Raw genomic sequence first — 68,102 nt, forward strand, 5'->3', positions numbered from 1 at the left:
TGAAGATGAGTCTTGAACCCATTGCTTTCAGAGCCATGTCTCTCCTAATTTCCTGACAGCTCCATAAATGCATCCAACACCATCTGCTGTGATCATCTATGGATTTGCTATTCGAATGTCACTTCCATAGGAGCTACGGGAGGGATGTGAACCTGCAACACAGTGGTGCCACACACACACTTCCTTCACAATGATTTCTGAAAAGCATGTAGCATCAGTGATTAGCAGTCCGTACTTTTACCTTGTGTTCGCATCGTTGCTTCGCATGCTAATGGAGCAGGGAAGAGAATTTTTGGTGCAGATGAGCTAAGGTATCTCTAGCTGTGCTCCAGAAGTGAGAGGCGGCGATCAAGTGGCGAAAGAACCACGGTCCCCAGTGGAGTGTTTCGGCTGGAGATGACGGGTGCGAGGAACTCCTTCAGCAGCACAGATCTGCTGGATGAACACTGGAGCACTGACATTGGTCTTATGAACTATTGCTCAGTTCATGACCATCTCAGTGTGCCCCGAAGATGCAATTCTTAATTATCGTCTGTCTTTCTCGAGGCTTCTGCTCCGTGACGAGAAGGACATTATTGTTTCATTCCTTTATTCTTTTTTTGCCAAATGGGAAAATAAAGGGTGCGTTTGATCCTGTGGACCTTACACAACATTTCCAGTCCATCATGGGCTGGAATTAAGCGTTCAGCATTTTTTATGCTCTTCTCTCTTCTTTGGGGGGAGCGGTTTGCCATCGTTGAACATGATCACATCTGTACGTTTGATCCGGGCCTTGTTTCCGTAGCTTGGCTGTGGACCGGAAACTCCCAAAATACACCATTTACTCCTTTACGTTACTGAGAAATTCCCACGGCTAATTTTACTCTGTAGCCTCTTCTTCCCCTGGATACTTTACCAACACAAATCAAAGTCAGCAATATTTTACATTCCTCCCTTTTCACTGGCAACATCTTTTGCCATTGGCTCACGTCTGAGCTCATTCCTTTCTGGTTCGGACAGAAAGACTAACAAAATTCAGCCCGTTACACGTCTTTGGTAAATGACCCATTGCTGAAGGGAGCAGGGCGGAGAGTGTGTGGAGTGTGTGTGGGGTCAGAGCTCTTGTGTGTGTTTACTGGGATCAGCACACAAGTAATGGGTTGGACGGCAGGGGGTCGCGGTTGGTGGCATTTGGAAGGTTAAAGGTTCCACTCTTTTGGGCTCGTTTGCTATTCCAGGCCTGCAACAGCGCAGTACTAACTCCCCCGATCACAGCGTTGTGAAGCCATCATCACAATGAAGACTTTGGTGATGTGGAGTCTCGCCTTATGATTCCTTCACAGTGGGGGAGCGAGATGGATTCGGAGTCAAGGAGCGCTAACGTCTGTGTGTCACATCATGTGACGTCAACTTTCCCATCACCTTGCAGGGGGGCAGGGAGGAGGAGCGGAGCTCAAGAGCAGAGTTGCAACCTCTCCAGGGAAGGGTGATCAGCTTTGAAGGAGCACTTTTGTCGGTCTCCTCAGTGCGAACAGGCCACTTAGAGCCAAAGAAGTGTGTAAAGGAGCGAGGCCTGGCCACTCGGCGACGTTGGCATCTGTCCGTGAGCGGCGGTACGCCGCCCGGCAGCGCTGTTATTATTGGATCGCTCTTCGGTCACGTTCTTGTGCCAATTAGTCATGTTCATGCGTAAAAATCTATTTCTAGAGTGCTGCTTGAATGTTTATACACTGGCTCCTCCACTAATGAGCGCCAGCACACCGGCACAGTAAAAACTGCTCAGCTGTAGGAGCAGGGAAGGGATGTGCTGGCAAAGGGGGCACAACTAGTGCCTCACAGCTCCTGAGCTGCTTGGTATGTGTGGGTTTAAGCCCAGCTGCGGGTCTGAGAGGTTTCTTTGTGTTTGCATCCTACACATGTACGTGGAAGAAGGTCCTAACGAATTCCTTGAAAAGTTTTTACGTGACTGAAAATTAAAAAAAAAAAAAAAAAAAAAACTTTTTGCAGAGACTTCTACTCAGTGTGGATCATTTGCTGACTGATCCAATAAAGATGCGCAATTCATCAGAAAACAAGCTGTAAACACCGTGGAAGTGAATTGCACTGCGGTGTCTGTTCTCATGCACTTTGCTGCTATTCATCAGAAACAGGTTTGCCATGTTTTCGTCCGGAAGGAGAAGGCGGACTCAATTGCGGAGTACACCGGAGTTTATTGAGGGACTGGACAGGAACCGTAGTCGGGGACAGGCGTGGGTCTTCGTACTGCAAACGTCGTTTATCAGGAAATCCAGACTCGTGGTCGGTGAATACAGGCAACAGGTCGAACACGGATCAGAACACAGGAAGAGAATAGGTCACGGGAGAAGGACTCGGGCGGGTGGACTGGGAACAAGGATCAGAAGCGAGAAGCGAGAAGCGAGAAGCGAGAAGCGAGAAGCGAGAAGCGAGAAGCGAGAAGCGAGAAGCAGGCTGACTCAACCAAGTGACCTGTGTCAGCGAACAAAGTTCCACGTCCTTCTATGTTTGCTTCTGCCTTATATCCTGCCAGGTCCAGGTGTATCTGATTATGTTGATGGCATGGGTGTGGCAGGTTGCTTTCGCTGCACCGCAAGCTCAATTTTCATAAGAGAGGCAAGTGAAGAAAACGCAATGAAAAGAAAAAGAAATAAGCTGGAAAATGTTTGTATCTCTGCAATACAGACCATGTGTAATACAAAGTGCTCATGAAGAATTGGGCTTCTATCAAAGCAGCATTTCCCAAAATTGCTGAGGGAAGAACAGTAACCGCAGGTGTCACTGAGAGGAGGTAGGGGGCGCTCACGCAGGGTCCAGAACTGGGCTTTTGTCCATTTTATGTGTTTTTCACGACACACCTTTTTGTTCGAGGGTCGGTGTCCTGCGGTCCCATCACTGCTCTGCTGAACTCGTTCTCACTCCTTCGCCTCCTGCCAGAACCTGACCGCAGCGTCCCCCCGAGTGTTTATTGAAGTGTGCGCGAAGAGCCGACCCCCCTAACGCCCCCACCCCGACAAGCAGCAAAATCCTCTTTGCTGAAGAAATTGTTGAAGGCACCGAGGCCGCGCACACACCTCATTGCATTCAGCACCCGCTCTTTGCTTCCCGGCGTTGGACTCAACCCTTGGCAGGTGGGAACCTGTGTGCCTTCTGGCAAAAGTCACATGTTAACGTGGTAGCTTCTTCAAAGTCTTCTACAGGAAATATGACACTACATTGGTTGCCCGGAATATGCAGCTCAACCAAGTCTTCACAGTTTTCCAGGAGAAAGGAGGCTAGAGTTCAGCAGATGACACTGCACGGATGTGAGAAGTTGGCCACTGAAGAACCAGGAGCGGAGGAACATGGACTCCTGTGAACTTTGTTGCTGGAGGAGACTTTTAAGGACAATGTGGATAGGCAGGAGAACAAGCAGATGAATGTTGGATCAAATCCAACCGGAACTGCAACTGAAAACAGATGGTGAGGCTGAGCTTTTCATATTTTGGACACGTTATGAGAAGGTTGGATTCTGTTGAATAGAAGGGAAAAGGTGGAGGAAAAAGAAGAAGAGGATGGGCAGCAACCAGATGGGTGGGCTCAATAAGAGTGACAATGGACTCAGTCTTTTCACACTAACTGCTCAACTGGAAAGCAGAATTTTTGGGAAGGACTCTATGTACCTGGTCAGGAATAGCCAACATTGACTCAACAACACAACCCAATATTTACCCAGTACCACTGTACCACAGACATCCACAAGACATTTTAATTTGAAACACAATTAAAAATATCAATATTAGCATGCAGCCAGAGAACTTTATGTAATACGTCCTGCTGCCTTTTCTAATTTCGAGTGATTCAATGTGAATTCACGGTGTAGTTTGGTATCAATAGAGTAAGCACTCCACCACCAACCAGCTCAGGACAGATCTCTCTCTGGACATGTCCACTTTGAAATGAGACGACTGTCCTCCACCCTGTTATTGTCAAACGTGTCCTTCTCAGTCTTGGATGGACAAGTGACTTTGCCAGTTGTATATATCAGCCACATTGCCCCCCATCCCCCACCAGATTCAAGTAGAACCAAAAATGAGGTTTTCAATTTTTAATGCAGTCCATTCCTATTCATATTTCTATTTTTCTTTATTTTGTTTCCCCCAAATCCATTTAATTTTATTAATTTATAAAAATAAATATTTTACAAAGGCCAGTAAAGAGAAGAACCTCTCTCCTGGACCTCTACTAAATCATTAGCTCCTCATGAGACTGGAATCAGCAACCTGATTGACAAGAGTATGTCCTTAGCCACAATGTGACACGCTGGCCAGTCGCCATGGAAACTTTTCTATAACCAAGTTAAGGAATTCTCACTCAGTATGGATCACTTTAGAGAAGAAAGACAATAATAATAATAAAATAAGGTAGGCAAAGGGTGCTTAGAAAGTGGAGAGGAGATGTTGGAGTCGCAGATGCACCATTGAAACATTACATTATCATGTACTTTGAATTTCAACCTCAGCACACAGTTGCCAAAGTCAAAGGGCCTTTGCAAACAGACATAAATATGATTTCTGAGGGATCCACAGCTCTCAAGCCCAGGAGCTGCACATTAATAATCGAAAAGGGTACTTCGAAGGCCACACCGATTCATGTTGAAATACATATTTTTTCTCAAAACGTGTTTTTTTTTTCACTCTTTCAATGAATCCTCTAGAATTTCCCTTCATTTCCATCTCATTATACTATGACTGGATATTTAGAAAGAATGCAAATAAATGTTGTAATTCGTCAACTTAATTCAGCAGCTGTTTTTAGCAATTTTAGGAAAACATTAAATAAATAAAATAAAATAAATAAAATGCAGAACAGGGCAATGGAGAGCAGAAAGCTGTTAGGCAACCATCGCCTTCGTCTACCGGCCTGAACCCAAGGAGAACTGCTGGTACGGTCATACCCCTAAGGTTCTCAATCCAATTGACTATATTCCCAACACCACGTATGACACAAAACACATAATCAGTACCGTTCGAATGCAGCAGGTGGTGTAGTTTTTACACCTGTGGCCTTGACGTCAGAAGGTCCTGGGTTTACAGTCCTGCTCCTCCTGTAGTAAAATTGACGAAGGAGCTCACCCTGAGGGGGGTGTGGTGGTGCAGTGGCACAGTGGCACAGTGGGTTGGACCAGGTCCTGCTCTTTGGTGGGTCTGGGGTTCGAGTCCTGCTTGGGGTGCCTTGCGACAGGCTAGCATCTTGTCCTGGGTGTGTCCCCTCCCCCCCCCTACAGCCTTACACCCTGTGTTGCCAGGTTAGGCTCTGGCTCCTCGCGACCCCAAATGGGACGAGCGGTTCAGAAAGTGTGTGTGTGAGCTCACCCTGATGTGATGAAGTAATAATACCCAGCTACCATCAAGTCATTCTCTGTTCATGACCTACAATTCTAGGTCTCAGTGGGAAAAGGTGTGAGATTAAAAAGTAAACTGATTTTGATGGTATCAACTTGATATCAATTAACCAACAAAAGATGAATTGGTAAGAAGAGAAATCTGTACAAATATTTAACGTTTCTTTTCTCGATTCAGTGGTGACTTCCCTTCCTGTGTGTGAGAGAGAGAACTGACATTGTGCTGCAGCTCATATCTTCAGAGTCAGGAGGAACAGTCAGCGCTTGTGCTTCTTTCAGACTTCCGTCTCTTAATTAATCCCGACATCCTGAGTCCATCCCGAAAGAATCTCTTGAGAGGGCGAGAGCATCGCGTCATAAGAGGGTGGAGGGTTGTGAAGAGAGCAAACCTGCGGAAAGAAACGGACAAGAGGAAAGACACTTGAGTTGTACGCGTTCAGAAGGTTGGCACGAAGACGGAACGTGTCCTCCATCACCACTTCCTGGCTGTCCATTTGTCCTCCATCACCACTTTCTGGCTGTCCATGTGTCCCCCATCACCACTTCCTGGCTGTCCACGTGTCCTCCACCACCACTTTGTGGCTGTCCATGTGTCCTCCATCCCCACAGTTCAGAAGAGTCCATGTTTTTCTTGTCCTGTTTCTTGAATCTCCAGCTTACATCCACACACTGAAAATAAAATTGCTTGAACAGTTCTCACACCCAATGAGGTGCAGTGGTGCAGCGGGTTTAGCCTGTTTCCGCTGTGAAGCGGTTCTGGGGTTCCAGCCCTGCTTGTGGTGCCTTGCTGTGGACTGGCATCCTGACCGGTGTGTGTCCCCTCCCCCTTTGTCCTTCCACCCTGCGTTAGGTTCCGGCTTGCTGTGACCCTGCTCAGGACAAGTGGTCGCGGACATTGCAAAACTGCAGTTGTCATACTGTGGGCACATTTGAGAACTTATTGCAGCTCTGCCTTGTCTTTGGTGCCTCTCTTGACAGCTAAGTGCCTCTGATCACTGTTCCTAAGAGGCAGAAATTGTCCGTTTGAGTTCGGTTGAGTAGCAGGATGATTAATGAAGAAATGACAGAGTTCAGACAAATTTGCTCCCAAATGTTGACTAAGCACATCTGCCCCTAACCTTGACCCATATTCTAGGGAACGTAGAACTTAAGTCGACGGCTTTTTGATGCTGGAGATGCTCTACACAAGAACTCGGCTTACCAGCGAAGTCAGTCTGTGTTTAGGTTGAAAGGTCAGAGGTGGGAATCTCCAGATGTTTAGAAGAGAGAAGAATTATTGACACTACAGGCTTTCAAAGAGGGCAGGACCTCTTCCTCTCAGGCTCCTCCACCAGGTCTCTTAATCCACTGTTCTTTTTGTGACGTACTTCAGAATTCTTTTTTCCAGCCCTCCTGCAGCACGGCCAGCAAAACTTACATAACCCTAATCCTACCTGGATTTTGCACAAAAATTTCTCAGCTTTAACCCAGGAATTAGAACTTCCTTGAGGGAAGATGATTCATGAAATTTACTTTTACATTCATTTATTTAGTGGAAGCTTAACTCCAAAGTGACTTAAAACGTAGAGCTACTTGCAGCGATTTACCCATTTCCAGGGTAAAAAGTACCGGGGCTGCGTGGGTGAGCACGACTGCAGAGATCACCGCTGTCGGCTGTAATACCAACCTTTTCTACTCAGTGAAAGTCTTCTGCCTCGTGTCATCTCCAACATGGCCCAATTCGTGGAGAACGTGGATGGTGCTCCGTGTCGTTCGGCCCTGTGCAGAACCTCAGGTCCTCAGCGCTTCTCCTCCACTGGTTACCGTGGTGACGTGTGACGTTGGACATGGATGAAGAAGCACCGGTGACCATCCTCAGATAGAAACAGATGGAGAGATAACAGTGAGACAGCAGGGATGGACGCAGGGGAGCTGAGTGAACAACCACCCCCCACCCCTCACACACACACACACACACACACACACACACACACACTTGTATTAGTTTTCCTGTCACTGCTGGATTGCACATCGACTTTCACTCATTTAACACAGTAACACCATGACACAGCCATTCACACTGTGTGACACCTGGAATAGTATGTCAACAGAAAGTAATCTAGTGCAAAATATGTCAGTAACTCTGAAAATTCCCTAAATTTAAATTGTAGCTCAGTTAATTAAATTACAGAACGACGGTAATTTAAAGAAATGAGTAACTATGAAAGCGTCTGCGCCAATCCATTTAAAACGAACACTTCCTCCAAAATCGTGCGCATCGAGCGCACCGAAAACGCACCCCGACGTGAATTTGTTTGGGCTCTTCAGCCCGTCTCTTCATTATGTGACAAAGACAGGCACCCCAGTTGTGACATCATTAATTAGGCCCCGTGATGCATCGCTTTATTAACCGCTGCCTTGTTCTCCTCCACCGTATGGATTTTGTTAATTGAAAGCATCACTCACGCAAGAGAACCGGCTGACGGTAAATAAGGGTCCGTGGGTGTGAACTGCAGTAAAGGGGCGTTTCTTTCGAGATTCGTGCCTTCTCAGAAGCGGGGAGAGGGGCTCTCGCAGCAGCCAGAATACTCTTGGCCCCAGAGTCAGTCAGCAACCCTGGAATGTTCTAGCATCCTCCCTGAAGCCTGACTGTAGACTGCGTGGGCAGGAAAAGCAGCTTCAGGCTGAGATTAGCGCAGAGGGCATCAACGAGAGTACATATCTACCCCGAACCCCACAAAGAATTGTGCTCCGTGCCACGGATTTCCATCCTTTATGTGTCATACTGGGCCGAAGGTACGATTCGGGGTTCCCGCGGCAATGGCTCGAATCCGGATAGGTGCGTCACAAGACCTTGCGCGGACACCCCAACAGACTTTGGGGTCTCTAAGAAGGGGCTGTCAGTGCCCCATGTGCAAGGGGAATGGAGCAGAGTATGGCACCGAGACTCAAGGGAATCTACCGTGTTTTACAGGCCGCGGCACGCTGACTGCTGGGATGTTGCTGCTGATAGAGTTGAGATGGAATGAGGACCATCCAGCTTCCCCAAGCGGAAGAGCGGATGGAAGTTGAAGTAGAAACGTGACGGTCAGGGATCCCACAGGCTTGGAGAGGAGAAAGTTCTCACTCCAGCTTTGCTGAGGAGGGAAGGTAACGCTCTCATGCTTAATACATGACTTCTTGGCTCCTGACTGACGTTCCTCTAATTGTGACAGCGACGCTCCATCCACGATATTAAACAAGCAGGAGGAGGATTATCAGCTTTCCCACTCATTTTAAATGAATTCTGATCTCAGTGTAGCTCAAAGCTGAAAAACATGGAAATAAAAAGCCTTACTTTTTTTTTTTTTTTTATTTACTTCAGCTATAACCAAGGTTCTTATGGAAAGTAACCCACTAATAAAGAAAAAGGCATCTATATTACTAGCCATTTATTAAATGTGGCTTCTTGGTAAAAATAAAATAGAACAAGCTCCAGGGCGTAATCCCCCTCGAGTGGTGCAAGAGGACTTGGGTTTGATCCTCGCTCAGTGTCCCCGGAGTCTGTGTGGGTTTCCTCTGGATGCTCTGGTTTCCTCCCACAGTCCAAAGACATGCTGTTCAGGTTCACCGGTTGTGTTTGTTTGTTTTCCACTGATGTATGGATGAGTGACCCATTGTAAGTAGTGTATCTAGCAGTGTAAGTCACTGCAGTGAATAAGGTGTGTGGGCTGATAACACTACACAGAGTTAAGTGGAAGTTGCTTTTGGAGAAAAGCGTGTGCTAAATAAATACTTGTAAAACACAAGTTAAGAACAGAATTCCAGTCACAGCTGGTGTGTTCATCATTTACAAAATTGCACATATTTGCTGTTCTGATGCTCAGAACAAAGAAAAAAAGTCTCATTAAAGTTAATTTCATAAAGGAAATGACACATGCATACAGCAGTTTCTTCCTATTGGAAAAATGACAAAGGAGAAAATGAAAGAGAAGAAAGTAGGAAAAAAAAAAAAACTGTTGGCACAAAGAAAATGAACGTTCCACTGTAGCAGCAAGTTTGATTTATTAAGGAAAGCGAAGTGGCGTCGAGTCGCGTGTCCAAGCGTCTCGCTGGCGCCTGGCCTGCTGCAGATTGCCAGCACATGGGCTGGAGATGGAAGCGAAAGCAGAAATGAAAGCAGCTACTAGAGTTCACCTGTTCGCCATGTGCTCGCCGGGAGCGCCGCGCCCGGTTCTCGCGGAAACACACGGGGCTTCGCTGGAATTTCGAGTACAGCGAGCACACGTCTCCGACATTTCGGCCTTCTGTACTTCAGCGGTTCTGCCCTCGGAAAAAGGAAAACATCCGAGTTTGACGGAAAGACGCAGAATTTTTCAATTTAAATTAAAATTTCACATTTTAAATGCCATCATTTTAATTAGCTTTTATTTTAAATTAATTATGACATTACTTTTTTCTCATAAGAAATTCATAACAATTCAGAAAAGTAACGGTTGCACTTCTCCTCATGAAAACTTGGAAGTGTGTATTTTCAGACACCCGGCCGAGTCCCACGACCCCGCGGCAGACGGCCGAGCGTGTATTTCACATACGTCAGATCGACACGCGTTCGCACACTTATCACATCACAGCTCCAGTCTGCAGCTACAGCTTGACCGTTTGCGCCAAACAGCTTCACCCAGACGGAGGGTCGCGACCGCCCTCGAAACTCCGGCCCCCAGGCGGGGGTTCGAGGCCCTGATGTGGTGCAGGAGCTCACTAGATATGAGCGTCGAGGCTGCGGGGCGGTCAAAGAGCGGCGTCACCGGTGTCACGGAATGCCGAGAAACACTTTCTTTCTTTGAATAAGAACAGAAATGTTTCTGCTCCTGGGCATGTAAGAGCGGCCAAAAAGCGTAACCAGGTTGACCCATGACCTCCAGTGACGATTATGGGAGCTTCTGGGCCAATAGTGTGGACTCTAACTTTTTTCTTGCGAGTAGCATGTGAACACGCACACAGACACACACACACACAACCACAGTTTACTCTGAATTAGTCACGTAGCACCATGCTGCCTCCACCATACAGTGTTAACCCTGAAACCAGCACGTAAGCATCGATTTTTTTCTTTTTCATTTTCCCAATAATCTTATCACTTGTATTGTCGGTGCCGTCAACATTAAGTTACAGATTATTATAAAATATCCTCGACTTCTTTAGAAGTGTCTTTCCCGGAAAAAAATGCCATTGTGTCCAAGGGTTTGGCTGCAGGACTGTATCCGCAGTGTGAAAGCCTTATGGTCAAAAGTAAACAATGGTCCTCGGCCCGATGGCTCGAGCGCGCACACACACACGCACGCACACACACGCACACTTGCACAGTGGCTGCTTGCCGTGTATAATTACCTGTCTCCCATAAGGCAGATCAGGGTGCCGCGAGCAGCGGGTTCCCCGGCGCAATTCGGCCTCTCCCGTGCTCCACGCGTGTCCCTTGCATGCCGTTCATCACATTGTCTGCGGTGCCTGATGGCTTTACGAGTAACGGTGGAGGAACGGCCCTGATTGATTCCCTCGCCTGGCAGGACCTCGAGTGCCCCCTGAGCAGGTGTGCACCTTAATACCGCAGTAAATCCTAATGCCAGCATTAATCTCTATAGAAATGTGCCATTCCCAGTCGGGGGGGCCTCGTTCACTCTTGTTGTCTTTGTGTTAATGGGAACCTGCTCGGTGCAGCAAAATATGCTTAACAGCTCAGCACCTGAGCATCTTTAACCTGGTTGATGATCTCTTGGGATGGTCTCCGTTTCTGCACAGCCCAACTTCTCCAAGAGCATCATGTGCCGTAGTAGATCTTTCTCGGCTTTAAATCAGGAAGTTTTCTTTAGGGCAGTGATTCCAAGTGTTACTTTACTGTTTGTTCAACAACAATTGAACTTGGGGCTTCAGCCTTGCGCTTGAAGAACCCGGGTTTGAATCCCACCTCATCCTGTAGCGGCCTCGGGCAAACTACTTACCCTAAATTCAAGCATACAAATGACTTTACTGTAAAAATGTGTAAATCAGAGTAATCGCTGCTTTGGGGAAGAGTGTTAGCTAAATAAATACATGTAGGTGGTTGTTGTGGAAACCGAACACTCTAGGGTGCCATGGAAAAAGGTCTTAGTTTTGCAGGGCATCTACTTGGGCTTGCAGTCAAAGCCTTTTGGGAACAACTCTTAACCTCTGCCACCATCTGTCCACCTCATTCCTCATACTGGGTATGGGAGGGTATTGTGGGGGCTTCATTCCCCCTTTATTCCTCACATTTGCACTTACGACCCCAAACTTTCTGTCTCCTCTGGAGTAGTTGCCGAATTCTAAAGAAGACTCAAATTTGTGCGGTGTTTGTTGGGATGATGTGGTGCCCCTCTGAGCCAACGGGGAGCACTTTCTTACATCTTTTTTCTTTCCCTCCAAAATCACACAAAAACATCACCTTGATGAACGATTTGATTGACTGACTGATTGGAAAATTTTTTTCCCAGTTTTAGAATCGTTGCTATCAGAGAAACGGCGCTTGGACTTGTCTCTCCAAACCACCGTGGATGGACGGAGGTGGAATCGACCTTGGCTCGCTCTGCTAGACAGGTGATGTGTTCCTCAGGGAAATCACATCATCATCACCGAAGAACTAGCTTGATGGAAAGTACCCAGCAGGCACAGCATTCTGGGAGAACATGTTTATTATTCATCTGATCAAAGCTACAGGAGACACGAGTTTTGGTTTGTAGATCAGTTGCCAGAGGGAGGGAAAAACACATAGAAATGCCAATTAAATCCAGCGCAAACTTCCAGAAGGGTAACGCTGCTCACAAAACCATTTGTTAAATAGAAAGGAAATCGTGTGCGTGGATTGTTTCTTTGGAGCTCAGCCTTCTCTCGCCATTCGATACAGGCTGCCATCACGAACCCCTCGGTTGCACCGCTTTTTAAAGAAATCAGCAGAACGGGTTGGACTTGTGACCGACAGATCGAGGGCTGAAGCCTCAAGAGAGGCACAACTGCCAGCTAAATAGCCAGCTGCATAAACAGAAAAGGTTTTCAGCCATAAGATTCAATTCATGCAAACAGATGCGGAGTAATGATGAAATCATCCATCCATCCATCCATCCATCTTCCTCCGCTATGATGATGAAATCATAGCTGGTATAAAAATGCAACAATAGTGGGATAATTGTTTGTAAAGGTACTAATGTGGTCTGGGAAATGTCCCAGCTTGCGTTTTGCATGTGTCTCCAGCTTGGAAGAAGTCCTGGAATTGTACCCTTGAGGGGGGTATTTAATTCAAACTGTCTCACTAATTATCACACCAGAGAGATGCCTTTTGGCCCACAGAGTAGCGTAGACCGTTGCTTCGGCGCTGTGGCTGTGTTAGCATCAAAGGATAAAAATGTATAAAAATATGTATTTCCCTAGTGTTCATAAGGAAGGATGTTGGAGTTTAGCATCGTCGTGCTAAACAGTTGCCTGTAACTCTGCAAAAGCTACCTGACACACACACACACGTGTTGCCATGTCAACCACCTATTGTTGTGGAGAAATGACATCCTGACTTTTACCTGGATGAGTCTGGGCTGACAGCAGATCCACTCTACTTGTCCAGTTTCCACTTGCAGTACAAACCCAGAACCTTCTGGTCCAGAACTGGGCCGCTGTCTTTCAACAGTCTGGATGGGACAACCTGCAGAGTTAACCAGGTAAAATGGCAGTGCAGTTCACAGAAGTGTACGCCGAAGGTTGTCAGGTCCTGGCTGCTTCCCCTGTGAAATTCCCAGCTGTATCAGTTGCCATGCGGTAAGGTAATTATTGTGAGTGACGGTATTTCTCAGGGAACTTTTTGGCTAATGAACAAGTAAAACTCAAGTTAACACGATTCACCTGAGTCCCTCTGGCAAAGCAGCCTTAGTTATTAACTGAGGCTTAATTGAGACTAATGAGTGTAACCTCATTGTTCAGAGCCTTGGAGATGTTCATGGAAGCGAGAGCGCTGATGACCACGGTTCTCCCGAAGGCTTGGGGTTCCACTGAACGTTAGGGGTGATTTGACGGCTAGCTTTGCAGGGGTCTCCGTGCCTCACCTGGCTAGCAGATTGGAGACCCAGGTTGGGTACAACATTCTCTGAATGGTGCCCTTTAGCCTTTACAGAGCTCATAAGTTGCAGATGTCATTTTCAGATAGGTCAAAGGTCACCATGTCCATGCGCAGGGCCATGAAGTGCTAGGAAAGGAAGGTCTCTACTCTTAACAATCAGATCGAAGATGAATGTATGTATGGGTCTAACTTGAGTTGCAGAGTGTAACTTGACATCTTTATGGCTTCAAAAGGGTTTCCTTGCTGCTTTCACCTCGAGCAAGGTACTTAACCGTTTTTGCTGCAGAGGAACTCCAGCTGGAATGAAATAGGGTGTCCCCATGCTGAATGATCCAATCCAATTGAATGTATCATAACATTATGCAACCATGATTTTGATATTATGGTTAAAGGATTAAACAGCCTGGGAAAAAAAACCATCCAGAGTAAGAGACTGATTCCCATCCTGGCTGTGATTTCTGTGCTGCAGCATCGTGTATAGTGCTGGCATCGCACTACATTCAAAGGAAGGCAAAAAAGGTAAAAACACAAGTAAATACACCTGTCTGTGACTCATGGCAGAGCCACCGTTTTTTTAGTCGCAATTACTTGTTGTGTGTGTTTTTGTTGCATATTGTAAGCTGTAATCAAAGATGTTATGAAGTTTACTTCTTTCTCCAAAGCTTTTATTATCATAACTGCAAAATAAATTGAACTAGTAAACACAAAACGTAAAGTTTAACTCTACACTGGTGACCTTATGAGGAAAATCTTTTTTTTTTTTTTTGAGAAAAAGCAAATGGAAAGTGTCTGTTAAATGAATAAATGTAAATGCCAGTGGGGGTGGATGGGGTGTCCTTCTAATAGTAATACCGCAGTAGTTACTACTTCTGCGAAGGCCCCCCTTCTGGTTTCATTGTTCAGTGATCAAGACCAAATCAATACACAACAAATCTGTCACATTATTGTTTTTGGCACCAATTCTGTATATACATACTGTAATATTCTTCTGCATTTCTTCATATATATATATATATATACAGTACATAAACAAATGTATACAAAAATCAATACTGTGTATAAATTCATACATAGATATGTCTATGCATTTTGTTTAATTTTCTTCTATATTTTGATTTTTTCCCCACTCTTCTGCAGCCCCCATTTTTCTTGCTGCCTACTGGTAAACACCTTTATACACAAGTCACCTTCTTCATATCAACATAATATACATGTGTATTTGGTGGAGAGGAGCACAGGTAGAAGGCAGACTACAGTACATCATATTGTACAGCCTTCACCGGGCTCAAAAATGTTCCCATCACCCCCCCCCCCAATACACACTGTGTTTTCATTTGCAGAGGCCAGGGCTGGAGCTCAAACCCCTGCGGGGCCAATCAGAGAAGCTTAAAAATGTGGCTGCTCTTGCTTTCCGCCTCGCTTGTTACATCCCTCTCCGCCCCCTCCTTTTCATCTGAGGTGTCCCCGTCCCCTGCTATCTCTCCAAAGTAAGACGTGCCTCTCCATCAGCTGGAGGGACCCTGGAAGGAGGGCATCTCTAATAACGCTCTGCTGTGAAACACAAATAAATGGAGGTTCCCCGAGGCCTTCCAGCTGTGTCGGAGTCTGAGAGCTCTGGAAGTAACAGCGCTCGTGCGGGTCACTGCAAAGGACACGGAACGAAGACGGGAGGAAAATCGAACCTTGTTCTTCACGCAGTGCATGGGGGGTCTGCTGCCTTTGAGGACCTACTCACAGTTCAGTTATTGAGATCATATGACAGGGATGTGTGGGTATGTTGGTTTGGATAAAACGAATGTCTAAGTAAAGAGAGGATTTAACACTGATGAATGGATGAGGCCTATTTATCTCCACAAACAGAGGGGACACTGTAATTCGTCCATCTAGGTCAGGAGGTGACAGAAACTCAAAGTTCGGGAGCTCCACCTTCTCCGCTTCTCAGATTGTGCCAAAAACCATGAGGCAGAGGGTGGAGGAGGGAAGAGAGGGCAAGGACAAAGAGTGGAATGGAAGATGGACAGCTGGGGGTGGGTGGAAACGAAAGTCCTTGTGAGCACTCGATGAAGAAAAGCAAACGTCCATGACCTCCTCGAAATACCCACTTTGCCTCCTTCCCCACCTTTTTCCCCATCCTCTCATGGCTCCTCTACCGTCCCACAGCCACAATAGCTCCCCCCCCGACCTTTCGCCACCAACCACGAAAGTGCGATGACTCATCTCACCACCCCCCATCCCAGCCGCGAGGGTCGTGTGGACAGGCTAAACTCACACTTCAACACCACAACGCAAGAAGGAGAAGCTTCTCGCAAAGCACATACACACCACACACACATCACATTTTCAGCGTATATCACTGGACGTCATGCAAAGAGACCTGCGAAGCCAAATCAGTGTTTGTTTTTTTAATTTTGACAGTTAAAGCTCCAGCGACTTCGTCTTAATCTGCAAATGGAAATCATGCGAAGGCCACAACACAGCTGCACATCTGCGGTGAACAGTGTCACCACAATGTCCCCAGAAAGTCCACCTTCTCCTTGGTACCAGACGTCTCGGTGAGACCCGTAGGATTAGCTTGTCATATTGGCAGCATCACACGGACATCGCTGTTCAGCAGGGGGGCTTTGAGGGTAGACTCATCGCTGTCAATCGTCACTGTGCTCCTGATGAAGCCACACCCATAACAAGGAAAACTCGGGACCAAACCAAAGATGACAACAGGTGGTGTTCCAGCACCGGGTGCTGAGGTTGCCTGTCCAAAAAAGCTGCCGTTTTACTTCGAGAAAGGGATTTGAGCAGTCCGTGAGGCAGGGATTGTGTGTGTGCGTGTGTGTGTGCACGTGAGTCCTTCCTCTGGGTGTGTTTGTCTTTGCGTGTGTGCATGCGAAGGAGCGTTGGCCAAACAGCTTGATGTGACTATCAGCTTCCAAGGTGGCGTCAACCTCTTTGGTGAAGAACGTCACACTGATGGTAGACTGAGAATTGGCGGATGTTGCAGACCGCACACAGGCCCCACTAAAACCAAAAAATGTCCAAAAAACTGGCTTCGTGGGTCTCAGCAAGCGTGGGCTGCTGTGTAGGAAGTTGCTGATACACTGGCTCCTCAACTTTCAAACGTATCGGGACCAGAGGTCTGTTTATAACTTGTTTTGATTGTAAGTCAAACTCATTTTTACCACTAAGCGACAAAAGCTTCACAACACAGATTCCTTGATTTATTAAGCAAAATTTTTCAGACTTATAATATACACTTATTCCCCATTATCTGGTCCTAACGCTTTCCTGAAAACAGACAGAATATCAAAAAGATGGATAACGAAATTACTTATTCCATTATTTATGCTGAAAACCTCCAATTTTTTCCAAGTCCATCCCAACTTCACCATAAAACAACCCGAAATTATCCCTAATATCATAATGAAAAAGATGTGGAACCCTTTGGTATTATAAATAATAGCACAATGATAGGGAAAATTATATCCTAAATTTATATGTTTTTTAAAAGAATTATTTCATAAACTTGCTGTGATAGTTTGCATGGATGGGCTTGAGGAAGTCAGAGGCTATAATTCCACATTTTAGTAAATTAATAATTAGAAAATTAAAACGCAAAGGTGCGAAATAGAGGATAGAAACAGGAGTGTAAAACCACACGTGAGAGCGTGGGTACATAATTCCCACAATGCAGTGCACCGCAGTCTCTGTCACACAGCTGCTTGGTGTAGTTTTCAAATGTAGTCTCCATTTATTATGCTGTACAGAATGTCATAGTCCCAATAAATGAAAAAGAGACTGCTTAGCTATAAGTGATATTAATAATTGTGAATATGTGAAAAACTGGTTATCAAGAGACCGGAGAATGGGGAATATCTGTACACACACATTGTCTGAAACCAGATGTCCTAAGCGGGGTCACGGCAAACTGAAGCCCAACCCAGCAACACAGGGGGCAAGGCTGGAGGGGGTGGGGACACACCCTGGATGGGACACCAGTCCATCACAAGGCACCCAAAGTGGGACTTGAAGCCCACCCCCATCAGAGAGTGGGACCTGGACAAACATGCTGTGCCACCACACCACCGCACCCCTATGGCCCTGAAATATCTGTATACATTTTTAAATTCTTAACTTTGTTAACTTCAAGCAAACTGGTTTAAAGCAAAACCTATTAAATACTGGTTGTTGATGGATTCATCACATAAATATGGTCAACATGTACCACCTTTGTTACTGATCAAGTCTCACAAACATTAGACACACGCTGTAAACCCCCGTGGAAGTGAGCTGAATTAAGGCAGCTGCACACTCATGTTCTGTGTGGGTCCTCTTCACTGCCATCACTCATCTTGACGGGTACACATAGGTCACGTTTGTGAAAAGAGATAAGTGAAGGATATGTTTTAAAAAATAAATACACAAATAAATAAATAAATACATACATACATTTGTGCCTCTGAAAATTCATAACTCTACTGTTGATAACACGAGGAGCCAGTGTATCCCGTTGGCTTGATAACATGGCCAAGATGGATCCTTACGAAAACACATTGAGAGGTTTTTCATTTTTCACTTTTAGAACACTTCACTAATTCCAGCACATGCAACATGACCAAAATGATAGCAAATTTTCACTCTTCCCATAGAAGCAGCTGACAGTAAGGCTCACTTGAACTGTTCAGTCACACAGTCACTCCAGTCTGTATAGTATTTAAGTCACTTTGGTGGGATCTTCAATAATGCACTAAGACCCTCCTGGTAGAAGACCTCCATGTGGTGCGGCAAAGAGCAGAGAGATCAGTTTGCTCACAGTGGCAAAAACGCCTTTACGCGAAGGGTAATGACCACAACCAACTTCTCTACAAGGTTCCAGATCCAGAAGAATATTCAGCTGCAGATACACTTCCACAAGGTCCACCTTCTGCCAAAGGTTTGTTGTCGTTCAACTAACATCCAGGAAAGACATAAGTAAGTGTTCAGCAATTAGGTGCCCTCAGGCATTCTGATGCTTACGTTTCTCCTTTTCCTACAGTTGAACATCACACTCCTGCTCTTTAGCAACCCCTATGAGAACCACAGTACCATCTGGTCTGACATTCATCAGATGAACTCATTTTGGGACAATAAGAACACAATTCTCCTTGTGTTGATTATGATGATGCCGAAGAAGTCAGTGAAAACCAGAGCAGGGTTTTCCAACTTTTGATTGTTGACATCCATAATCTCTCCAACATCTCATTTTCATCTGAGAAGAGACCCAAATGAGCAGGACAAGTAATGACTGCAGTCAGCACACCTGGCATGCCCTGTCATTACTATCACTTTCACATCAGGGTCATCTCAGGTCCACCATTAGTTTCTTTACCTTAAGGTCCAGGACAAATTCGACTGTCAAAGCATTGCTGAGCTCGGCTTTGGAATACGCAGGAGCAGAACAGTAGAACGTCTGCACATTCATGTATGCTGAGAGGTAATGCTTGCCTTTGCATGTAACACTTGAGTGTGCACAAAATGTTTTTGCTGCGTAAATGTGACATGTACGCCCACACAAGAGTGTCTAGGAGCAGCCTGAGTGGTGTGTGTGTGTGAGTGTGTATGCTGCGTGAGTTGCATTTTCTCTTGTTCTTTCTTCCCAAACAGACACAGTGTGGTTGACACATAATCCTCACCACAGGTTAGAGCAGTGACCCTCCATATTTCCTGTTTGGTTTGGTTCTTATGTGTTTGTTTATTCATTATGCCACTTTGGCAGTCTACTGTAGATGCAAATAGCCAAGTTTTTGTCAGTGGGCTGCAGGTTGAAGACCTCAATACTCAATGATGCCTGTTGCATAACAAGAGATGAAGCAACACCAGAGGATCATCTGAGCTTCTGCAGACCCGTCGCTGAAAGGACTGAAACTACTCCTTCTCGCGCCGCTTCATTGGACACTCGTGAAGTGCTACATGTCCTTCAGGTCATCGAGAAGTGTCTTCCTTCCTCATGACAAGACGAAGAGGCTTCTCCTCTGTGAGCTCTTCTTGTGGAAGGCATGGGTGCAATGATGATGATCAACGACATGTGCTAAAAGGCATCACACGGCCACAGGCAACACATACGATTTCCCTTGTGCATTCCACCACACAAGAGCACAGACACATTTGGACGGTCATCTGTGTTCCTGTTTCGGTCATCAGAAGTGTAGCTCCCTCACAGATGCCTTCAGCGAACGGTGTCCATCTTGTGCCAGCTCAGACGTTGAACCCAGGGCCAGCACCAGACAGGGCTACGCAGCCAATAAGCGGGCATGGGTAAGCTTTGTCATCCTGGGGAGAGGGGTTTAACAACCTCTTCTCAGAAGCTACTTTCAGCATCCTCACAACATAGTGCTTTCCTCTCTAGATAGACGCTCTCCATGAGTGCGCTGCAGTTGTTGGCGCTATCCTGTGGTGGGTTAGCAAGCTGCAGGTTGACATTTATCTTGCCTGTTCCATTCTCTTGGTCCCCTCCTGTGTTCTTGGTCCCCTCCAGAAGTTCTGGAGGGTTGGCGACGAGGCTGCCCGTCTTGCCATGAGGAGTCTGGCTGTGGGTGTGGCGGTACTCCTCTTCTATGTCCTTGCCTAACTTCCAGCGCTTCCACTTTTTCAACATTTCTGACTGTACCTGCCGAGAGAAAGTTCAGAGCATAAAAAGGATTAAGAAAAAAAGTATTTCTCTGTGAAATGCTGGCAAACAAGACAGGCTTTCATGACACTGGGTATTAAATTGAAGATACACACACACACACTTTCTGAACCGCTTGTCCCAGATGGGGTCGCGGGGAACCGGAGCCTAACCCAGCAACACAGGGCGTAGGGCCGGAGGGGACACACCCAGGACGGGACGCCAGTCCGCCGCAGGGCACCCCAAGCGGGACTCGAACCCCAGACCCACCAGAGAGCAGGACCCGGTCCAACCCACTGCGCCACCGCGCCCCCCTAAATTGAAGATATTATCTGCAAATTCATGTAACTATTATCATAAACTAATAAAGAAGTGAGGACTCACCTCTTTGTTGACAAAACAGTATAAGATAGCCACCAGCAAACCCTGGAAAGAATGACAACAGTTATTAAGTACTGAATTTCATTCATTTAACGAGTTAACCATGTTCATTGGATCCCCCGACACGAGTGCGTGCCGATCAACTCTGACCAAAAGGGCTTCTGTGCTCAGTTCTTCTCTGACCTGAAAGGAGTTGAAGAAGAGGCTGTAGAAGAGTTTGGCAAGGCGCAGAGTGTCCGTTGGTGCAGTGTTGTCATCCAACACGAATATGAACAGGATCGCATGAATCCCCAACAGAGGAATCAGGGTAAGTGTGGATTTGGCAAGTCTAAAGCAAAAAAGAGATTATCTACAGATGCACGAGGCACACACATTATGGCAACGGACAGTGGATGACTCTGACTTTTAAAGACCACAGAAAAAGGGAAAAGGAAAGATCAAAGAGGAAAAACGAAAGCCCAACCGAAACTTGTAGTCTGTGTATCTCATCTGGTGAGCCTTCAGTTTGGTCATGAGAATCTTGATGATCCGAATAAAGATGAAGAAGTTGACCTGGATGGTAGAAGAAACAGGGAAAGCCTGGTATGTGGTGCTCAGTCAAAACCAACCAGTCATTACACAGGTCACATCCATCTGTTGGGAAAACTATGGGTCAGTTCTGGGCCACAGTTTCATCCAAACCGGTCCATCAACTCTCCAACAATGCATCAGTTCTAGTCCAGCATTGTGGCAGTAATGGTCCATCAATGGGCCAGTGATGGGTCAACTCTGGGGCATCGATGTGTCAGTATTGCCCCCTCAATGAGCCAATGATGGGTCAATCAAAAAGAGTAGAGAAACTTTGCACCAGAACTGGTCCATTAATGGGCCAACAATGGGTGAAATAATGCCCCGTACCCCATGAAATCTGAATTGCTGATTGTTGGAACAGCTCTGAACTCCAGTGCTGCAGGGCTTTCGGCCCATTTCATCTTAACGGCCACAGAGCTCTTATCATGTTTTCGCACATAACTGAAGGATGTCAGAATGAACTCTGATGGCTGCTTTAATTACACTTGGACATGCCAGTGAGATCATCACCAGATGAACGAGCGCTTGGAACACAATGTCAGAAACGGCCCCTCAGCGCCCAAAATTTCACTCAGTGTGGGGGCACCTCAGACACCAATGTGCATCACCATGAAAAACAACTGCAGTGGTTCTCAACCCTTTTTGAAAAGCTTCTTTTGTGCTCAGACTACAAACGCATTGCGGAAAATTCCGACGAACACACAATTAACAAGTAATGCAATGAAAAACGTTTCAAATTACTCCATAAACCAAAAAATCATGAAATAGATTTGAACTGTTTGATGAATTATTTTCAGGATTGCCCCCCGCCCCCCCCCCCAAAAAAAAAAAAACATAGTAGAATACATCATTTATATAATTCGAAGAAATCTTATAAAGCTTGCTATATGAAAATAACGAGAAGCCCGATACAAGCTTCCACTGTCACTATCCCATTAAAAAGGTATTTCAGGAGGAAAACGCACAAGTCATGTTTTATACATACTTTGATTCTGGAAAAAACTACTTTGCCTTTAACATTCCAACAAACACAATGTGTGTATAATAATAATAATAATAATAATATTGATTAATTAATTGATTAAAGAAATAAAGAAGTAAATAAATACTTTCTAAACAATTTAAAAAATGCCTTCCAGGGTTATTTGCATATACATTTAAGCTATATAATAGATCCGCTCCCTTTTTTGGACGGCACGGTAAAATAATGATGGACAGCTGTATCAAACTCATATATAACGTTTGTGTGTGGGCATTGTGTGTACATTACTGTAAGCAGAGTATGTGTCGATGTGAGTAAGTGGTGGCAAAAGGAGGTGGTGTATTTTATGCACAAGGCTCTCACACACACACACACACACACACACACGCACACACACAGAGAAGCTCGGGAATTCCTCTGCCACTCCGAGCTCTCGAAACAGATGGATAATGTCACGTTGGAAGATGTTTGATGCTTCACGTCCCACCGGTGCACCGTGTATCATTCAATGAGCCGTTCATCTTCCCAAAACAGGCAGTGCGGTGCAGCAGCAGGGGGCGAAGCCTCAGTTTTGAAGCGGAACAAGAAAACAACACCCTGTGGGGCCTGATCCATTGACGTGCATCTGAACCCTGGAGCCACATTCTACCACGGCGTTTAATTGGATTCGTGTTTCAGCATTTTACTTAGATGACATTTGGGCTGCTCTCACGGTCATAGTGAGTCATTTCACAGTGAGGAGCACCTCAGAAGCCATGGGCCTGGCCAGCTGCGGTGTGGATGACATCACAATCAATATTCGATCGGGATTTCCACGTATGAACTGAGCTCGGGAAGGTGTTCTTTAAGGTAAGAGAAGCGGTGCTTGGGAGGAGAGCGCGAAGAACGGAGACACTCACCAGGACCGCAAACAATATGGGAGAGCGGATGATCCACCAGTAGCCCATGCTGATGTTCGTTTGCCAGCACCTGAGGGTCACACAGAGGAGGTGCGTGAACTCGATGCAGTTATGTCAACAAAATACGCAGCCGTTCCGCTCCGGAGGAACCACCACACATTTGGATCCAACCACCACAAATGTGAAAGCGTGCTGAAATATTAAACATATTATTAACAGTCTTGCTCTTATTGTGGGCAACGTATTTTACCACCGTGACAGTAGTTATTAATCATAGAGAAAGGCAGTTTTGACACAATATTTTGCACACCCGCCAAATTTTCACAAAGTTGATGGAGAGACTGCAGACCACCAGGAGCCTGCACTGGGTGGGCAGTTATTGAATATTATTATTATTATTATTCATTCAATGAACGAATGAATGAATGAATGAATGAATGAACAAACAGACAAACAAATGAGTATGAAACATTAAAAGTCAAACTAAAAATAATAATTGTATTAGAAAGATTATAAAATATGATGGTTGTTGAGGTGTTCGGTTGTTCGCCGAGCTTGGCATTTAGGTTGCAAACGTTTCATCACCAGTCGAGGTGACATCATCAACAACCGAACACCTCAGCCATCAACCCGAGCTACGAAGACCACCAATATTCTCTATGATCTTCATGATGGTTCTTGTTACCATTATCATGTATATCAATAATTTGTGCTTTGGTAGTTTAACATATTTTAAATGACTTTTTTGTCCAGCATTGATCATTTTTTTCCATGACATATAATGGTAATTTGTCTCCCTCAGAACAGGTGCTTTTCACAGAATAAATTAACCCTGTTAGTTTCCCTCTGAGATAATAAAGTGCTCCTTTCTTTCCTACTTTCTTTCTTTGTTACATTTACAGACCGAGGTAAATTTTATTGTGTAAGTCAATGAATAATTATGAATGAAATAATTAATAAACAATTTTTTACAGCGTTTTTACCCACAGGCCATAAGGCTTGTGAACGACACCCATCCACTGCCTCTCCACCCATCACAGCAGACACAGTTCACCCTCTGAGCCTGAGAGGTGTCAACTACCCCCGATCCCTCCTACACACACATACACATCCACAACGCCAATATCATCAGAGACCACAGACTACCTCCGCATGCACCTTGCGTACGCAAATACACACCCTCTCTTCAACTGCGAATAGACCCAATCTGCCTCTGCAGGACTTTGCACATGTACGACTTCCATGTTTACAATGCACACTGCACACTTTATATACATATATAACCTCGTTCCTTGGATTTTTGCACTAATAGTAATTTTTGTAAATTTGTGATTTACGCCCTCTGTTCTCCTTGTGTTTTTTTCTTGCGTTTTTCTTTCCTTATGTCCTTATAATTTATGTCATAGGCTGCTGAGAGGATTCACAGAGTAAGAATGTCATTGTACGGTATAACAAACTGTTCACTGTACACATGACGATAAACTTCAATCTTGAATTACTTCTCAATGCTACTCCTATACCCAGTACTACGGTATACTTTTCTGCAGTTAAACATCTCCTCTTCTAAAATATTCTCTTTTACATTAGCCAGCTCCACATAATTTCTCGTAGTTTTACTTTTTATATTTTAAAGCCTTTTCTTTTTACATTTATTGATTTTATGAGCTGCACTGCTCATTACGTTTTTGTGCGTGGGCTTACAGTTTGGTGCTTTGAGCAGCATGCAGGGGAAGAGCTTTATAATTAAGCAATATTTCCCTGAGAGGCGTCGGGAGTGGGGTAGGGGACGGGGACCGCCGGACCCACGCTCAGGGAGCCTTCTTCTGCATGGCCATGGAGCTGCCATGGATTCGCTGTATTCCACTGGTACTTCTTATGGTCTCTACACCTCATTTCCTTCAGCAGAGTCTCCATCCCACGTGTTTCACCTCTGGGAGAATTCGCCTTCACGTACACGGCTGTGTCATTGTCGTCAACACGAAACGGTCGTGTCGGTCCTGTGTGGGTGACATCCACATAACCTCGCCGCTAATTAAATTCCATTGTCTCGCTGCCTTCCATGAGACAACTGTGTTCACACCAGGGAGCAAGAGGTGATGTGTCATCTCAAATCAGCCCCCAAACTATCTATCGTAGCCCCCTCCCCGCCTCATGTCTAAACCCAGTCGCCCACTTCTGATGAATGAGTCTAATGGGCCCTGAGGGTTTTATGTGGACAATGTATAATGCTTTACCAAGCTCCACATAAGGGATATTAACATCTTACATAAGGGCCAATGAGGGAGCGCCAGTCACAGCTGCGCATTCAAATAGACATCATTTGTCTGCGAGGATGCGCAGCTCCGCCAGGCTTACTGACCCTCCATGAGCCAAAGACCGCGGTAATTATGGGCTACCAATGCTGAGGAATTGGATGGCTGATTAACTCTCAGGGCTGCTGCCAGGCATGTCTTAGGCAGGGCCGTCATAAACATCTGCATCCAATGGCCGTAGCTGAGTCGTCGGCGATTTTTATTATCCAGCACGTTTGAAAGAATGCCATAAGAGAGTGAGTGAGTTTAATGTAGCTTAAACTTAATAAAGCTATTAAAACAGAAAGTCTTACACAATGTTTTTGTTTATTATAGCTATATCCAAGAGTGTTACAACGTCTTTGACCTCGGTTTTCTACGGCACTTACTCCTCATTTTCGTACAGGTACTTCACCACAATCCATGGCAACAGGAACATGAGCGGTGCACCTGTGGGGCAATAGAAATGAGAAAGATACTGAGCAGCGCTGACAGCACTGACAGTTCGGCCTTGATCTTTGCTTCCTCTCTGCATCCCTCCTCTCGCCTTTGTCTCATTTCATCTCGTCCCCGTGTCTCCATAACTAATTTCTGCCCTGTACCTGTCCTGCCCTGTACCCGGTGCACTTCCATCTGGAATATACACATCGGCACACCGAAATACTCAAAACAGTTCGAATTAACTTACTGTTACTGCTGCTACTGTGTAAACCATGGCAACCACGCTTTCAATTATTTAGAGCAATTATTACTAACACCTAAACAGTTTTTTTTTTCAGACGTAGACAGAAAAACATTCACACATGTACTGTGGCAGTTTCTTGCAGCTGTTGGTTTTTAACATCGGTTTGTACGTAGTGTGTAAAGAATGAGGCCAAGCTGGAAGGGGGCGTTGTGGATTTTCAACTGCACCACATGGATATAAGAGCTAGATTCATTCAGCTCGACATTTACAGTCTCACTCTGTTGCACACTCTAACTCACCCCAGCCAATGCAGAGGTAGATCTTGAAGTAGTTCCTCTCAGTGAAGACCGTGACCACCAGCAGGTTGTGCAGGTAGATGCCTTCCACCAGCAGCCAGTAGTTGTTGGCCATCACACTGTACTGCATCATGACCACAGCGATGCGACAACCCGTCACCATCTGGAACACATATGTGAAAATGCGGACGTGATCACGGATACACACAGACATAAAGCCACCAAGGCACAGGGATGTGATCTGTGTGAATTATGCATAATTACTTTTGTAGAGAACCGCATTTGCTCTTAACAACATGATCTTTTCTTTACTGCATCTCCTTACATTTAATACCCCCTATTTTCATCATTAACCTCATCTGCTAGGGGCTATTAAACTGCTATTACATCAGTAAATCTCTCACAAAAAGCAGATGGACCAGAATTAGGGCTATTGAGCAAACGCTTGAAATAACCCTTTTCTTGCTTGCAAAGTAGCCAAGATTAGCAAAGTGTGAAAGAACAACTTTCATTTAACTTTTGTTTTTTTACTTTCTTTTCTTTTTCAGTGTCCTCTCAAATGAAAGCATAATCAACCAATCCCGATATTATCATGTAACAGAAAGGGCCCCGCCCATCTGCCATTTGGCTCCACCTCCATCTTCCCTATGGTTGCCACAGAGACCTCACCTTGTCATTGACCAAGTTCTCCACCTGGTAGTCCAGCGTGGCGTTCTCAGAGAAGTTAAGCTGCGAGGTGTTCAACAGGGCATCCTTGACAAGGATGGACAACGCTCGTAGGATGAAGGAGGCAAACAGGTTCATGTGGATGTTGTTGCGCATGCAGTGAAGCTTTCTGAGATAACAAAGCAACAAAAACAAACAAGTAGGTGAAGCTTTGCTTACCGTCCCTGGGAAATTTTTATCACTCTTTGTGCAGACAGCAGAGTGGCAATTAAGAAATAATTTTTATTTATTCAGCAGATGTTTCTCCTAATGAATCCCCACCTGAAGGCTACCAGGATGGTCAGCGCCAGGGTGAGTGCCCCCAGGGACAGGGAGTAGCCAACAGTGTACATGACCTGGAGTTTGGCAAGCATCTGCCCATACTGCTGCTGTGGGGACAACTCATACCATCACTCATGGATGAACCTCACGGAAGCTTGAAGATCGCGTAGGAGTTCATTTACAGTTGGGAGCAGCCCAGAATCAATCTTTTCATCACTGCGCTTACATCTGCATATCATGACACTACAGATTTATCTCATTAAAGACATTATTTGTCTGGATATGAATGTCAGTCATCATAAGCTGTGCATCAGAGGCCTCAGCTGTTCACCAACAAACCCCGTCTGGCTTCTCTTCACCTGGGCAGAGTCTTCCTGGTCACATTCACTTGTGTTCCTGGAAGTCCACTTTCCGTTCTTATCACAGACACTGAACACAAGGCCGTGCTGGACTGAAAGACACACAGAAACCAACATGGTGTGAGGTAACCAGAACAGGTGGGTTTAGCTTTCTGTCAACCCCATGGCCCAAGCCAGACCAATCTGTGGAATATGCAAACCCTATTATCTTCATGCAAAGAGCCCTATCCAGGGAGAGAGAAAAGGATGGTGCGCACATATGCTTGCGCAATAAAGACATACAGTAAATCCTCTACACCTTTGGAGCTTACAACACCCACTTTCACCTTTCATTTACTGCTTCAGCTTATACTTCCTCATCATTCTGCCCCTACACACTTCTCAAGTCATTCTCATATCCATGGAACCCTCAGATTGCTCTCTCTGAAATTCCCCACTGCCAAATGTGTTTCAGATGAAAACACACTCATGCCCAGTGCTGAATCGCTCCAGACTAAACAACATTGTTGCCTCATGTTGGCCAACTCCAGAAGAACATGGAATACCCCCAAATGATGGGTCTCCCGATATTAAATTGCACAACTTCCCTGTGTTGGATTACTTTAGATGAAACCACCCAGTGTTGCTTGAGTCCTGCTGAAACCAAGAGCCCCAATCACTTCTGTTGAAACCTCATAACTGTCCTCTGTCAAGTCTTTCCTGACAAATCAAAGAGTAGGTTGAGGGCCAAATCGCTCCTGATGAACAATACCGCTCATCTTACACAAGTCCTATGTTACACAATTAGCAAAATATTTATATTTAAGATTTTCACGTGACGCATCATGATTTAAATTTTAAACAGAGGTCTGAAGGAAGAACAGTCCAAAGAGTTTTTTCCGCACATTTTTTTACGAAGTTCCTCTGTTTTTTATAGGCATCTGGTTCGCAGGGCTGCTGTGCCAGTAATGCTGCATAGCAGAGGGGCTCGGTGATTTATAGGCGCCTGATGCCAGATAAGAAGCAGGAAGTTAGAAATTCCTCTGCAAAAGCAATATGACTGTCACATTACCTTACTACCTCATTTCAATGAAAATGTACAACCTATGAAGATGGAAGCCTTTGTACAGAATTAACAGCCATAACTGCTATCATCTACCCAGGAGATCTGGGGACAGATAAAGTCTGACAGCATAAGCCTAGGATCATATTTTCTTGATCGCTGAGAGGAAACATGGGAGGAGAAGTGAGCGTGTATCCACAGCATAACGGTCGCATAGCTCTTGCTCAGCCATGCTGGTCCCATATTTTTCCCTCCAAAAAGTCGACAAAAAACCTTTAGCAGCACCTTTTCCCTTAGGAGTACCAGCATTCTGATCATCTTTTGGTACCTCCACACTTGGCCCAAGTTGCTGATACCTTCAACTTTCATGTCCAACCTTAGATCAAGCCACTGACTATTTCCACTTTCACCTCCAACTTCAGTCCAAGTCATTGACCGTTTCCATCTTAACCTGCAACATTCAACCAATCTGATGGCCATTTCCACATTCACCTCCAACTTTAACCCAAATTTGCTGACCATTTCCACTTTCACATCCCACCTTAACCTAAGATACTGGCCACTTCCACCTTTACCTCCATCCTTAACCCAAGTCAAAAAGCCTTTCTGGCTTCATGTCCAACCTTAAACCAAATCACTGATTGTTTCAACCTCCATCACGGGGGCAGCAGGTAACATAGTAGTTACTGCTTGAGGCTTTTGGATCTGAAGGTTGCAGGTTCAAATTCTATATCCTGCTGTAGCATCCCTGAGGAAGATATTTACCCTGAATTGTTCCTTTAAAATGAACTAACACAATAAACAGGTAAATCAATGTAAGTTGCTTTACATTACAAACCACTTTGGAGAACACTGTCAGCCAAATGAATAAATGTCAATGACCAGTGTTAACCCAAGCCACTGAGTAATTCTGTACTGTCCTCCAGCTACTTCTGCAATCACCTTTCAACAAGCTTGTGACATCTCCCACTGTAAGCTACACTCTCTGCCAACCACTGACACCTTCACATTCAAGCCAAAACTCTTAGGTTTTCTACAGTGAGCCACACCTTTATTCCAAAATCCAAGCACAACCCAAAGTACTGGAACCCTCACTCTTTGCCCAAACCTTGCCAGAGAAGTGACAGTAGGGTACTGACCTTCGTAGTACCAGGGCAGGTACCAGGGGCAGGACACGTTGACAATGGTGCCAGGTACTCCATCGGGCCAACAGGCATATTGATCGAATGTCCGGTTACACACGACAGCTGAGGGAAAGCCCATCAGAACCCAGCAGAAGACAGAGAGAGGAATGGGTCTCACAGGTGAAGCCCACGGGACAGCAATAATTATGTATAACATCATCTGAACGCCTCACCCGTGGCTGGCGGATCAGTGCTGATAGTGTGCATGCACTCGTTCTTGTAACTCATCCATCGTTCCATCAAAACCTTCACGATTTTGCCGGAGCAGGCCTGCGAGGGGGACACAGACATCTTCATCCACATGAATGGCACTGTTGGGTCATGTGTACAGAGAGCAGAGCATCAGGACAGAAGTCTTACTAATCTCAAAACCTATGTCACTATCACTCTGAGCTGTAGACACAATACTATAGTACCACTGCAGGGAGTGTTTAGTAGCATCCCACTACAGATAAACGAACACGCTGTAATGGTGGTGATGATGCTCCAGCGCACAATCGAGGCTCTATCTGAAAGCCCCTGTAACCTTACCTATTACCTTTAGCACCAAATATGGTGATCAACAAGGTCTTGCTTTCCAAACATCACTCCACATTTGTTGGGTCATTCAAACAACACTAAGAAGAGCCAGATCACACAAGAACCAGAGACGGAAATCTGATACTGTTATTTCAGTATATAGGGTCAAAGTCGGAGCTACGGATGTGTGATCAGAGGAGACGATCACAAAGGGTGGAAGTGTGTAGACTGAAAGAGCACCCCGAGTTAGCCCTACCTAGGGTGATGAGTTTTACCTGGGTGCTGGCAGAGACTGCAAGCAGGACTAAGAGGAGAAACCCTTGTGACATCCCTCGATCCTGCGGTCAACACTGTGAGGGGACGTGGGGTGGCGTGGCAGAGCTCACCTCATTAAGAGGACTTCACCTGGACTCACCGCATGACCTGGATGACATGGAGAAAAGGAGTTGTTAACGCACACGTTCCCCCTCACACACAGCGACCCCAAACACCAGGGGATAGATCATTCCAGACCATAGCTCAGACTCTAAGGACACACATGACATCAGCTACTGCCCAGAGGACCACCTACACTTCCACTGTGCCCAACACAAGTAAGTGCTCCTCTGTATGAACCACCCTTCATCTGCACTCTTAAATAAGTGATCAACCCGATGTAGACGGATACGTGGCTGATGAGCCTGGCAGCGTGCAAATACCGTGGAGGGGGGGTTTGCCATTAATTCTTTATGTGTGGTTTTTGTCCAACACAGCGTCACCCAGCCATCCTTTCTTGTTCCTGTCACAAGAAACTGGACCTCAAGTCAGTGAAAATGGCGATGTCCTGCCTCTCACCATCAGGGACATGAGATCCTCCTTCCTCCCTGTTTAACATTTACATTTAAATTTACATTTATTCATTCAGCAGACGCTTTTCTCCAAAGCGAAGTACATCTCAGAGAATACAAGTTGTGCACTACATTTGGATAAAGAGAGACATAGTTGCATACGTGTGATTCTTAAGTAAAGTTAGTTTGTTTCTTTCCACCACATGAACCAATATTCATCACACAAGTAGCTGCATAAAACTCAGAATAGACGATTCCAGATCATCTTCCGACAATTTTTTTTTTTTTTTTTTTTGAGATGCACAAACACTTACGTAGATTACAGGAGTAGTGGCTGTGTAAAGGCTTTTCTGGGCATGGTAATAAAGTTACGGTGCATGAACATTTACACCTTTCGTAAGCTTAAGAGATCATGGGTAAAGTGAGTCTGGAAAAGGTGACTCTTCAAACCGTTCTTGAATGTAGACAGAGTTTCTGCAGTTTTGAGTGAGAGGGGAAGCCGTTCCACCACAACAGAGCCAGAACTGAGAACCTCCGCACTTTACCTTTCGTGTGCGGGACCACCAAGTGAGCAGAAGTAGACGAGCAAAGGGGTCTGGTTGGGGTGTAGCGGTTGATCAAGTATTGTAAATAGCTGGGAGCAGCTCGACTGATGCATTTGTAGGCCATAACCAGGGTCTTGAATTTGATCCAGGCAGCTATAGGAAGCCAGTGCAGAGAAATGAGTAGAGGAGATACGTGGGAACGCTTTGGCAAATCAAACAACTCATGTAGCAGCATTTTGTAGAAGCTGCAGAGGTTTGATGGCATTAGCAGGAAGGCCACACAGGTGAGAATTGCAGTATTCAGATGGGAAGTCACCATGGCCTGAACAAGTAGTTGGGCGGAGTCAGTAGAGGGGTAAGGACGGAACCTGCGGATGTTATGCAGCATGTATCTGCAGGACAGGGTTGTGGTTTCGATGTGCTAAGAGAAAGACAGACTTGAGTCCATCATCACTCCCAGACTCTTAGCAGAGGAGGTAGGCAAAATGAATGAGTTGTCCAGTTTAATTGAGCGATTGTGTTACCAACCTCTGTCCCATCTCCCACTTCCCATTTTCAAGACAGACATCTATTAGTCATATGTTTCATGGAGTGAGTAACGCCTGATGCATCCACGTCAGTTAAGTTCAGTTCCATAACTTATCCATGGCTGCAGCTGGTTCCTACTATTGCCCTTGTGGTGCATCGCAGTCCTCACAGTCCATCCCTGTTGTCAGTAGTGGACTCACATGCCCCGTTTCTGTAATTAAAGATCACAGACTCTTCAGGCTCCAAAGTTATGGAGCCCTTGATACTTGGACACAAATGTTCTGTTTGCATCCCATTCCCTCAGGTCCAGCCCACACAGTCTGGAATGTGTGTGAACAACGTGCACGCGTCAATACTGTGGTACCAAGGGAGTGGGGCTGGAGGTGGTACTGATGTTGTAGGGGGGGGGAGCGAGGGGTTAGGGGTCTGTTTAGGGATGCGGGGAACAAGGGATCTAGAATGTGGGAAAACTGGTCGCAACATGTTTTTGAAATTTAAATACCGTGTTTAGTGAAATGCAGTCGTGGGATAGGACACTGTATTTATTCCTATATATATGATGTGCACAGTGTAAAAGTGCCCTGGTGAAAACTTCTAGCTTCATGATGAATGCTCTTTTGTCCAGAACCACTGTGGTCCCATTGGCAACAGGCACTTACCTTAGGTATCTGTCCACGTGCATCCCAACCGCTCGGGCCGAAGTCGGAGAACGGAACGAAATCTGAAACGTTTCTGCAAAAAACACCTTGATCATGGAAACATTTTTTGGCTAAAACGTTTCAAATTCCATTCCGTTCCAGTCTGTGGGCTGCGGACGGTCAAGGCACCCTGCTCCCGTTTCCGCACGTGCGCAGCGGTGCTGTGCTTCGTCATTGAGAGGAGCACAAAGAAAGGCTGAGGACAGATACCTTTGTATTGCTACTTAGAAGACATAAACAGGTTACAGTCATCCATCATCATTTCACAGAACCGCGCGTCTCATGAAGACATTGAAGGACACAGCAGGATCTCTCCATGGACTTTGACCAAGAGCATTGCGGGAACCTGTGTGTTCATGTATCTTGTGTTCGTGGAGGACTGGTGGTGGGAAACCTCAATCGCCTGCAGTACGCAACTTGTACTGCGAAAAACAAGACCTGTGTTTTCTTTCCCAAGCCAACTGGAGGCTCATCTTCAAGTAGATATCAGTGTGGAGCATCCAAACAAAATACCTTAATTCAAGATGCTTACACAGTAGTTTGCATCAGAGTCCTGAAGAAATACTTTATTGAATGAAAAAAACAGCATTGTGGGGAAAGGACCAAAGTGCTTAATAAGGATCTCTTGAATGCGCTGATGGCTCTAGCAACAAACTGCTTGAGTTTCTGTCTAACTTCTCTGCTCCCGTAATTAATTCTCCCCAGCAAAATTCAGAAAAGACACCCCACCGTGAGCTGGAACCTCTGCCTGGAGTACCCAAGCGTGAATGTGATGCACACCCTGGTGGCAACACTGAGAAATGAGCGTTCAAGGCATCGCTCACCCCAGTCGTACCCTTAACCCTAAACTCTGCGAATTCACACAAAGACGAGTGAAATTCACTGCAACCCGCTGCGTGGACACCCATCTAGAGTTTAAGCTCATTCCCGAAGTAGATCCGTTGGAAAGTTCGGCCACTGAAGTCCACGGCACAACACGACCGGGCGATGCAGTGTGAACGAGTTCACCGGCAAATTCCTGACGGCGCACACTCGGTCACAGGGGACTCCTGCCCCGAGACATCCTGCCACCAATAGCTGCCCACGGAGGCGCCTGATCCAGGCTGCTCCCATGACCCCCTGCTTCCCATCCATCTCCAAGGATTCGTCCCTCACGGACACTTAGGGGGGGAAAAATTCAAGCGGTCAGCAGTTACGGGTCCTTACTTAGCAGCTAAACAGTGGATTGCGTCATAGTATCCGTACACGGCAATACGCGTACCTGTTCGCGTCAATAAACACACTCACAGAGAGAGCGATGTCCAAAAATACACACTAACGCACGTAGAGAGAAACACAGTGAAACTTCCATCTACAGATGATAACCATCGCTCACACACAGCGGCGGTCTCCCCGATTGCTCAGTTACACAGGGACAATTGGGGGTAAATGAACAAATGTAGCACAAGCCGTGGTAAACAGAGTGGTGAAACCTTGCATAAAAACAAGTCCATCCGTCAGATTGAAGGGCCAGATTATGGTATTCTCCACAGCGGTTTGTTAGATCCACGCTGAAGGTGGCCAGAGCAGAGTGACATCATGTGGAGTGAAACGGTGTTGGTTCCACTGGGGCGACACACACCTCGGATGGACCACGGTGGAACGCAGTGAATAAGAACAGGTGTTCGGAGCCCTGACTGCCACAAGCGTGTCATGCAGTCCATCGGTCGATCGGTCAATCGGCGGGGTGGATCATTTATCAGCCAACATGAACCTTCATATACAGCGTGTGTCCCGATGAAGAGACCTGTCCCCACACAGCGGCCAGTCCTCCCGCTTTCCACGACGCGCAACCTCCCGCACAGGAGACCGTCTGGGACCAACCCTGAAGCGTCCTCATCTCGGTCAATCATCGCAAATTAGCAGGAAGATTATCATCCAGACACCCCTCCGAGAAAGGCAGGCCATTACTCTCACATACACACAAACACACACAGATGCCCACATACACCCAGGCAAACAACATAATGACTATTAGCAGTGTAAACAGAGACTCTTGGTGCCTCGATGCTACTCCCACAACGGCTTGGCCGGGGCCTCCAGCGTCTGAAGTGTACGCACGCAGCACATTGTTTACTCAAACACTAACACTTGCGGAGCCCACGCCAGCAGGGGCCAAGGGTGGGAAAAAGGAGGCCCGACACGAGTACGGAGCACTAGGAAGACTCCACAAAGGTCAGATGAATTCTTTAAGGCATAACCCGGTAAAGAATGGGTAAAAGCGAGCCCCTGTCTTAGTAAGTGTTCCGGACTCCGGATCAAGATGTCCATTAGGGAATAAAAGAAGAATAAACCGATCCGTTCTGGCAAATTGCATCCGAGACACGAACCTTCGCGAAGGACTGGCGCAAAACGGGCTCATAATCCCCTTTAGGGAGCTTACTATGAAGCTACAAAATGCTCCCTGAGTTACTCATAGAAGGTGTGGCTTTGTGTTACCAGTGGTGACCCTCCTGCCAAAATGTTACGGGTTTGAGTCTCAGGACGTATAACGCTCTTGTGCCCTTGAAAAGGAAAAGGAACTGGGCCCAAGTGTTGCACTCAGCTGTGTAAATACACCTCGAGCAAAACTCTGATTCTGCCAGGGTGCGTCCGCTTGGCAAATTAAAAAACTTGATTTTAATAGCTTTTTCGTGAATGATTAACTTAGATTCCACATTGCAGCTGGTGAACAGGTACACAGTACACTGAAATACCTGTCGATTCATATGTTTGGAAAAATGGATAGCGGAGGAAAAAACAACACGATGAGTTTGAGCCCGTTGAAGTGTGTTCCAGAGGCCTGTCGGGGTCCGACATCAGACCGGAGCGGAATACGTACAGAGGCCCTACAAACACAGACCTCTCTCTGCCAGCTCTGAGGTTTGCGAGCGATGCTGGGATTCATCCTCCCGGGGGTCCAGGATCTGCGCGTAGCTGGGGCTGGGTGGGTCCGAGAGGTGTGCGCGGTAACGTGCTCGGGGAGGTCGGCCCACTGGGAGCATCCACTTGTCCTCTACTGCTGCTGCTTGCTTTCACCGAGCAAACAGACTACTGCAACGCTGCCAAACAAGCACAGCTGGCCGAGCAAGTGTCCCTCCCCCCCCTCCCAATCGCTGCATTACTCTGAGGGGATGGGAGCACACGTGGCCTATTTCCCCAAAGTCACAACAAGATTACAATACGAAAGCCACTTTACCTCGTTTCTCAGTGAGAGTTCATCTGATTGAGAAGGAGAGCTTCGCTCCAGGCCACTTACCGTTGCCTTGGGGTGCGGGTCAGGGTAGGAGGAGTTTAGCATGACAAGCCCTGCCGCTGTACTCATCCTAGAGGAGCCAACTTGCCCTGCTAAGGGATGGGCCATAAAGTAAACCACAGAGCATCACCAAAAACGTAAACCAGTGTGTATCTGTACCCTCCATCCTGTCCATCTCAGTCTTTTCAGAAAAGCGGCTACATACCAGTTCTAGTTTCTGTGTTGTTGCTTATCACGTACATTGATTCAAAGTGACTTAAATATTTTCTGATTTTTGCCAGTTCTCCATTGTAGCTCAGCAGGATTCCTCTCTTACAGTCCACGCACTGATCCAGTTCTGCAGCCACGGTTCTACCTACGCCCTGCTATCGAGTCAGATCATCGGATCAGAGACTTCCAGTCACCAACACGACAGTGGATACAGTATCACAACACCAACAAAAAATTTCAAGCCACATACTGTATCTCAGTCCCATATTTGCTGACCTCTGCACAAATCACTTGAGAAACTTCCTTTGCCATTGAATCTGAGTTGATCAGCGTGTATGGTTTTCAAGTTGTTTTTCCATCATGGAGAAAGGGCCACTCTCAATGTTGTATTGAGGTATTTGCATATGCAGGAAGCATTTGAAGCATTTTCTAGTCATCTGACATCTTCATTCAAATTAATCATGGAATACATTGTCTTCAAGCAACTAATATTTAACCAGTGTTTTTACATAGCCATGTTTTCCACCATGCAGATACCCACCATGAATATACAGTCTTCATGTAAATTTTGAATGTCAACAGCACTCGCAAAAGCCACCGACTAATACTGAATTTGCATTTATGAACACAAACTAATAAATGGCTAATAAAAATAGTCCCTGGATGTTCTGCCTCCAGTACATCTAGAGTTTCACAGAATCCGTTCTTGACGTCATGTGTGGAGAGCAAGAAGCTGATCCAAGAGCCAGTTGTTCTGGGTGATTCTGGCAGGAGCTCACAGACTCATCTTTCTGCAATGCGACTCACTGTCCTTGCAGATCCAGCTCATGTCGCTAAATCAATGTGTTCTATTAGTCGAATGCCCTCTCAAGTTTGTCTCCAACTTTAAACAAGTGATTGTCCAATGTTTGGCTGCATAGTTCCAGTTTTACACCCAGACTGCCTAAAGGTAGCAGGCAGTGCTGGAGTTAATTTTCCTAGAAGAATTAGAAAGATCTTCAAGAAAAGTCAGATTTTTCCCCTTCTATACTCTCCTTAAATCACAATCCCAAATCTTTTTTTGACAAAGTCATGGAGCACAGATGGATTTCTTCCTCACATTTTCAGACAATGAATTATATGGCTTATGGTCCACACCAGAAGTTCCATCTATCTGTATGTATTTACATTTACTTGGTATACTATATGATTCTGTCTGTATACCGTTGTTACCCAGTTCTTTTCTTTTGTTAACTAAAAAATAAATGAATAAATAATGAACATTCTTCAGCCTCGCTATACATCAACTTGACAGCACTTAAGTGAGTGTATGCGGCACAAATCATATGTGCGTGTGCAGTCTCTGTGTATAATGTGTATGAACCTTTCCACTGAATGACATGGTCCTCATAAAAATGTAATGAATGCTGATATTTTTCTATGCAAATGCAAATCTAACTTCTGAAAGCCTTCCCCATCAACCACAGCATGCTGGGAGTCCAATGGCCTCACGGGATCGGAGATGACAGATCAATCCCACAAGCCGGTTCATTACTGTATCGTTACTATGTGCAGTAAGTGCCGTAACAGGATCAGCGGGAGTCCACCCTGCACCTTCATGTCTTTACTGACAGATTGTTGCCTCAGGATGTTCCAAACCGCTGACGGAAACAGTCATTCTTTTCATAATTGAAATATCAACTGTCAATCAGATGGGGATTTCTCCTCGCAACAGGATCAATGTCATTGCAAATTCACAAGAGTGCCGAGTAAACTTCTTCAACTCCACCCTTTCAGCAGAAGGCCATCCGTCAACCCAGCGGATCCTTTGACCACAAGAAATCAATTTTTTTGTGAACTATGACGTTCTGTTTCTGCATTTCAGCTGATTTTGATCTGTAGCTATACAGCGGTATGTCTTAAGGCTTGAAGGTCATAACGTCTCGTTGTCCAGGACTGGGACGTATATATGTATCCAAGGCAACTCCCCTGGCAGCCAGGTGATGCAACTTGGAGAACTTCTTCTTCACCTCCTTCTGAAGACATTTCCTCATACTGCTCAGGCTAAAGTTATTGTAAGTAAATCTTGGTAAGGAGTATCAGTCCCCCTTTCACCAAAGCATAAACTAACTGCAAGGACCCAATTCCAAGTGTTGGGATGCACCCGTGGGCATGTGTGGCATCTATATAATTTATAAAGTCATGTTGCAATATAAGCCTAACTTCTCCTTAGAGGTCAAATGCTCGGTGGAGGGTAGATGCTCCTGTGGAACACCAGGCCTATGAATGCAGACCTTCTTCCAGGGTCTCAGGATTAAACTAGATTAATTGTGAGGACCATGGAAAAGGATGCTTCTTCCCCTCTGTTACTGATAAATTCCATTCATTAGATTTTATTCACTAAGTGGTTCAACAGCTGCAACCCAAGCATGGATTCAGCTGCAGCTCCAAGAATAATAAATCCAATGACATATATTGCATATGCACTTGTTTGTATCACTGGGCTTTTCTAACTTCAAATCCTTTCTAAAGCATCTTCATTCACATAGTTTTTAAACGCTGCTATATTCAGTCATGCAGCAAATATAAGCCGAAGTGATGTAGCCTGTGTTTTCCTGGTCGTTGGCACGACTGACCAAATGTTACCAGACGCCACATCCTGAACTCCCACACTTTCTTGCTACTTCATGAAGATCTTCAGCTGTGTCGCTTTGCATAATTGCTGCGTTAGGACAGCTTGCATGATGCACTCTGCACCATTCCCGAGCTACAGGTTCACTGGAGCAAATCAGGTTTGGCAGCTCCGCCAAAGTGCAGACTCACTCCTTAGCATCTGGATGGGATTCCTTCAGCTGGACTCTAGCCATGCAGAATCACTGCATCCCAGCAGGATTATTCCCAGGCACTCGATGATCTGCTCCCTGGTTGTTTTAACTAATAGCTGACATGTGACCTCCAATGGCACTGGTCAAGGGGCAGGTTAAGGTCAGTGATTTAAGGAGAGTGTGGTGGAAAAAGGTGGTCTGAGTTGCATCTTGTCACTTCAACTGCACCTTCCACTTTCTATGCCCCCTGGGCAGTGGAATTTGACCACCTCATAAAAGCTAGAACACCCAGCAGGTGCACATGGACTGGGTAAATACTGTAATCACTCTGCACAAATGCTGCAATCCTGTGTCCTACAAGCCAGAGCCATTCTCCCCTAGGTGGTCTGGATTCTCTGTCAGTCATGGACCTTTTATTTCTTGCAATACAAAAAACAACTACAGTGTTGCAATGATAGGCCACCTTTAGCACACTGACATATTTTTGGACAATGAGTCGTCCATTTTTGCTGCAGTCTCCTAAAATGCGCTACACCAAATCTTTCAGGACACTGGTATTCACACATGGGTGCTTTCGTACCATAAATAAACAAGTGGCACTCATGAAGGACCCTCATGATGACAACTCAACAGTTCATGTTGACATTCAAGATGAGTGTTTTGGACAAGCACAAAACCAGTCCCAAAAATGGCACGGTTGCACCTGAGGCATGCAGACCGGATCCAGTACAAAGTACGCTTCATATCTGAAGATCACAGTCTAGATTACGATCAGAGAACGGAGCAGGTCTAGACCTAGCTGTGGATCGTATATTAGTATTAATCAGGACCAGAGACAGGAGCTGGAGTCAGAGACTGGGTTGACTGTTGTTGAGGTGGTACCTGTAACGACTACACTGGACCCGCTCACAGATGCTGTAGCTTGTGAAATCAGAATATCTGTTGGAGGGCAAGAAGGGCTATATAATTAATAGATGAATATATAAATAACACGGGGGTGCGGTGGCGCAGTGGGTTGGACCGGGTCCTGCTCTCCGGTGGGTCTGGGGTTCGAGTCCCGCTTGGGGTGCCTTGCGACGGACTGGCATCCCGTCCTGGGTGTGTCCCCTCCCCCTCTGGCCTTACGCCCCGAGTTGCCGGGTTAGGCTCTGGTTCCCCGCGACCCCGTATGAGACAAGCGGTTCAGGAAGTGTGTGTGTATATAAATAACACAGCGAATGGCATTACTGAATATGTAACACCTAAGGTATACTACTAAATGGTAACATGGTATTAACTTTCTGTGAAACATTTACCATAGCTTTACAGTGAAAGAGTGCCAAAGGAACAGTGTGCAGCTAGTTGGCCTCAGATCCCCAGTTTATCACCTGTTCCAGCTTTTGGAGTTTTGTTTCCTCTTCCTCAGTGCCTTCTAGCTTTGTCTCACACTCTTCTTTATATTTGGATCTTGACTATCGTTGCTCATGATAGTTGGCACATGGCTCTCTGTGCTGCATTTGTATTATTCCTTGCTGAGCACCCTGGGATGACATGCTGATGTGCGTGCAATGCAGAGATAAACTGAAGGTGAAATATTTAAATATGTATGTATATCATATAAGAAATGCTGTGTGTAACAAAAGGTATGTTGGAGGGTAAGAACAACAAACTTAGAAGCGAGAGACAAAAGTCGACTGCCCTCCTTGCTGACCCTTCCCTCACCGGCACAGGCGTGCGCACATCCTGCGGATGCTGCCATTTCTGCAACCTTCCATTCGACTCATCGATGCACCGCGTTGCATAAGCAGCATCTCGTTCCCGGGACCCATGGCAGACAAACCACAGACAGGCTAACTCTGCCAGTTCCCCTTCGCTCATGCTCGCCCTCACGGTGGCTGCCAGCACGCTGCCTCGACAGACCGCATGTGTTGAAGGGGGTTCAGGTTAAGGTTAGGGCTAATGTCCATTCAGCTTAACACACTGAAAAGAAACGGGGCGCCTCAGGGGTCAACACTCGAGTCTGAATTTTCCTCTCATCTCTGTCAGCGTGCGATACCTTTGAGAGGTAGATGTGTGCCGGCAAAGCGTGCTGCTGGCAAGCGCCAGCTGCGATGCGTAAACGACTGGCCAAGGAGATACAGCGGTTCTCAGGTGAAATGATCCCTGAACTACGTTAAGTGTGCTATAGTCACGTGCACGTAATCCTCAGGCTGCCCCCTGCAAAGAAAAAGTAGAAATGGGCTATACCCAAGATGTGTTTTATCATAATGCTCCAGCCTGCATCCCAGTGTTGTCAATTGCCAGTGGCCATAATTTGAGATGTGCAGAAAAAGCTGCTGCAGTGCTAACATTCAGTGCTTATGACTACATCTTGTCTTTGGACAGACTGGCAGGCATATTCTCAGTCCCCCTTGACAAGCATTTGTCAGATTGCTCTTGAAAGCTCATTCTGTCATTCTATTTATTTATTTATCTATCTCTCTATCGGACACTTTTCTCCGAAAAACCTTACAATTTTAAGATACTTACACTGGGCTACTCATTTAAAGAGCAGAGTAGTTTTTACTAGGACAATTCAATGTAAGTATCTTGCTCAAGGGTACTAGAGCAGGAGGTGGGATTCAAACACGGGTCGTTCACGTGTAAGGCAGCAGCTGTAACCAACACGTCATCTTCTGCCCCTTTAATTTAACGATACCAACCTAAAATATCATCCTGGGACTGAAATTGTTCAGCGTTCCCTCTACCATTGGCTACACATGTACCAGCATGCTTGGAAACTTTTTTTTTTAAAGGGTGGCAATGTTGTGCTTTTACTTTGCATAACAGAATATGATGTGTCCTTAAGCAATGAAGGAAAGCTGGGTAACCGAAAGTCAACTGTGATCAAAACCCAATTGAACACAAAACATAGAGGAAAATCATGCTGGTCCTCTGTGTCTCACTGGGGGAATCGTTCAAGTGGGGTCAAGGTTGGAGAGTAGGATGGAAACAAGGCATGACCAAGTGTATTGGATCTTCATACTAAAAGACAACAAATGGCACATTTACACATCATTTTATATGAAATCTTTCTGCCATCAGTGCAACGCTATAAAAAAGCTATTGTATGGGCAGCAGGTGGAGTAGAGGTTAGAGCTGTTGCCTTGCAGTTGAAGGATGTGCATTCCAAACTCCTGTTTCAGTACTTTTGATTATGACACTTACCTTGAGCTTATACCATAAATAACCGAGCGCTATATATGGGTAAATTGTTGTAAGGTGCTTTGTGCACAAACCTGAATTTCTAAGTCACCTTAGAAAGTTGTCGCTCACTTTCTTCTGTTAACTTCTTGTCTTTGTCAGGGTCACAGCAGTTCAGAGCCAATGCCGGCACCACTGGGCACTAGGCTAGGAGGCATACAGCTTAGAAGGGACACCAGGTCATCACAAGGTAGCCACATGAACACAATTTAGTGTCACCAGTTCACCCGGAAACATATTTCTTTGAAATGTGAGAGGGAACCAGAGCCTCCGGAGGAAATTCGCTAGACAGACTGTGTAAACACAAATGCTAGACAGACTCAGAAGGATTCAAACCTACGACCAAGAAGCTCCCGGCACTATGAGGTGGCAGCGCTACCTGCTGCATCACAAAGCGACAACATGAACACACACACACACACACACACACACACACACACACACACACACACACACACACACACACAGGGAACCGGAGCCTACCCGGGAACACGGGGCATAAGGCCAGAGGGGGAAAGGGACACACCCAGGACAGGACACCAGTCAGCCACAAGGCACCCCAAGCAGGATTCAAACCCCAGACCCACTGGAGAGCAGGACTGTGGCCCAACCCACTGCGCCACCACGACGACATAAACGTATCGTATAAATGAATGAATGTAGGTTACACAGGTATGAGCCCGGCCTTCACCTCAGAGAGGACGCCGCTGTAATTAATGTAATGCTGTTGTTTGATTGCCCTTCTTCTGCTCTTAGACACCGCAGTAGAACACAGCACAACACAGCATTACTCTGATCGGCTTTGTACACTAATGGTGAAGCGCAGCATCTGCTCTGGCTACGTACACTTGGCTTTTTTTCTCGCTTACTGGAGCATGAATAATGTAATCACTCTGTGTGATTGCAGAGCCGGGTCCTCGAGGCCTTGTTTCTTATTAATTTCTTCTTCTGTTTGTCTGTTTCTTTAGCCATCCTTCACACGGACCGAAGAGATTCTGAAGAACGGCAACAACTTGACGGCGCAAATTTATGCTAATTACCAACATCGATGTGCGTCATACAGTGATACTAGACAGTGTATCCATATGATTTTTCTCCCACCAGTTATATCAGTGTAAAATGCATGTTTCATTCATGGAAACAGAATGCAATGGGGGCTCCATGTCAACAGAGAGCAGATCCTTCCCCGCGGCTCAGCGGAGGAACGGCACGGCCACATGGCTGATGGTTTATTAAAACGAGCTGCCCATCGTTATGTCACGTTGCGAATGTCCGCTAAACCAAGCTGCGTCATTAACTGACCCAACATCACTAATCACTCCAATTAACCTCGATGGAGAACACAGCCGCTCTGCAGATTTATCCTCTGAGACGAGCCAGGTGTGCGGGGTTCGAGGAACGAACAGAGGAGGACCGACGGAGCTCTTAGTAATAACAATGTACAGTGGGAAATACTCCCAAAAAAAACACAAAAAAAGGAGCTTTTGTCAGCAACAACATCCACGCTCTTCCAGGCACAGCTCACCAAAGTCCTGTCCCCCAACCGTCCATTGAAACACTTTGGCTGCACCTGAGCCTCGTCGCTTGTGTGGCCGTCCAGCGCCCTGCACCTGTGACTGGAACCTCATTTCCGCATCCAACAGCCTCGGATGGTGAGGTTAGGACAGTCAGTACAGCTAGTTTGGTTGGTTGGCAGAGATCACAAACGCATATGTGAACATGTGGACAGTTGTTGCTCCTACTAGTCTGACCGCGTGGCAGAAGAGGTGTCCTGCCCCATCCTGTAGGCACTTGACGGACGCTCGTGGCTCGTGACCCCAATGAGAGGTCACCCTGGGCGCCCCCGCACACCCCATGTGTGCTTGAGCCCAGCTGGATGTGCCTGATTCCCTCCCAGTGCTGAATCAAAAGGTTACTTCTTTGCACGGGAAATGGAACGAGGCTATTTCTGGGACCCGAAGCAATTTGCAAAATGCTGTTACAACGCAGCGAGGTCCTGGAAACAGGTACGAGAGCAGCTGGAGACCCAAGGCCCAATGGGGGGGGTTTGCCCCCACTGAGCAGTCTGCTGCAATTTTTAGCCTTTGTCAGAAGAACTGTGTTAAAGGTTAAGTAACGCTGCTGTAACAAGGTCAAAGTTCACCTGTAGAGGGGAGGAAATAGCGCATCGATAAAGGCAGCAGGGCACCACGCAAATCAGGGTTCCATCATCACCATCTCATCTCCACCCTGCCACATTGTGGTAGGATCGCTGCCAAGCTGGATCATGCCACAGTGACATCCGTACCCAACCTCTGCAGCGGGCACACTTCGGGCAGCTCTCCGAGCCCAAAGTCCCCAGTATTTACACCGATTTACCCTGCTGAAGCACTGCTGCAGGACCGTGTGCATCACTCATCCGCTCTGAAGATGCTTTCATCCAGAGGAATTTAGTCACATTACAGACAAGCAGCTTTCTGAAAGTACCATGTTTAAGAAAAAAAACACACTTGAAGGGTCCAGCAGGGGCATCTCTCCATTCCCAGTATATATTAGTTATCGCATTTTAATCATTAATAACGGTGGAGGTCAAACACCTATGGTTCATTAGATGTGTCTTCTGAACAAGATGCATCATCTGAACAAGCAGTATGACCTGCGTGTGACTACTCTTGAGCTCTTCTGTTGTTGTTGTTGTTGCTGCACAGCAAGTAGTGCTGCTGTCTCATAGTGCCTGAGTGGTGCAAGAGGACAGGGGTTCAATCCCCACTCAGTCTGTGTGGAGTTTGCATGTTCTCCCTGTGTCTGTGTGAGTTTCCTCCAGGTGCTCTGGTTTCCTCCCACAGTCTAAAGACATGCTGTTCAGGTTCATCCATAGTGTGTGAGTGACAGAGAGAGTGTGTGTGTGTTCCACTGATGTATGGATGAGTGACCCATTGAAAGTAGTGTATCTACCAGTGTAAGTAGTGTTTCTAGCAGTGTAAGTCACTTTGAATAAGGTGTGTGGGCTGATAACACTACATAGACTTCATTGGAAGTTGCTTTAGAGAAAAGTGTCTGCTAAATAATTAAATGTATTCATTATTACTAATTATTTTAATACTGGGGGACGCGGTGGCGCAGTGGGTTGGACTGGGGTTCGAGTCCTGCTTGGGGTGCCTTGTGACGGACTGGTGTCCCGTCCTGGGTGTGTTCCCTCCCCCTCCAGCCTTATGCCCTGTGTTGCCGGGGTAGGCTCCGGTTTGCTGTGACCCCGCTTGGGACAAGTGGTTTCAGAGAGAGAGTGTGTGTGTGTGTATTTTAATATTTATAAGTGAATGTAAATAGTAACGAATTAATTATGATATGACCATTTTAGTGTAATTAATACATGCACAACCATTATTCACGGGACACATTCCTCCAGCATTACTTACAATATTAAGCTTCTTACGCTTATTTTCCCATTTATGCAGCTGGGTAGTTTTTACTGTATTGATGGGTAAGTACTTTGCTCAAGGGTACTATAGCAGGAGGTGGGATTGGAACATGGGTCCTTTGGATTTGGGGTGACGCCCTAACCACTGCACCACCTCTCGATCCACTAGAAGTTCACAGCATGTAACACACAGTGCGTGTGAACAGAAAGAGAGAGAGCCAAGTGAGCAGGACTGAACTGGCACACGCCGTGGAGAAGAATCAGGAGGAGGAGCAAGGTTCGAGCAGCAAGAGAGAGAGAGAGAGAGCAAGATGTAGGGAAGGAGAAGGGACGGAAAGAGAAGAGGGTTCGGAAGGGGATCGTGGGAGCGTATAGAGTGATTGCTGGAGGTGGGGGGGAGCTACAGAATGAAGAGCAGGGGAGGAAGGAAGACAAATGAGGAGGGAGGGGGAGACGAGGACGAGCTGGACGGAGGAGGCGAGGTGAGGTGGTGGGTGGAGGAGAAGAGGAGGGGTGACAGCAGCTGATTCCCGACCTCATTTTTTCCCTTTCTCTAGATCTTCTACCCACAATTCAGCTGAAAAGCAAAAACCAGCAAGACGGTGTCTTCTGGCAGGAGAGTACCTTGACCAGGGGTCCTACAGCAGGAGCTGAGATTTAAATCTGTAACACTGGAGGAGCTCAAACCGCTATTCCAACAACTGACCCCGGCCGTTGGCGGAGTAAAAACTACCCTGCTGCATAAAGAAGTGTACTGCAATAATGAATAATAATAGATTACCACGTGAAAAAGGTGGGGGGGGTTAGAGCAGGGCGGTTTCTGAAGACCGCGAGTGACCGTTCGTACACCGCAAATGGATCCCTCCACACGGAAGCCGGTTCCCTCCTCATCGCCATCATTAAGACTCTGCTACCACAACACCTGGTTTCCATGGCAGCACATGAATTAAAACAACATCGGGCCTCACTGCACAAACACCACGCTTGGCTTCACCGACACCGGTCACCGGCACGGATTTCACCCACAGCTGCACCTGCACCGGCCGCAAGGGATGTACCATGTTCACCATGGTCAGGAGCACGACAGCCAGCGTCTCCATAGGGGGTCACCTCAACGCCAACCTGTTCTGAAGGCTGAATACAATGGATGTGCTCTGTGCCCCTGATGGAGAAGGGTTCGCCCTCCGTGCACGATGACACGGCTGCAGGCCACAGTGACTCATCTCGAACCGGCCACTAATGAAAATGCCTTGAGTATTTGATGTGGAGCATTTTTAAAAATCAATACCGTGATATGAATAATGAGATTAAATGTTTGGAATTAAAGTGCTATGAATCATTGTTCAACAAATGGAAGTGCGGCGGGACCTTGCAAGCAAAGGGGGTTTCCTGGAACCGGGAGCCACGTGGGTCTTACAAACGCAAAACGAAAATACGTTCACCGTCACGTGGTAAAAACGACGTGAAAACGATCCATCCATGTGCCCCCATCTGTCAGGGAGGTGGTGAGACAGTGCTGCCTTGAAACACAAATCCATCTGCTCATCTGTCTAAGTGCCCTGCTACCGTGTGCCACAAACTACCGACCAGTCTCTCTCCCTCTCTCACACGCACTTACACACACACACACACACACACACACACACACACATACACTACGGGCGACTCAGAGTCACAAACTAACCCGAAACACATTTCTCTTTACACTGACCGCCGATCCATAATGACCCCTAACTGTTCTCGGGTAGTGAGGTCGTTGAGAACATGAACTAGTAACCAGAAGGGTGCTGGTTCAAGTCCGTGCTCTTTTAGGAGCACCTCTGAGTAAGGTGCTTACCCTGAATTAGTAGGGTAAATACTGCACAGCTGTACTGTATAAAGGGACATTTCACTGTCACTTTTGCGGCAAAGCATCATCTGAGCTATAAAGCAGCCCGTCCTGTGCGTACCGCTCATTACCGTACCACAGCTGTGCACTCGCTTTGCTACAAAGACCTGGGCACCTGGAAGCTCGCTGAGGGACATCTCCAAGTGCAGGTGGGAATAAAAACTGAAGGATGCATCTGCAGCACGTATGGCGGAACTTCAATTTTGTGCTCCGAGGGAGCGGTAAGACCCCCGAGGGCCGTGAGCGAAGATGTGACTCGGGGCTTCAATTCCGCTGTGAATTCAGCCGGAACGGTGATTCCCACGTCTCCGCAGAGCTGCCTCTTACTGTCTGATTCGGGCAAATCCCACATTTCCCTTTATATGAGACACAAGAAGGTAATAATTTTTATATTTCACAGAGCAAATATGAACATTTGTGCAACGCTTAGCAAAACATCAGTATTTCAGCAGAGAAACAAGACCCCACAGATATGATCCTCTATTAAAATATTTCACATGCAGGGGATCTCATGTATTCCTGGACAAACAGTATGTGCCACATGAAGCCAATGCATGATGTAGCCTTGGGTTTGAACATCATGGCTCGTTCAATGACGACAAAGACATGCTACCGCAAAGCAAGACCCACAATATGCAAGTCATTGTCATGTGGTATGAATATGGAACTGAGATGCAAGGTGGATTTTAAAAAACATTTCACGATTTTTTTAAAAATTATTATAATTTATTTTTGCTGAAGGCTTATAAATGCCACCAACATTGGACACTCTGAACTGTTGTCTTGGAAACTAGGGGAGAACTGTCGTAACCACGAAGTTGCAGGAGAAAGACTTGTCAGAAGTGGTCCGGAGAAACGGAAAACTTGCCCGGTTGAGGAGCATCATTTATCATTCATCACCTACTGCCGGGATCCCAGATAAAGTGCAAGTGTTGGTATGTCACTGCACCACATTATGTGCCTTTGACTGGTTTTAGGCCCCCTGTTGCCATAACGAAGCACTCAAGACATGGGTCTTCTCAAGCACCTGGGCACCTGGGAAGAAGTGGGGTAGACAGCCCTCAAACAGCCATGATGTCATATGCAGAAGATGACCAAAGGCTTGGTGAGGGCTAGGCCTCCTCTCAGCAGGGACCCAAAGATGGTCCAATTCACCATGTTGCCCTGCACAAGATCTGCACTGGTGTCTGGGTGTGCCCCTCATCGCATCACACTGGTCTGGGGCAGATGTCTATGTGAAGAGAGGGTTAGGGTTGCTGTTGACGGCAATCAATCAGCAGAGTGACTGGGATGAAGGTGAGTCCATAGCAACCCAGGGCGAAGTGAGGTGGACTTTTGGGAGCTTCCCTCACTGGAACATGGTACAGTGGGGGCAACAGCAGCACCAGCGAGAAGGACGAAAAACTCCTGTGTTTCTGAAAGAAAGAAAGAGGTGTGTGGCATGAACCCGTTGACCTTAAGGGAGAGGATGTTCTGTCCTCATATCCCACTGACTTGTGACCTTCCGCTTCACGCTAATTTCCCCGGAGAGGACCAGTTACATGTCTCGTGCTGATGACATCAGCACCAGTGTGTCTCAGAGCAAAAGCGAGGCGGTAATCGGATTCCCTGGGGCGAGGCTCCGCGACGCGTGTGATGAGGGCTTTTGAGCCGCTTCAGGCATCTAAGTAGCTTCAATGAACAAGCTCGCAGCCAATCCGTTTAGCGTCCCGCGGTTCCCAGGCTGACACCGCCGTGTCCCCGTGAGGACCTGCACGGGCCAAGCCGAGAGTGGTCAATGGTAATTGAGTAAACGTTGAGTGAACCTTGGATAAACACTGAGTGGAAAGTCTCCCAGAGTGGCAGGTGTTCCAAAGTGCACGAGCGTCACTCAAACAGTGGTCCCGTGTCCCGAACTAGACGTGCGAGCTAAAGGTCACAGAGTTCAGGTCCCAGAAGCTCAACTGCTGTCAAAATGGCTCCAGTGTCAGGTGCAAAAATAGGGAAAAATGGCTCTGACTCTTGTAGTGGCATTGGGTGACCACCAATAATGCTGATGAATGTTCATTCATAAATGACAACGTTGGCCTGCAACTGACTGGTATCCCATCCAGTGTGTTCCTTGTGCTTCCAGGACAGGCTCCAGACAAGCTCAGCCCATTAATAAACAAGCAGTTGTTGATAACAGATGGATGGATGGATGGATGGATGGCCAGTAACAATAATAATAAAACAGATCTGGTAAAAGAGACAGCCAAACGAATGACACCGTGGGTCTCACACTTATTTTTGTACCGCAGTATTGACTTTGTCTTCCAACAAAATGCCATGACTTTTGCCTTTATAGTTAGGCTTGGCTTCACAGACGAATTAAGTAAATCCATCATTTTGCAGCTGCACTGGTTTATGGTGCCAGTACGGATTCTTGCAGGAGCAGGATTGGGGCATTTTGTCAAGTGTCAGAGCCCGACCCATGTGACTGTGTAGCAGAAGTTCTGTGCTGAAAGCCGCGGGGGGGCTCAAGAAGACCACACACCCTAAAAGGCTGTTAAAGGAAGGCCCAGGAGGACTGTTGTGCTGGTGGTGTCCATCTGAGCAACATGCCACACTAGCGCACGATGTAGGAGGAGATAACTTTTCAAAAATACTGCAATAGCGGAACAAATGTATGGAAGCCAAGTATTTCAACACTTTGGATGAGAAAAACAAGAGATGCGATGATTACGGTCTCTTTTGTCAGTATATTTTTGAGACTTGTACGACAGCGCGCAAAGAAAGGTAAAAATCAGTGGATGGCACCAAAATGTCGCATAACTGAAACAATGTTAAACTGTAACAAAATGCTGGATATTCACTGGCGCGCGGCAGCGCTGCTGTTTAATATAACAATGTCCTTCACAATCAGCACATTGCAGATTGCAAAGAATATCTTAGTGGTGCTTTCATATCGGTACAGTGAGCAGTTCTGGGTCAGCGGCACTGATCTGGAGTTGTCTGCAAAAAAGCATCATAAACAAAAATCTATTATGGTCAGCAAAACATCTAGAGAAGAAGAAGTTACCGAAGAGTCTGATGGCTGTGTGTGATAACTTTGAGCTCTGTACAAGGTATGGGTACAGTTTTAAGTCCTTCAGATGTGAAACGGCACATTTTGGTACAGAACTTTTGCCAAGGTATCGTGTATCAATTTTGCATCAGATGACGGTTTGATCATGAGAATAATGGGGTTATTAGTCAAAATGGCATAGAAATGTGGTTTCCCCTGGTGGACATATTTATAACATTTTTGGCATAAAATTTGCTATTCTACCATAAACAATATGTCAAAAAATTGCACTAACAGCAGGTTTTGAAATTACAACTCATATATGTAAATGAGCTAAAAGAAACAAATTGCTTAATGAATTAATTTGTTTGTATGTGTTAATTAACTGAGACAAATGTTAACAAAAACCTTTTGTTTTGTTCTGTAAATGTTCAAATCACAGAAAGTATGCAGAACAATTCAGTCCACCATACTGGCGGCTCAGATTTTGCTGTTCAATAAAAGATGTTTTCAAAGATTTTTCAGAAAAATCAAAAATGGAGACAGTCCAGTCCGACGGATTTTCTCAAGCCTCGCAAATAATTTCTTCATCGTGGGGGTACACAATCACCTGTCAGCTTTTACACCTTTAACAATTCCTCAGGGCAGCACATCGATAGTTAAAAACGTAAGCAGCCCAGCACAGCACCGCCATGTGGCAGATCAAGCGAAAAATCAGAAAACACACCTGATTCTTGCCCATCCACTTGTGCAGAATGTTTCGTATTATGAAGCAGCATTTTCAGAGCCGGGTAACAGTTAACAAAGCGACACAAACTGACGTTAAATTTCGACGCCGAGAGTGCCGAACACCATTTTACTGTGTATGTAACTGCAAGCACAAATGAAATGACTGATTGTTTCCTGTAAGTACACAAACGAGCCCCAGCATACTTGATGCCTGCTAAGGTCAAGAAGAAGGACCCTCTGCAGCACCAGTGGAATTGCAGCACCGTTCGGGGGCAGGGCAGGGCAGGGCAGGGCAGGGCAGGGCAGGGCAGGGCAACCTTCGAGGTCAGAGGCGACGAGGCAGCGTGCTTATCGCAGGGTGGATGTGGGACAGCAGGCTATTTATGTGAGCATTATTTTCACTCGTTGCAGGGGATTTGAACTTGAACCAAAGGAGGACCGAGTTCACAAGCATGAACACACTCACTTCCAGATAGTTGCATACACACACACAGAGTCATAGACGTATGTCACACGCACCAAAGTTCATGCACCAACATACAACTGCACCTATGCAAATGCACGCATGCATGCACGCACACGCGCACACACACACACACCCAGGTCATTTGGAAAAGAAAAAAAAAGTCAGACTATGGACCTTGATTACGGTCGATAAAAAATAAACACGTCAATTCAGTTCCTACAAGCAAGTCTTAGTTCTCCCCTGTGATCGGAAGAAGATAATGTTTATCACAGTAAAACCTGCTGAGCAGACGGGCAGAGAAACAATCTTGCTATCCATCCTCCGTCTGATGCGGCCTCAGCTTTATCCAGGAACCACCAGGGGAGTCTTTTCCACACACTGCCTTTAGACTTATCTGGACTAGGCCTTCTGATGGTGATGTGTTTTAGGAACTGGAGCCCAACATGGTAGAATAGAGGCTATCGTACTTTCGCGATACATCCAGAAGGACAGTATCTCAACGCCTCTTTCCAGGGGCCAGCCGTGCTGTTGCCCAGTCCCGTCTTTCCTGTGCCGTCATATCGATGACGGTCCGTTCCTGCTTCTCCAAACCCTCGTTCCTTAAATATCTGTTCATGCCTCTACTGCACTGTGAGGAGCACATCCCTTCAGCAGAAAAGCAAGAAGTTGCAAGCCAACCTCACACACATTGCATCTTACTCACACTCATGAATCACTGACTCCGTTTTCCTGTTTTTTTTTTTTTTTTGTTCTGTTTAGTATTTTTTTCCTGTAGCCATGACCCAAGGTTTAGTGTTTTTTCGAGAGCTCTGAAGCACGCTTAAATATAGCACATGCCTGACCTGACTTCCCCTCTCAATGGTCACTGACCTCTCCTGTGCGTAAAAGTGTACATGGCCAATGGTACGAACAGATGCAGCGCAGACGTTTCTGTAGCCCAGGAGTGTGTAGTTTAGCGCCTGGCGATATCACCTTGGCCCCAGATGTAAACAGAGTCTCCGAACCTCGCAATATTTTCTCATTCAGATACAATGTCGTGTGTCCTGCTGGTAAACGAGGTGATGCATGGCCCTCGTCGAACAGAAACACTTGTGGTTAAGCATTATGCCCTCGGATTTGTGGTTTTCGAGAGCTGCAATGTTTTCGCCTTTCCTGTTGCATTCGTGGCCTCATTACCTAAGAGCTGCTGGAATAATTGCACCGCTTGCACATCAGGCAAATCGGCTAATGGCTGCCACCCCGAGCAAAGTGCTCCACTCAAATTCCTCCAGTCAGAATTGCGTGAAAAATAAAGGGACAACAAGAAGGAAGCAGCAGGAGAGTAAGAAAAGAAGCAGGATGCTCAGCTGACACAGCCCATGCTTATCCAACTGTCTGGTCCTGGCAGAAAGGTTGACCTCAAAGGTCAGGGGTTAGAGGCCAAGTCAGCGAGAGAAAGTTCAAGCCACCTATATGCAGAATCTCTTTCATTCAGGACTTGCTCACAGGAATGGAGGGACTTCAACATGATGGTGGCACCTAAGGAAGGAACAGGCCACTCAGAAACTCCAGTCGCCAAAGAACCGTACAACAGTAAAGAAGCACATATGGCATCCAGTAGTTGGTATCGTCTACCTGTGGCCCACGAAAGCAAAGCCACATCCAGATCGCAGATTTTAAGACTATGAGGAATACAGCACGTGGGAGAGGAAGCAGATCCATTCAGCGCTCTGAAAGGTAGGAGATGAATGCATGGCTGAGGGAGGGGTCGCTCCTTCTTTATGACCACACTCTGTCCTCGATATAAACATCTCATACCGCAAGGCTGTCATCTCCAACCCCGGAAGCTGGAGCAGAGCCTTGGAGTCGACCGGCTGCCCCAACACACTGGGCACCCAGTCAAGCAAGCGAGGAGTTTGTCTGAAGAAAACCAGCACCTTCCCCGACGGCGCAAGCATGGATATAAACATTCACATTTCCCAGCACTAGCTACCCTCTGAGCTTTCATACCGCCCTTTCATTCTTATTTCTCAAGAAATTAAAGTGCAAAAATGGCCAGTCACCAAAGGATGATATTCTGCAGGAATGTCCAGCTCAAACTGCAGAGGTACTCAAAGTTCAGCGGAATGTGGCTGGTCGGCTCGTGACCTTCCTACCGGCTGTACAACCGCGTATTTGTGTGCAAAATATACGCGGAGCAATCAAATTTGTCTCCGAAAGCCGCACACTAACGCACACCGCTGGATCAAATGAACCGTAAGATAAAAGGTGCCCCGACTGTCTCCAGGAACGCTGACAGTCCAATGGTGAGAACTGTCTGAAACGGTTCCCTCACGTTTGAGCTGCCGATGTCAAAATCTGCTGTGAGTTCATGTTATCTAAGAGGAAAAACTCCAGCTGTTATCAAAATAATAAACCAAAAAGGTCATACTGGATCATAGGTGATCAAAATCTTTGTGAGGGAGTGAAAGGCATAATTCTTATCATTCTTATCATCACATGCTTGCTGAGTATTACATTGAAAATTATAGATAAGGAAATTCAGTAGCAGTTAAAAAGGTCAAGTGCTGCGCTGAATGCTGGAAATTGAAGACGTTCTCATCTTCTATAAGATGATATAGATCCATGTAGATTACTGCAACGAGCTGAGATTAAGTTGCGAATTAAAAAGCCTGGGTAGCTCACTGAACATGCCTTACATGTGAGCAACAGCTCCCAGGAATTAATCATGTTTTTTGGAGCTTACCCAGTAATAATATATATAACTCTGGGTTCATGACATACGATGCTGTCCCACGGCAATTTTCAGTCCTTGCGCATTCCCTTTGGACTAAAGGTATGGACAACACAGGCAGCATCGGGGTGGGCGGTGCAAAACTGTACCTTGACTCAGTCCTTCGACAAATACATTTTACCACATTTACTGGTGTTCTGTAAGCAACTTTTCAATGCACAAAATATTACTGGGTACTGTTTCTTTTCTGATACTTTTCTCCAACGTCACTTATAATATGAGCTTTGCACAGCAAGCTACTTGTAATGATTTAACCATTTATACATCAGGGTAATATTTATTGTACCGATTCAAGGTAAATACCTTGACTAAGGGTACTTGGAAGTTGAACCCAAGAACATTGTAATTACAAGACAACGGCACTAACCACTACGCCATCCAGTGTTTCTGCAAAACAGTTTATATTTGACAAAAAGCATCGTGCAGCCAGTTAAATCCTATGTAATAGTGTTGGTTATGCATGTTTTTAGCAAAAAACACATTTGTGAATGCACATCTGAACAGCTGTACACCAAGCTTGCAAATGTATATGTAATATGAAATGTGAAAAATGTACAGGAATGGTCCAGCCTTCCAGATGAGTCTGGCAAACAATCGGTGCAACTTAAATGAATAAAATGTAAAATATTGCACTGCTGAAATATTTCACCTGTTCTCTAGACCTTCATTTGCACTTATTCATAACACACAACATAACTGATGAACTATTCTGAAAACTGTTAAGGCGACAGTTTGTTCAAATGTAAAAGTTATGCTGCGTATTTATGTAGTGAATTTCCTTAATCCCATCATGTGCTGCTTTGAGTCGAAATTACTCAGGCAATGAAAAATAAATAATCATTTACTGTGTCATTACCCAAATCGCTGATTCCGCAGTCTATTCCGAATAAACTGATTGAAAACTAACACACACAAATGGTTTTCAAAGGGCAACTTCATTACATGTTGATAGAAGAAAAGCACACTGCCTGTCTTTATTTCTATTTATGCTGTGCTCTTTATTTGACTTTTATTAGTACATATATAACTGATGTTACTTAAGTAGGTGGCTGTTACTGTCTCTATTTCCAGGACAGCGCACGACTGCAACAAGGAGCAGCTGATGGAGGTTCTCCCTGAAAATTAAATCACCAGTAATATCCCTAATAAAAAGGTCGATAATCTGAGGTGTGACTGAAGTAGCTCTTTTATGGCCCCTCTGTTTGTTTATTTTCCCGTAATAGAAGGAGAGCGAGACATTAACCTGGAACATAAGGGCCCTCCAGGGCGTCTTTAAGTGTGGTTACAGTGCCTCATTTATCGGGACTCGTGCAAAGACAGCAAAGCACAAACGCCGGGCACGCGGCTCAAACGACGGTCTGGGGGCAAAGCGGCAAAAACCACGGTACTCCCAATCTGAGGTCCATGTGGCCAAACTAGTGTAAAGTCCATGATTTATGTTGCGTATGAGGTGCCCCACAGGGATACGGTTTGCATGAGATAAAGAGATTTTCCTTTAACAAACGACAAAAGAAAGCGTGGGGGGGTTTCGAAGGAGGGAGCGACAGGTAAAGTCCCACACTGTTGTCCAATCAAAGTACAAGCCCAACAAGGATTGAACACAGCAAGCATTCCGACACGTCCAGATGCAGCAGAGAGGGATACAGCTGCAGTTATGGTCTGACGTCCCATTTACGAACCTTTTGTGCGCGTGTGTGTGTGTGTGTGTGTGTGTGTGTGTGTGTAAGAGACAGAGGGAGAGGTCCATAATTTGGTGAGGAAGCAAGCGACCAGGTCCCTTAATCCTGAGAAAGTAAATTGTTGCCGTCATCGAGTTCGCCGGTTAACTTCTCACCCAAATAACGGCAGCGAGTGCGACGGCTCCGTTTACGGTATAACAGTGTGACTGTTGGAAACAGAGAAGAAATGTGCGTGGGGGCATTAATTACGGGACCTGCGCGAGCCCTCAACGGGGTGTGGAGGATATTGTGAGGACGTGTTGAGAATACGACATGAACATGAGGAGAACACCATGAGAACCCAAGAATGCAATGAAAATATGAGTCGAATACCTTAGGAACGTGAGGTAAAGGTGAGGAGAATACCTTAGGAACGTGAGGTAAAGGTGAGGAGAATACCTTAGGAACGTGAGGAGAACACGAGGAGAATCTACAGGAACTCGAGGAGAACACGAGGAGAATCCATAGGAACGTGAGGAGAAGGTGATGGACGCTGTGACGTCGGAGCAGATCTGTGGAGAGAGACCCGAGTGTCGCGCTTTCCCGCAGGTCCCACGTCAGAGACCGCCGGTATCTCGGAGGCCCACGGGAAACGGCGGTCGGCTGTCTGTCGAGATACGCGCGAGGCGCGGAGACGCCGTGGGACGTGTCACCGGGAGGGGGACACCAGATACCGGTGTGAGGTTTGGAGGAGAGACCGAGGTCCTTCCTTCAGGAGAAGTGCAAGAGCCCGAGTGAAAGACACGACACGGTCACGTCGTTCCGTCCAACTTGCGCGCCGTCCGCAGGCCGCAGGAAGCCGCCGAGCAGCGAGAAGAACACGACGAAACAGTGGAACACAGCAGCAGCAGGAATAAAGGCGCGAGTCAGTTTCTCAAACTTTGAGGCACTTATGTCTTACGCTTACGTTACGGTCGCTGCTTACCTCGTGGGCGCCGTGTCGCGACACACCGCCGTCTCGCGTGGGCGCCCTGACACTTCATCGCATGACGCGAGACGGCGGTCGGACACTCAGCAGCAGCACTCGGACACGCCACGCACGGCGCGGGAGGGGGGGGTCGGGTGAGGGGGTCCGGTCCGCAGCGGTCCAGAGAAACAGAAAGTGTCATGCGTCGTCGCTCACCTGCTCAAAACAGTTATCCGTCGGACCGGCGTGTGTTCAAACTCCTCCGCTCGCTCGGTCGGTCGGTCGGTCGGTCATCATCGCTGCTGTCACTAGTCTGACACACACTTCTTCTTCTTCTTCTTGTCTCGCTTTTGCGTCCCGGCAACACCATCATGATTCATGCTGCACTTTTTCTTTTCTTTCTTTCTTTCTTTCTTTCTTTCTTTCTTTTCTCCTTCTTTCTTTTCTCTTCTTTTCAAAACTGCCACGGCGGTGAGTGAGCGCGCGCGCGCGACTCCCGCGCCGGACGGTCTGCGGTGCGCGAGAGCACAGTGAGTGAGCGCGTGCGGCTGCCGGGCGGCTCTTTGCTCCCGTGTGACGTCACCGCAGAAACCCGGAGAGCAGCGGCTGTAGCGGTGGCGGCGGCGGCGGCGGCGGCGCGTGGGTGGAGGTGAGGGGGCGGGGTTGCGGGTGCATTGAAGTGGTGAGGGGAAGCAGTGTGACAGGTCGCGCGGAATGCGCGCGCGTGCCGCTCATCGTCGTTGCTCAATGTTTGTCGAAAGCAGAAAGGTACAAGGGTCAGAAGCCCGAAATTGAATGTATTGTGTCACTCACTGCAAAACATGATGGATGCGTTCGTGGGTTTGCCGGACGCGGGTCCGAGAGCCACGGCACGTGTCCCAGCAGAACGTATAATATCGGGGTTTGGGTCGCACATGGTCATGGATGGCAAGCCTTTTGGTCACGATGCCTACAAACGTGTCTGTGTCCCGCTTGTCACGTGACGTTTCTCACGGAACTCCGACTGCTGTGACATCTGCGGCCTCGGGAGGGAATTCGGGGAGCGGCTCCGGGTTCGTGGCGGGATGAGCGGGCCAGGGGTCCCGGGTGCGCGCCTCCTGGCTTCGGTGGGTCACACCCCGGGGACCCGTCCTGGCGGGGTGACGGTGCCACACAGCTCAGGACAGCTGGACACAGGTGGCTCCTGCTCCCATACATTCAGCAATTTATTCTTGACATCATTAGTACTGTCAATAGTATTATTATTCTCAGTAGTACTATTATTAGTATTCTTCGTGCAAGTTGGTTTACAGCGATACGTTCATAGTCTGAGCTACTCAAAATTATTTAGCCAGTTGCGTCAATTTTACACTTTCCTGGATTAAGGCTCGCAGGGTGCAGGGAGATTTGAACCCGGGACCATCCGTTGCTCCTGCATCATCGGCTCTTACGGATATGCTGATAAAAGTGACCCCACGTTGACCATTTTAATAAAGAATTCATTACAAGGCAGTTCTCAGGGTTTCTGGGACACGCGCAGGCGACGCTTCCGTTCGAAGCCCCTGTCCTTAACCACCTCCCCCCGGTGGACACAGGTCAGCGGACCACCCGCAGAATTGCTCCAAGGGACTCTTTCATAAGCTGCACACGAGAAGGAATCACCACAGTGAAATATGAAATATGATTTCATCACCCCCACGAGAACGGGTTATGACCTCATGTCGTTGTGCTTAACCAGGTGGTTGTGCAATATTATAATTTTTCATGACGAAGCAACAGGTACATTAACAAAATTAAGACGAGCAGCTACATTTACTGTCCTCGAAAAGCTCGAATCAGAGCGATTCATGCATTGCATTTAATCCATATTTAATATTCTCCATTCCCTCATGGAGTAGAGTTCGTAGGTAAGTATTACACTGAATTCGTCTATTAAAGAGCATAAAGTTGTTTTACTGTTATTAAGAGAGGAGCAATAAAACAAGGCGGGAATAATTTAATGAAACAAACACTGATCATGAGCTAAAGAGAAGAGTTCCCATTTAAACAGGTTTTCTTACATTTATTCTTCCGTGTTTTACCATAATTTACCTGTTTACACAGGTGAGCAATTTTTCCTCTTTCAATTCAGAGTATGAGCCTTCATACATACATACCAGAGGAGCGGGGATTCAAACCCGCGCCCATCTGCTGCAAAGTGAGGGATTTATCAGCTCCGTCACTTGCAGGCCGCAGCCCCCAGCCCCCCCACCCTCGCTTCTCTCGTCTGATAGGCCGGATCAAGCGTGTCTCCGAGTGTGTGTGAACGCTGGGTGAACGCTGCCACACACTCCCTTTTCCGCTGATATGAACTTTCCATTATGAGGCGCAGAAGCACGTCGGTTATTATTTCCAATCGGTCGGTTCGCGCGGCGCAGGACAGGAATGACCGGGCCGCTTTGATGCTTCCGATTCGTGTTCAATTGTCTCGCGCGTGACATGTAAGCAAAAATCGCACCACAAATCAAGCGGTAATCAGCGCTAGCGCGTTTTCATTGTTCCGCTCCGATCCAACAAGATAAACACGGTAAAGCGCCAAGGTCGTGCAGCGGAATGCCGATCCGGATGGCGCGCAACGCGGAATATAGCGGCGATTCAAGATGTTTGTGAAACACGGACATTGATGGTGTTTCCGGTTCCTGCCGACTCGAGCTCTGCTCGCTGACGTCTCCTTCAGCTTCACACTCCGGTGTTGACCACCGACCACCAACCTCTTCTCCACCCTGGACCACACCAACCTCTTTTCCAAAGTGACCCTTCCTCCACCTTGACCCCGACCTCCCCCGCCAATCCCTGCTGATCTTCAGCGGCTGCAGCTCTGTCCGCTCCACCCGGGCGACCTTCTCCACACCGAGCTCTCAAGCCAACAGCTGCACACACTGACCACCGCTCTCCACGATGGGCCACTCTGACCACAGAACCCGAGTCTTCCTAGGCGAAGCGCGCCACTCGAAGCGCTACGCCACCTACTGCGTGCTCTTGGACGCACCTTTCCTTGAAACCCCTAGCAGATCTGACTAATTGCACTTACTAATTACTATTCATATATGCCATCATCACCTCACACAGTTATGAATTTCACATGAATTACTGACAGTTATTATCAGTTATGAATATTGGAACCTGCTGCAGTGCTCATGTGGAGAGGAGTGGAGTAAAGCGATTCAATATTCCTTGACTCCAAGAACCCGCCCAGATCAGGATGAGCTGGAGACTGAACCTTATCTGACCTCCTCACGCGAAACAGAGGGTGGAAGACATGCAGCTCATTTGCATAATGCAGACGTGACTCGGTGCTCCGGTGAAGCACCACCACAGATGCAATCAGGGCTTCTGCAGCAGCAAAGTTTAAGGCCATTTTGGACGAGCCGCTGAAAGCAACCTTCAGCACCGCAGTTCTTCAACCGCCCTGTTGCTCATTTACATTGACGGCCCTGACAGAGGCGTCTCGGCCCAACCGCGGGCAGGCGAACAAAGGCAGAGGGAGCGAGCGAGGCCGGTGTGCTCGACAGGAGTTGGTAGCAAAACTGGCAGCGGGTCCCGTGAGTCGGCCGCCGGCCGTAATTTCCCGGTGCGTCATTCAGGGCTTCGGTGCGCAGCGATTCGCAGCATCGGCACGTTTGTTTAAATATTCAGCTTTCCCAGGACCGATGGCAGCGCTGCCTGGTGCCCCTCAACATGCAGCCATGCAGCCTTGCGGGAAGCGCAGGCCGGCAAAAGGAGAGTTCGGTAAACGCTGTCGAAAGGACATGAAAAAGTGAAATGCAGTCAGTCGACGTGTGCAGCCACAGAAACTTGCACCGATTCATGGACTTACACCTTGATCCTGAACACTAGCGCATAAGGGTGAATTGAACCCATGACCGAAAGCACAACCGCTATGCCACCTACTGCACCGTACAGGAACAGCACTAAATATGACCGAGTCGATCGGTGCGAGGGGCGGCGCGTTCTATAACCAGGTCTCAATCGATGGAGGAGCAGAAGTGAACCCGATTGCTGACTCGTCCCTTCAGAAATAAAGTAGTCCACTCTGTCTGCAGCCAAACGGACGACGTGCGGGTGCTGATGGCTCCCACTCACGGGCTCAATAGACGGAGTGAATACGAAAGGTTGCGCGGCGCTTTGTGAAGGACCGTTCGCTCGCACGCCCACCCATCCGTCAGCACTGCGTTAAGATGGTGCGGCCTTGAAACACGAGTCCATCCGCTCTCACTCCTTGCGTTCGGGATGTACAAGACCCAGGCGTCCATCCGCTCGCACGATTCGGAGCGATCGATTAGCTTGGACCGCATGTCTTCGGACTGTGAGAGGAAACCAGAGTACCCAGAGGAAATCCACGCGGACACGGGGTGAACATGTAAACCTCACGCGGATCAAACTGGATTCGAACCTGCGCCCAACCAGCACTACCCGCTGAGTCACAGTACAAACACAGTTTGCTCATCGATGTCAGGTCCTCGTCCACCTCCTCTATCCTACACCCTTCGTCCCGAGAAGCTGCTGCGCAGCAAACGGAAGTGAAAAGGTGGTAAATGATGCGAAATCAGCAAGCGGCAGAAAGCAGCCAGACCGGCCACCTCCAGTCTTGGTGGCAGCAGAAAGTCACCGCTGCTCATCGGAACCGACCCCCCGCGGTTCGCCAAAGCAACGCAGAGCTCCCCGAGCGGCCAAAGGCGGCTCTCATTTGAGTTTGCTCTAGATTCCTGCGGTCCTGCGCGGTCGCCGTAGGAAACGCTGGCTTTCATTCGCGAGGACACGGTCAGGTGAGTATGACTCATGGGCTGTGGCGCTGCCGTCACCAGGTGAGGCCTGTTTCTCGATAAAATCAGCAGAGCCGCCGCAGGGGCACACGCACACGCACACACACACACAGACAGCACACACACACATCCTTGTGTCAGACAGCACAGCTAGGGCTGAAGCTCTTTGGCCACATCGGCGAGCGCTGTGCATCGCCACGGCGACCAGCAGGAAAACAAACTTTCAAGCTTTTCAACCCCGTGTTCGGGGTCCATGTTCGGGTTCTTTCGACGTCCGGCGGAGAGACACGCTGCGATGGACCAAGGGGAAAGAGCGGCCGTCCGGAAGGCGATCGGGGTCCGTTTCCGAAGCTGGGGCTCGTTTCCAGAGCAACTAATAGCAACATGCGTGTTCATCATCCCCCCGAATGCAAAGCGGCAGAAATCACCCCACACACATACACACACACACACACACACACACACACACTCATTCTGTCTTCCTCTTAATCACTCTGCATGAAACCAGGACACACGGGGTCCATTAGTGAGGTCGTCTTCTGCGTCAGAGGCCAGCAGCAGCTGGCCAAGTATGAGCACAGGACTAATGTGAGAGCGCACACCAGCACGGGGTCTGTGTCCTCACGTGCGCTGCGTAGTCACTCGACTTCTCACGCCGCACACAGCTTGTAGCTATTTGAGTTCGTACGCTGCAGTGTGTTTCGTCCCTTCTCTTTCTACAGTCCGTGTAGTGCGCAGTCACTCGAGTTTGTGTGTTCCCGTGCAGCGATCGGAGTTCATACATTCCGCAGATACCGTAGTCACTCGTCACCTGAGGCCACGAGTTCTGTCATCTCCTCCGATTGTATCACACACACCTTGGGCTGCGGAGCCACCCGGAACGCCGCTGCTGTGCTCAAAAGCATATACACACTTTCGTGGGTGTAAAAACCTTAGATAGGATGCACACAGCTGTGCGCGTGTGTCTGTGTGTGTGTGTGTGTGTGTGGTCTAAACAGCCAATTATTTTCCTTCATCACACCCACCATGGCTGCCGGCCATGATGACACCAGAAACACACACACGCAGGCCCGTGAGGTCAGTCACACACACGGCGCACACATTGTTAACATACCGCTGCACGTTGGCAGGTCAGACTGGTCTGTCTGAGGTTCTCTTCACACTGACATCCTCCATCATCACAGGTCATTAAGTCCCAAACATCTCAGTCATCAAGTCATGCGATCAGCCGCAAACCAGTGTGCTGTGGCCACGCCCCCCCCACCAGCTGTCAGGTGATCGGGGCCTCGTTGGACCCCATCGTGCACGGGTACCATCCTCATCTTGAGGAACATGAAGCCACAGAAGAAGTCCATCGCTCTGACTCCGCCGGGTTTGCATCAGGTGTGTGTGTGTGTGTGTGTGTGTGTGTGTGTGTGTGTGTGTGTGTGTGTGTGTGTGTGTGTGTGAGACAGAGAGAGAGATTTTGGCACCTAAATGACCGCACCTGCTGTGTCCCGTTCACAGTGCTTCAGGGTCGCAGTGGTAAATGTAAAGGCGGGAAACCGCCCTCTGGGCCTCAGGATCTGGTCGCTTTCCACCCGCGGTACGTCACCAGACGCTCTGCTGCCGCCTCTGCGGTAATTCACCGCACACGGGGTACGTGCGCGGGCACCACGCTCACCCTGACTGAAAGGGCTTGTCCGGTTCGCCGGAGGCCGCGCCTGCAGCCAGGTGGTGTGTGTGGCAGGACACGGGGAATGAGACCAGGTGCTCTGAGCGGCTTCCAGCGAGGTGGCGAAAGAGAAACAGAAAGCAAATGAGCCTTATTGACCTCCGTGGACGACCAGGGCATCTCGCCGCGTGCAGTTCTCCATGTGACCAAGAGAGGGAGCCACGGGGTGTGGCGAAAATGATTTTACTTTGCGTTCTCCTCAAAGTGCATGAAATCTTCTTCACTCCTTCTATGATTCAACGGTCCCCGCAGGACGTCCTGCTCAGTGATGCAGCAGAAGAACAAAAACAAAAGAAAAGAAAAATGTACTGAGTGGGAAAAGCTCTGTTTGCACAAGAGGGGTCGGGGGGGTGCTTTCCAATAGCTGATTATTCTGGAAGCTCATCTGTTAGAGCTGCAGTCCATATTTCCAGCTCCAAGAACATCAGTGGGACCACAAATAAATTTGCACAAACGTAACCCCACCCCTGACTCTTGACCCTAAAGCTGACTTTGACCTTAAACCTAACTCTAACGCTGACTGTAACTGTGATCCTGACCTTAACCGTAACCCTAACCTTGACAGTAGGAAAAGCATCCTTTTTTTTTGGAAAAAATGGGGGTTCCGCTTATGGCACAGTTGCCATGGAGATGCCTCAACGATCACCAACATCCATGCAAGTAGTGTTTCAGATGTAATGGGAAGATGACAGCGCAGTCATCACGCAGTGCGTAAGAGGTGTTTTCATAACCATCCCCGTCCACAAAAACAATTTGGGCGCAGTGCTGCTCGTAGAGAAGCGACATACTGATGGTGGCGACAGTGGGATTTCCAAACACACTGCAAAGTGCTTTTGAACACCTGGTTGAAAAGGGCCGTAACATCTCATTTTTAATATTATGAATATTAATGCTTCACTGAGGAGGTCACATTAAGTTTCTTCGCTGTTGACAAAAGAGCAGGTTGTAGTGTGACCACATCCTATGAGCAGAAACTTGGTATGTCCCCCTTGACCCACACGACCCCCATGACCCCAGGGACCCTATTTGTTGACTTTGCAAATTAACCAGACGATGTCTTCCTTCTTCAGCCAACCCTCATCCATGATGTGGCCTTCAAAGCTCAGGAGTTCATCTCCAAGGCAGGAGCTGAAAGAAAAAAGAAGAACAAATAACCTCAGGTGAGGAGGAACCTCATGAATTGTATGAGTGTCCTTCAGCGTTTGTCAAGGACACTTCATGTCTTTTAGAGTATTCTGTCCAAAGTGACACTGTCCTCAGACGTAGGTAAGCGTGTGCTCAAGCTCCTCGCTTTCTAAAAGCGCTCTACACCTTCTCCTTGTCTTCTCTTCTGCTCAACCCCTTTCTCTTTTCCCACTGTCCCACATTTGTCCCCTCACTCTTCTCCTCCAGCTCTTCCTCCCTCTGTGCCTGGTTTCCCTGGTCGCTCTGCCAGGCTCCAGTCCTCCTAAATATATCTCCACAATGCCAGACTCCTGGCATTAAGCTCCATGTGCAGCCGTGAAGCAAAGGAAGATGTGATAAATGGAGGCAATAAATCTATTAGTGATGGGGAAACGTGTCCAAGAACCCTTTGCTCATGCGGCAGAACATAGAAGGACCTTCATCCCAGGGTCAGAGGTCTCTGACCTTCATCAGCACAATCAAAAGAACGTGGCATGAACTTTCACGCTTGTGTTTCACGCTGTTAAGTCTCAGCTTCAGCAGATTCAGCTTGTTGCTTTGCCTGGAGGGTGAGGTTGAGGAGCTGAAGTGTCTGGTCAAAAAAGCGAAAGGTCTGCAGGTCAGCTCTCGTCTACAGGACAAAAGATATGGATGTGAAAAGAAGGTTGAATGTAGCAGAGCAAGTGCTCGAACCACAACTTGCAGCATTGTCTTGGGACCCAAATGGGGATGTGATCTGTGGGGGCTGCGAAGAACCAGAGTGATGCTCTTCTTCATTATCTCTGGCAGGGCATTTAGCTGCAAGCGAATCCATCTTTTATATTCAATATGCGAGCATCTCTACAACTGGAGAGAGAGAAAACCTTCCATTACAATGTACATCACTGGTTTCTACCCGCACTTTGCCTTGTCATCTTACCTTAAATCCCAGACGCATTAACTTGAACCAAGAAACTTCCTCATTTTGCAGAACATTTTTTCCTAGATGAATAGTGTTTCAAACCTTTCGTCAATAATTTTAAATACTGAGCAAACAAACACGGCCAAATCCTTCCGAGTCCCTTGTTGCCAACACTGTTTGGAAAACACCGCTCACCGCTCACAGTCGCACACGGTATCACGTCGTGAGAAACCCATGATTACTCTCACAACGTGACATTTGGACTGAGCTTTGTTGAAATCAAAAGCTCTATCTGAAAGAAGACTGGACTCAGACATGGTTAAGATAAAGGGCAAAGACATGATAAAGTCTTGATCTACTGATTTCTCTGGTCATTATTGTTCTCACCACCTGAGTCTTCATCTTATCCCTGCGAACGATGGATTTCAAGTGGTAATTGGGAGTTATGGCAACTAGAAGCTTAGATGTTTGTGTAGGGTTAGGGTAGGGCTGTCTACATGTAGAGGTCTGTTCAGGTGTTATGGCAACAAGACACCAGTGTGTGGCAACTACACACTGATTTTAGTGTGTTCCCACTCCTGGTGTGCTCTCCCGAGGTTTCACCGATGCTAACTGCTCTACCTGTATCACCTACACTTGAGAATTACTCACTCTGTGCGTTTCCAGTGGCTCAGTGAAAAGTTCAGGACCCTTCAGGACCATTTAGGACCCACCTGGACCCATCAGGATCCATCAAGGTCCATCAGCAAGCTTCCCAATCACAGTCCTCACTTCCTGAGGAACTCCAAGCTGTTGCCATGTTGAGCGGATGCCGGGCGGCTAAATCCAGGAGTTAGTGAGGTACCTTACCTGAGACACGGCATTTCTGAGTCCTTACAGATGTGCAGACACACAAGATCACGTGTGTGTACAGTACATACGCAGTAGCGACACGCAGACCGACACGGCAGGTGGATGTGAGGCTACGCGTTCTAGAATATGGGACGTTTTTACGGGGGACGTGGGGTGGCTCGTTTCCATGAGAGCGAACAGATGGAGTTTCCCAGAGACCGAGAAAGTTTTGTTTTCTCTGTTTGTTGTTCTTTTTAAGTGGAGCACATGTTGTTATGGCGATGCGTCTTCCTGTGAGCCCAGAGCAGGTGAACCGAGCGATCGGCGTTATCGTCGCGCCTCCGGGGAAAAGCGGTCTCGCAGCGGCGAGCGCGCCGAACGCAGGAATAGGAAGAGGGCCTCACCGACATTACGCGCCCAATTGGTGCTGAACACGCAAGTCGACACCCCCCGCTGCTGCCGCCGCCGCCGCCCAAAAGTTCCAGCACTCCACGCAAGAACGCCGCGTTCAGCTCGAACGCACGTGGACCGTGAGCGGCCTCCCACCCACGCAGCTCAGAAATCACCTTTTTCCACACGGAGGAGGGGGAAGGAAATTGAAGATGACGGCGATGGGTTTGACGGCGCCCCCATCCTCCCGCTCGGCTGTAATTCGGCCGTAATAAGGACAAACACGTCTCGCGGAGAGCGGACAACTGATTGCAACTGCAATATGAATCTCGTTCACAAAATGTCATCACAGTGTGGAGGGAGGAATCAGCGCTCATCACTGACATCTCCCCTTTGCCGCTCTGGTTCTTGGCACACGTCCCTCGACCAGTTCGTGCTCCTTTCCAATAACTGCTCCCGATTTCTGCCCCAAACATTCATTCATTTAGCTGATCTTTTCTTTTGTCCCAGGAAACGCACAACGTGGATTTACCTACAGTCAGTCGCCGATTTATTCAGCTGGGTTTTTTTACTGGAGCAATCCAGGATGAGTACTTTGCTCAAGGGGGGATTCAAACCTGCAGCATTTGGGTCCAAAGGCAGCGACACTAAGCACTGCAGTACCAGCTGCCTTAGCTCCTCATTCCTGCCCCATTTTAGTGACACTTCAGCAATATGTTTATTATAAAATATGTTTATTGTTATTTCCAGTACGTGATACACTGATTACACGTGCCGACAATACGACAATAGATGTTTTACCCTGAAGAAGGAGAGCAGGAAACTTGGCAAGCGAATAAGTGGAGATCCAGACACGACAGCAACCTCTTTCGAGAAATATTTCAGCATTCATCCGCAGTAACGATACACTAACGGTAATGGTAAAACTGACCATAATTTGGTCAATTTGTACATCTGGATAGTTTTTACTGCACCAAAGCAGGGTAAAGTAGCACGGTGACACAGCGGGTAGCGCTGCTGTCTCACG

The 68,102-nt window shown here is 47.1% G+C and overlaps 1 protein-coding gene across 8 annotated transcripts; it reads right to left on the reverse strand.

Annotated features, from left to right (window-relative positions):
- Positions 1-17,513: 17,513 nt before the first annotated feature.
- LOC108931907 (glucagon receptor-like) lies at positions 17,514-57,862 on the reverse strand. Of its 8 annotated transcripts, none has more exons than XM_018748002.2 (14): positions 57,511-57,862; positions 30,670-30,706; positions 29,938-30,034; positions 29,720-29,827; positions 27,539-27,630; positions 27,180-27,286; positions 26,862-27,027; positions 26,196-26,355; positions 25,601-25,661; positions 22,921-22,990; positions 20,933-21,021; positions 20,653-20,797; positions 20,473-20,514; positions 17,514-20,088 (listed from the first exon to the last, which is right to left on the reverse strand). In XM_018748002.2, exons 3-14 carry the CDS (start codon positions 30,002-30,004, stop codon positions 19,780-19,782), a joined length of 1,416 nt encoding a protein of 471 aa, XP_018603518.1. In that variant the 5' UTR covers positions 30,005-30,034; positions 30,670-30,706; positions 57,511-57,862; the 3' UTR covers positions 17,514-19,779. The 8 variants fall into 8 exon arrangements, with proteins under 8 accessions (XP_018603518.1, XP_018603517.1, XP_018603512.1 ...); XM_018748001.2 differs by having other exon boundaries at positions 27,180-27,283; positions 30,559-30,706; XM_018747996.2 differs by having other exon boundaries at positions 30,559-30,706.
- Between the last annotated feature and the right edge of the window lie 10,240 nt (positions 57,863-68,102).

The sequence above is a fragment of the Scleropages formosus genome, chromosome 1 (assembly GCF_900964775.1).
Source record: "Scleropages formosus chromosome 1, fSclFor1.1, whole genome shotgun sequence".
NCBI classification, from domain to species: Eukaryota; Metazoa; Chordata; class Actinopteri; order Osteoglossiformes; family Osteoglossidae; genus Scleropages; species Scleropages formosus.

Bases quoted from the DNA above. Each gene is read 5' to 3' on its own strand.
- LOC108931907 (XM_018747996.2), bottom strand. From the start codon at position 30,612: ATGTCACAAGGGTTTCTCCTCTTAGTCCTGCTTGCAGTCTCTGCCAGC. The intron at 30,035-30,558 runs GTAAAACTCATC...TCCCCCTCGCAG, and splicing joins CAGTCTCTGCCAGCACCCAG to GCCTGCTCCGGCAAAATCGT. The intron at 20,798-20,932 runs GTTGGGCTTTCG...TTTTTGCTTTAG, and splicing joins TACACAGACTACAAGTTTCG to ACTTGCCAAATCCACACTTA.